This window comes from Orycteropus afer, unplaced genomic scaffold (assembly GCF_000298275.1).
Source record: "Orycteropus afer afer isolate SDZICR_OR568_19922 unplaced genomic scaffold, OryAfe1.0 scaffold00323, whole genome shotgun sequence".
Taxonomy (NCBI): Eukaryota; Metazoa; Chordata; class Mammalia; order Tubulidentata; family Orycteropodidae; genus Orycteropus; species Orycteropus afer.
The window spans coordinates 1,028,046-1,091,455 of record NW_006921910.1 but is presented as its reverse complement, the minus strand read 5'-3'; the positions used below and the strand labels follow the sequence as shown (position 1 = coordinate 1,091,455).

At 50.7% G+C, this 63,410-nt stretch overlaps 2 protein-coding genes across 2 annotated transcripts; one reads left to right on the top strand and one right to left on the bottom strand.

The window, feature by feature from the left end:
* Positions 1–13,345: 13,345 nt before the first annotated feature.
* MAPKAPK3 (MAPK activated protein kinase 3) lies at positions 13,346–45,158 on the bottom strand. The gene is made up of 10 exons (XM_007952016.2): positions 44,961–45,158; positions 21,425–21,564; positions 20,417–20,481; positions 19,123–19,202; positions 17,243–17,366; positions 15,997–16,072; positions 15,539–15,663; positions 14,536–14,621; positions 14,181–14,261; positions 13,346–13,498 (listed from the first exon to the last, which is right to left on the bottom strand). The coding sequence occupies exons 1-10, from the start codon at positions 45,156–45,158 to the stop codon at positions 13,346–13,348; spliced, it is 1,128 nt and encodes a 375-aa protein (XP_007950207.1).
* A 7,645-nt stretch (positions 45,159–52,803) lies between these two features.
* On the top strand, positions 52,804–57,436 carry CISH (cytokine inducible SH2 containing protein). Its single transcript, XM_007952015.1, has 3 exons — positions 52,804–52,823; positions 56,443–56,666; positions 56,904–57,436. Exons 1-3 carry the CDS (start codon positions 52,804–52,806, stop codon positions 57,434–57,436), a joined length of 777 nt encoding a protein of 258 aa, XP_007950206.1.
* The last annotated feature ends 5,974 nt before the right edge of the window (positions 57,437–63,410 follow it).

The window sequence follows — 63,410 nt, the reverse complement described above, 5'->3', positions numbered from 1 at the left end:
ATATCTTTCCATTTACATGAACTTCTAAAATAGGCAAAATGTACCTATAATGAAAGAAATCAGATCAGAGGCTAGAAGATGGCGTCCTACTAACAGACCATGCACCAGATCCCTCATTCAACAGACATTTTGAGAAACTCAGTGGAACAGATACAAATAATGATCCTGGAGTTATGAGCATCTGATGAGAAGATAAAGTATTAGATTGAGTGAAGACAGGAAAAGAGCAAATTTAGTGACTGGGGAAATTTTAAAAAAGAAAGGAATCAGATCAGTGGCTATCAAAGGACAGGTGATTAAGAAATAGCACAAGGGAACTTTTTGAGGTAATGGAAATGTTTTATGTCCTGACTTGGATCCTGTCTATGTATGTGTATCCTTTAGTTAAAAAATATCTAATTGTATACTTAAGATTTCACTTTATGTAAATTATACTTCTAAAACAAGTTTTGGAGACTACTTGTTTGACCATAACAGAGGTCAGTGGACAAACCTGTGGGCTGTTCCTAGAACCCATTGCAGAGCCAGACTGCTGAATGCTGTCCTCTGTGAGAACTGGATATTTCTAGAGTGACCCCTCTTGGGGTTGGGGACCTGGGAGCATACACCCAGGCCTTAACTGCTGGGCTTAGAAATCTGGCCCTAAGGAGCAGAAGGGGCTGTGAATCTATGTTTGAACTAAGATTTCCACGGGAAGGAGTTGGGACAGGGGGCTGAAGGCATGCCTTCCTTGGGCCTGGAACCAGGTGGTACTTTCAGTGTCTGTCCTGTGGTCAGGAGGTGGTTCTTGGCTCAACATCTCTGAAACTTTCTCATCACTGTGAAGCAGTCCTGAGGGTAGAGGGTAGAGAATTGACTCTCCAACATGTAAAGCCTGAGAGGTGACTCAACCTCCAGAGCATATGTGTGGCTTTTAGAGAAGAGGAACCCACTTGCTGCTCCTTCCAGCTGCCCTCTCCTTACTGCAGGGTGACCACTGGCCTCTCAACATTGTTTTCTCCTGGATCCCTGGACCCAAAGCTTTTGACTGATGCAAACTCTTCTGGATAAACAGCAGGGCTTCCCTCAGGGTCTGCACTGCAGATATCTTAACAGGGCAGAGGAGCCTCTGGACTCCCAGCTGGCCTGGACTTCTCTGTCAGGTCAGATGCTGTATCCACTGCAAGCCCTTTTTCTCCACTCTGTCGAGATGGTCCAGGGTCCTCCACTGTCTCCAACCTGGAGCAAATTCTACTCTCAGAGAACCAGACTCTGTGACAGGTGTTTTTTCATATCTTCTCACATTTAATCCTCCCAAAAGCCCTGTGAGCATCATTCTGGCCATTTTACAGGCCAAAAGAAAAAAACTTCCAGAGAAGGAAAGAAACTGGTCCAAGATCATGTGAGGCAACTGGCTCTAAAGGGTAGGGCTCTAGGTGTTTTCTGACACCAAAACTCCTCCTGTATCCTGAGGAAGAGGAGCAGCCACACCCTTTGAGAGGCTAGCCTTCAAATTCTGCAGAACCTGGAGTGGGCAGTGCTAGACCTAAGACTGTGGCACTCCATGGGGACAAATCTGGATGCTGTGGAATATAGATTGGGCAAGAGGGAAATGAAGGAGGCTTCCCTCTCTCTCTACCACCCACCTCTGAGATGTGGCTAAATTTTTGTGCTCTTGTCTAGATGCAGAGAATCCTGAGGACTTCTTGAGTGGTTGGGGAAGTGATTGTGGTCCTTGGTGCTGACAACCTCTAGCCAGCAAGAAGGCACTAGGAGTGGCCCCTGGGGTCAAGGTACCCAAACCCAGCTGTGCAATGGCATCACACAAGGAATATGTGATAAATACAGGCACCATTTAGGCCGAGGCAGGTTCTCAGTGTGGAGGCCCTGGGAGATTCTAGAAGGACTTGAGCACAGACAACCTCAGAGTCAAGGGATGAATATGGGCTGTGGAATCTGAGCAGACTCCATTCATCAGAGGGTGTCAGCTGTGAAATGGGGAAAAGTACACCTGCCTCATAGGACTGCTGAGAGTTACGTGAACTGAAGTTTCCAGCATATATCTGTCAATGATTTGTTTTCCTTTTTCCTTCGCATTAAACAGGAAGTCCTAGGTTGGAGGCACCCCACTGGTTGGCAGTATAAGAACTTCTCTACTTGTCTGGAGAGCATATCTGGGGCTTGCTCAAGAGTGCCTTAGGGTAAGCTTGTCTAGAAGAAGACTCTAACCAAGGATGGGCATGAGCTAGAGGTTGGTAATGACTCGCATGGGAGTTGCCCTAGGCATTCTGCTACAGTCCCAGTCACCTTGGGAGGGGAGCACCGGCCCGGGAGGCCATGCCACTTGAGTCTGGGAGAGATTATCAGATGAACTCCTCCAGTTCTGTTTCATCATTTCTAACTTCTCAGGTGAAGCTGCCTCAAACCCCTCTTGTAGCTCATCATCTCCCTCAGCCCAAAGGTCTCCAATAGTTTTCCATTGCCTTGAGAGCAGTGTCTGTACTCAGCCTGACATTAATTATTCCACCCAGGCTTAAGAGGCCCTGCAGTCTGCCCCTCTGTCCCTCCTCAGCTGCACCCCTAGACACAACAAGTCCATTCCCAGAGCCATGTTATGCCTCTCTGCCCTGACATTCCAGAAGTCCCATCTTCATTCCAAACCACCTCAGAGTCTCAAGACAAAGTAAATCTCTCCCACTCTCCTGTGACCTCTATAGCCCTGATTTTGTGATGATGTCTTGATACAGAGGAGCCTGCAGGGAGTGGCCCCACCTCTGACCAAAGAACAGAGACGCCAGTAAACAAGCCATGACTTCTAACATTTTCACAGCTGCAGCCCTTTCCCATACTCAGGACACAGTCAGGAAATAGCTTGTGTATGTCCAGCCTGTAGGTAGTCCCAGCTGTGGGAGTGGCAGGAGGAAAACATCAGTGGTCTGCCCAAGAGCCACGGGTCTCAGGCTTGAAAGGCCCCTACTAGGTTCCAGCAGAACCTGAGCAGAGCCGGGGTGGAGCCTGAAACTCCGTCCCTCAGAGCTCCAGGCTCCATAGGCTCCCACAGTTCAGCAGCACCAGCACCAGCACCAGCCTCCCCAAGGCTGCCCTTCTGTCCATGTTATGAGCAGAGCCCCTTTTGCCTGTCCCCAGTGCCAAGTACTGGCACTCTCCTCAGCCCAAAGCCTCTAGAAAGCAAGCCCAGAGACTTAAGAGTCTCCAAGCCTCTTCAAGTCCTGTTCGGGAGTAAGAGAAAATGGAAAACAGGTCTTCAGAAGGAGAAAATGTGACCCAGGAAGACCTGAAAGGAAACCCTGAGGCCAAGGAAGGGGAGACAGGCAAACCAGCAGACAGAGAGACTGCATATGTGAGTAGAGGCAGTCTAGACTAAGAGGCTAGCTTGTGAGTCTTTGTTTTCTCATTTGTAAAATGGGAATCAAATGTGATAAGGTACTTTCCAGCTCTGACCTTCTTGTATTCTATCTAGAACCACCCACCCATTACAGCTCTCAAGGCCATATCTGGACCAAGCCTGTGTTGATTGGATCTACTGTCATCCTTGGAGGACTGAGTTTAGATACTCCAGGACAGAATATACGGAAAAGAGAAAAGGTAGAAGCCAAGAGGCACCACTTTTTCCTCTAGGTAATTATATCTGAGGATAAAACATCAGAAACCCTGAAGTTGGAACCCATTTAAAAAAAAAAAAACCAACTCACTGCCGTCCAGTTGATTCGACTTATAGTGACCCCTCCTTGGGTTTCCAAGGTGTTATCTCTACTGAAGTAGATTGCCTAGTCTTCCTTCCAATAAGTGGCTGGTGGGTTAGAGCTGCCAGCCTTCTGGTTAGCAGTCAAGTGCCATAGACACTACACCACAGGAGCTCCTGAAGTTGGAACCCATAAGCTCTTCTAAACCCACCCAGTTCTGATGCCCTCCTTTCCTACCCTCAAATATAGGGTCATCTCCATCCCATCCCCTCATCCAGCTAATCCAGCTTTCTCTTTCACAACACCAGCTACTAACTTTCTGTGTGACCTTGGACAAGTCAGCTGATGTCTGACCATTTTTCTCCAAGAAAGCAGAACCAGGTGGTGTATGTATCTGGCAGAGTCCCCAGCAAGTGTTAACTTGCCAGGCCTAACCATTTGCAAAGAATCCCAGCCCCAGCCTAGGCACTCTGGTTAGGCTGGCCTGGCTGTCTTCTCTTCTGAGCCCCCTCCCACCCACTGCATCCTTGCCTCCTCTGAGCAGCCATCCTAGCCTCAGGTGGACAGAATATACTCCATGGAACAAGCTCTCTGAGGAGATCACTTGAGCTCCAGAGTAGCAGGGGGAGCTCCTCCTGAAAGGCAAGCATGAGAGGAAAGGTATCTGTCGTGGGAGGTCATCCCCTCATCCCTTGGTAAGGAGCTCTGATGGCATGGTGCCTAAGGCATTTGACTGCTAACCAGGTTGTTGGTTCAAACCTACCAGCCACTCCACGGAAAGAAGACTGGGCAATCTACTGTAAAGATTTAATGCCTTGGAAACCCAAAGGGGGTCACTGTGAGTCAGAATGGACTTGATGGCAGTGAGTCTGGTTTTGGTTTTTGGTTTCATCTTTTGGTAATGCGACGAGCCCAGGCCTCTGGGCTTCATTGACCCATGGGCTATAGGGAGAAGGGTCTGGGCCTTGTCTCCTACTTGTTTATGTCCACCCCAGGTTCTTCTGCCCAAGCATCCACATAACTCCAGTAAGATCAAACCCCAGTTATAGGAGCTCACTCAAAGGAACCATCTCCTTTTCTCCTGGGCTCAGAGGGCAGGGTCTTGTCTCCATATAATATACCTCCTGAGGTGAGTTATAGCTTATTACATCTTCTCAGTGTGGAAACAGACATGGGGCACTGGCTTTGCTGATGTTAACAGTCCCAGTGAGCTTTATATCCATGGTTTAGTAAGTTCAATTTATTGCCAACGATTAGCTATTAAAGCCATCTCAGGAGCTGATGTTCCCACTGTAGAGTCAAGGGACAAGTGAGGGCTGATCCACACCTGGCCAAGTCATTTCAAGTCTTGGGCTGAAGAGGCTCTGCCCAATGCCAGCCAAGCAGGTCCAAAGGACCCCTCTTCTTAGGGACATGAAGGGAGCTGGGGACTGTGGGGAATAGGGTTGGGCACTGAACCAGCTGGATGAAGGGATGGGATGGGGTACTGTGTGCAGGTCTCCCTGGGCTTTGGCTGAGATGAGCTTAGCAGATGGGTCTCCTTCCTCAATGGCAGTGCCCCCAGACAAAGCAGAATGACAAAGAGGGCCAGAGGTTCAGGGAGGGCCTATGAGGAGGGAATGATTTAGCTGAGAATGAATGACAAGAAAGAGTTGGCTTTATGAAGGGCAAGCTGAAGGGCTCCTAAGCAGAGGGAATAGCAAGTGCAAAAGCCCTGGGGCTTAAAAGACCTCAGAATATCTGAGGAGCAAAAATAAGGCCAATATGCATGGGAGCAGTGGTCTAGTTTAGCCTCCCTTGGACAGAAGTGAGTGTATGGGTAGCCTTACAGGCCTTCAGGAAATTGAGCTGTGTGGTGGTGCCTTTCTCCAAGCTCTGTCACTGATCACCCAAAACAGGGTCTGGCTTAGCCCACTAAAGCCTGGCCTGACAAGGACCTTCAGGATGAGAGAGGCCCCAAATGAGGATGAGCAGCTCAGCCAGACAAGAGCTCTAACTGCTGCCTCTCCCAGAAGACAACTTCCTTCCTGAAGGCTTTTAACCTGTGATTCAACACCTCCCTGCACACCATCATGCCCCACACAGTATCTTGTGGGAGGTGATGTTTTTGGGGCACTATGACATACTAGGAGTTCTGCAGGACATCATGCCTTATCTTTCACAGCTTCATAGTCCAGAGGGAAGATATTACCATGTTCTAATGAAGAAATGGGACTCAGAGAGGTTGAGAGAATTATCCAAGGTCACAGAGCAGAGCTGGGAGAGGAACCTGGGTTGCATGACCTGGGCCCAACCTCTTTCCCATCCACAGAGAAATGCCCTGACTTTAAACTATCCTGAAAGGTGTCTGACACTGCCCACAGGCTCAGGAACCAGAGGGCCTGGGAAGTCTCCCCCAAGAGCTCTTCCCCCAGCAGCCAGAGAAATAGAAGAGGGCAAGACAAGGGCTGGTGTGTGATGCCTCCCACCAGGTCAGATCAAGGCAGGGGTCTGAGGAGGTTGTGATTCCCTGAGTAGCGACAGTCTTCCTATTATGGATGGGATTGTTGAGTCCCATGCTCCAGACCCTGGCCCTGCCATGTACCATCTGTAGGAACCTGGGCACTTTATCAACTCAGTGCCATTTGAGCCTTCATCAGCAATATGGGCATAAGCCCTGCCTAAGTGGGCTATACATAGACCAAGAAGCAGTTGTTCAAACAGGACAAAGAGATATTGCATAGTTTATAATTGGGAAAGGTGTGAGTCAGGGTTGTATCCTTTCACCATACTTATTCAATCTGTATGCTGAGCAAACAATCCAAGAACCTGGACTATATGGAGAAGAACAAGAAAGTGGCATTAATATTAGAGGAAGACTCACTAACACCCTGTAATATACAGATGACACAACCTTGCTTGCTGAAAGTGAAGAAGACTTGAAGCACTTATTAATGAAGATCATAGACTACAGTCTTCAGTATGGCTTATACCGCAACAAAAAACCACAAATCTTCACAACTGAACCAATAAGCAACATCATGATAAATGGAGAAAAGATTGAAGTTGTCAAGGATTTCATTTTACTTGCATCCATAATCAAAGACTATGGAAGAAGCAGTCAATATATCAAACAACATGTTGCATTGGGTAAATCCGTGTTAAAAGACCTCTTGAAAGTGTTGAAGAGCAAAGACGTCACTTTGAAGACTAAGATGCACCTGACCCAAGCCATGGTATTTTCAATTGCCTCATATGCATGAGAAAGCTGGACAATGAATAAGGAAGACTGCAGAAGAACTGATACATTTGAACTGTAGTGTTGGCGAAGAAGAATATTCAACATACCATGGACTGCCAAAAGAACAAACAAATATGTCTTGGAGGAAGTTCAGTGGGATGCTCCTTAGAAGCAAGAATGGCCAGACTTCATATCTTATACTATGGTCATGTCAGGAGGAACTTGTCCCCAGAGAAGGATATCATGTTTGGTAAAGTAGAGGGACAGCAAAAAAGGGGAAGACCCTCAATGAGATGGATTGACACAGTGGCAGCAATGAAGGGCTCATGTATGGCAATGATTGTGAGGATGGCACAGGACTGGGCAGTGTTTCATTCTGTTGTACAATGTATTGCTACAAGTCAGAACCGACTCGATGGCACCTAACAACAACAATAACAGGAGGGCTATTGAAAGAACAGAAATGTAGAAGAGGTCATTATGAGATTACCATGACATATAGCAGGTGGTCAGACCTAATGGTGCCGAGGGGATTATCATCTGTTCTAGAGGTTCCAAGAGGTAGTTGGGGGAGGCTGGGTCCAGAATAAAGTAACCCAGCCCCTCATTTACCTGGCTTTTCTTTGTTGGGCCTTGTGACTCAAAGAATAGAATCATAAGGGCCTCGAAGTTACCCCTTCCATTTAGTACCAGCAGTGCAGGTGGGGAGACATGGCCCCTAAGTCAAGGTCCCATCACTTGGAAAGGAAGTGAGGTTAAGCTGGGGAGGGCCCCTGTACTGGAAGACTGCTCTAGGGTGTGTCTGAGAGGGATTGCTTCATTCCTGCGTGGAGAGTCTCTGCCAGGTCTGAGAGCTGATTGCTCCCTGGCTTACTGTAAACACAGATGAAGGCTAGGGGTGGAGGCATAATCTGTTTCATCCACATGGTCTCTGCAGCAGGAAATGAGAGACAACGTCTTGCCCATTGTTGTAGTTACCTAGTGCCACTCTGACAAGAATATACCACAAATGGGATGGCCTTAACAAACAGGAGTTTATTCTTACAATTTGGAGGCTTTAAGCCCAAGTTCAAAGTGCCAGGCTCTAGGGGCTGGGTGAAAGCCCCCCAACCTTGAGGTCCAGCTCTGCCTCCTGCTCCCAGCCTATCGGAGCTAGAGACATTTCTTCATTCAGACAGCTGTTGGCTGCTGAGGCTGAGAAGCCCCAAGGTTGACAAGTAAAAAGGCACAGTCCCAATGTTACCAATCTGCACGGCCGGCCATTAATTTAAGTCCACTGTAAGTCCCAAGGTCAGCAGAGCATAGCAGGCTGCTGAGCAACAACATGGCTACATGCAGGGTCCAAGCGTGCCAAAGGCTAGAGACCATTCTCAAAGCTTCTTCTTAAATACAGGAAGCAGACCATATCCCAAAGGCAGCTACTCATCTGCTTGTGGTAGATTCCACCATGGAGTTGATTGCCAGTCTCATCATGGGGAATAATTACCACCAGCTGCCCAGCCACTCAACCAGGCACAGCCAAGTTGACACACAAACTGAACTACCACACTCATGGATGCCTCTCACCTATTAAACAGATGTATTATCTGTTCATACCTGTATATTCCATTCCTGCTTCCTCATCTGCCTCACCCCATACCTGCCAGCTGGAATGCCTTTTTCCCAAATCTTTGTCTATCTAAATCTAGCTTTCCCTCTAAGTTCACATGTCACTACCTCTGGGAAGCCTTCTATAATTGCACCAGCCAAAAGCAGCATTTCCTTTTTCTGGCCTCCTCCAGCAGTATCTAAGCGCTTGGGTCTCAGTTTCTCCATCTGTAAAATGCAACTGTGAGGACGAAGTAAGATAATCCGTGTAAAACCTCAGCACAGTCCTGGCCCACAGTAGGCACTCAGTAAATGACATCAGTTCATTATGATGTTATGGTCCTCTCCCTTCCTCCTGGTCTCTTCCGTGGCAGGATCACAGCTCCCTCAGGCTCCAGCACACAGTAGGCATCCACCTGAATACTTACTCAGCTTACCAGCAGGTGGCCCCACACCCCAATTAACCTGCCCTGTCCACCACCTCCCAGCTGCTGAGTCCTCTGAGTTTCTTCTGGTCAGGGAAAATGGAGAAAAGATAGAACAGTGTACTGGGCAGCCTGACACACCACCTAACAGAAACAGGACTCATTAGTGACCAAGCCTTTGAGCTTGGCTGCCCCTTTTCCCTTTTCTACCGCAGTTCTGCCCCATCATTGTCAGGGTTACTCCCATTTAACAAGTAAGAAAACCAAAGCCCAGGGAGGTGCATGATCTGCTTGAGACCACAGAGCATTCATCACACAATCATCCATCAACCAGTGATGGCACATCTGCTGAAGACGCTGGCAAGGATCTGGCCCTCATTACCAATGCCTTATTTCACTAACAGAGAACCTCAGAAAGGGAAACTGTCTTGCCCAAGGTCTCAGGTGGACCAAAGCTCAGGTCTCCTGGCTCTAAACTAAACAACTCCATCCTACACCACACACAGGATGGAAGATAAAATTCCCTGCCTGTCAGCTTCAGCGGTTCCAAGCGGCAGGCATGCTGGCTGCTCAGCCAGATAAGAGAAAGAATTTGACTCTGCTGGGCTTTGGGGCAGCTGTGAGGACCCACCAGGGATGAAAGGCTCAGCCCAAGGCAGCCAGGCCCAAAGGCAGCCACCCAGGGCCTGGATCCCCTCCCTACACCTGCTGGAGACAAAAGAGTTTCAAGCAAACCTGGAAGTACTGAGACCCCTGCAGAGGCGGCGGCAAGCAGCATTTTGAGGCTCAACTCTGATGCTGCAGTGAAGGGGCTGAACTGAGGGCCACAAGGGGCTGGTGTGGAATAGTAATGAGCCAGGCTGTTGGGAACAAGCCAACACCAGGTTCACAGGACAGGTTGGGTCAGGGGGAACACTGCGAGGAAGAAACATCCCCCACCCCACATGCACTCATAAACACACATGCATGTGCTGCACACACTTCTCACAGAATCCTTTACTGAAAGCTCCCAGGGAAGCCACCATGGGGCCTGTAGAAATGCCTGTGTACCTGGACAGGCTGATGTGAATGTGTCATCATTTGGCATAGCTCACCTGATTCTAGCTGCTATCAATGATTTGCTTCCATTTCACAATCACGTTGAGGCCAAAAGAAGAGTGTGACTTGGCCAAGCATCCAGTCTCCCAGTCCTGGCTTGTGAGAATTGCACATGATTTTGGAGACTAGGGGAACGACCCTGCGACCCTGTGCTAGGCTTGTCTCTGGGCCAGGTTCCTTAAGGGCTCTTGGAAGAAGGCAGGCAGACATGAGAGATAAGGAGGGTAATCTTTCTATTCTCTCCTGTGCTAATTGCCTTTGCTCCCCAATCCTACCCCACAATCACAGAGGAGACAGACATGTTCCTTCCTCCTTAATGGCCCCCACCCCACCCCCGCCCCATTCGAAATAGCAACAGGCCAACTTTGACCAATCAGAGTTCTTCCTTGGCTCAATCAATCAGAATCCTTCCCTGGGACTGACATGTAGACACCTCAGCACTTGCCCTCCCAACTAGGACTGCTGCAGCCATGAACTTGCACATGGAGAATGCTAGTGCAGGTGAAGGATCAAGGCCAACTACAGAGAGTAGCACAGATCTGAGGGGCAGATAGAGCCCCACCAGGCATTCTTCCCAACCACTAAAACCAAAACAAAAGCTGTTGTTGTCAACTCTGATTCATGGTGACCCTGTAATGTTGCATCAATTCCTCCTTTGGCTTATACTACCCCATGACACCCCTCCTCCTTACCCCACATCCTTCCTTCATAGACTGCATCAAGGTTGTGATCAACACGTGTTTCATGATATTTTGTCCTTCTCCCTCATAAGCATATACTCTCTGGGATGAGGCCCCTGACTGAAGCTTTCACTGGTACCTCCCTTGCACCCAGGGCCTGGGGCACAATGGGTACTTGGTAGCCAAATGAGGGAGTTCATCTGTGTCTCTGCAGCTTTGTGGTTAGACAAATTTTACCTGCCTTTGCTTCTGGTGAAAACAGACTACACTAGGACTGGCCTGAACAGCAAGCCCATGGAGCCCCCAGAATTCATCTGGGGAGCTCAAGGGCCCCACAGAGGGTGGGCTGCCCTCTTTCATGCCCAGGACTGGAACTAAGGCCCAGGAGGCACAAGTGATGCTGCGCTAGGAAGCAGGCCCTTGGGAGTGAGACTCTGTGGGTGAAGAAGACCTGATTTCCTAGGTGAAAAGTCCCAGAGGTAGATTTGGAGCTGAGCAGTTTCTCCCCTGGACAACTCTAGGTACTTCTCTCCTTCTTGATGGCTAAAGATGCTTAGGCGGTTAGTGGGTGCTTTGCATGAGCGTGCAGCACAAACCTTCATACACATCATCTGCCTGAATGCCCAGATGACTCCTCGAGGTGGGCACTCTTATCATTTCCACTACACAATCAAGGAAACTGAGACCAAAGAGGCTGCGTGACTTGCCCAAGGTCAACAGGCTAGGAAGCAGTAGAACATTTGAGGAGTGCTGGCGTGTCCCCATCTTCTACCATCTTGGCACCCTCCTTCATGCCTCGAGGGAAAGGGGGAGAGGTAGGGAGTGCTGCAGTTGCCAGATGAGCTCTTGGAAGGCTTGGAGGTTTCAAGAGAGGAGTTGGGGGGGGGGGAATGCCAGCCAGGGCCCCCCTTGAGGCTGCCCATGAGGGCTCCCAAGGGCTGAGGGTGCTCTGTTGCTAGAGTAGTCAAAAGACAGTCTTCCAGTATCCCGCCCCCTCCTCTCCTCGACATTCTCGCTGCCAAATGAAATCTGGCAGCTTCTGAAAATAGCTCAGCACTGCAGCAGGCGCTCCGCCCGCCCTTCAGCAGGCTGGCACGCAGCTGGGGGTGGCCGCTGTGGGCACACGCTGGTGCACATAGGGCTGGGGGTAGGTGTCACACACACAGTGCACGGGGGTGGCACAGAGGTGGGGGCATATTGCAGCTGCCATCCTGAAGCTACTCTGACCTTTCCACGCCTGTCAAGGCCATGGTGACCCTAGAGTCAGCCTGGCATGTTTACCAGGCCTGAGGCATCCTATTCGGCTGGGGTGAAATCACTAGTGGGTGTGAGCAGCTGCCCTCAGGCCAGTTTTGCCACCCATTTAGACAAAGAGAAACCCAGGAACCAGGGAGAAATGACAAAATCATGTTTATTAATATCCTGATATAAAACCCAGCAATGTTGTTCTATCTGATGTGGTCTGGAGTTTCCCAGCCAGTGAGGGGCCAGGAAGCAGGCTGGGTATCAGGCACTTGTCAGGCCCATTATTAGGCACTTGGTATTCCAAGTCTGCTGTGGAAAGGGTGGGGCTAGGTAAACTTGGACCCTGAGGAAAGGGGTCTCTGCCCCGACTCAGACCAAGGCCAGGACTAGACCTTCTGAGCTCTGCTCAGCAGCATTCTACCACCTCAGATCTGACTCGGGAGTGTAGAAAGAGACTTCTGATTAAAGGGGAGCCTCTTGCCACTGCCCCAGGCACCCAGTCATGAACACTCCCACAAAAGTACACCAAGAGGCAGCCCCTGCCATCTCCCAGGACAGGATGGAGGAGGAGCTCTCACATAGAGGTACCAGCCTGGGACCTGGCATGCAGGTGGGGGCAGGGAGACTGTCCTAGCTTCTAGCACAGTGGCAATTTCCCAAGTGGAAAAGGGTTAAAAGCACCTCCCTCCATTCTTAGCTAAGATGAGAGACTACCTTTTATACAGGGGGCACTGACAGATGGCTAAGCCTAGGAACTCCATGGGGTAGACTTCTGAGGACCATCTGGGAGAGAGGTACAGAAAGGCAAGGCTGGACCACCCAGAGAGGCAGGAAGACTAGACCCTGCAGTCTCAGGGAGACCAAACAAGGGCAAGGTTTTGAGGGGCAACCCAGTGTGAGAGAGATCAACCTCCCCAGAAGGCAGAGGCAGACCCCTGATTACCCCTTCTCCCTCCCTCCTTCACTCACTCAGCATTCACAGACAGCAACACTATCCCCGGTCACCATGGCAACCAGTGGCCGGATGCCTTTCTCAAGGCCAGGCAGGTCTACCCACCCCTGGGAGGTGTCTCCATGGAGAAAGGAAGGCCTAGAGGCTTAGGACATGCACCAAAGTGAAGCATGTGCCAAGGTGCCACTGAGGCCACCCTGGCCAAAGGCACAGCAATGGCAGCAGGTATCTCCCCAGCCCCCAGGCTCTGGTCTCCCACTAGAGCCTGGGCTGGGACTAGAGCTCTGAAGGAGTTTTTGGTCAGGGTTCCCATCCTCAAGTTCCAAGTGAAAAATTAAAACACAACAAAATAATCCTTTTGTTAAAAAAATAACCCTGGGTCTTCCCGGCCATGGCTTCAGCATGCTCCAGTCTATCCCTCAGGCAAAGGCCTGGCTCTTCCATGACTCCATGAGCTACTGGTTGTTGCAGCCCTGTGAGCCTGAAGAGCCGCCTGCCTGTTTTTTTCTCCGCTTGTTGAGGAGCCGATTGTTAGAGGTCTTCAGATCCTTGATCTTCACCTGGTCATAGTCCACCCGCATGGTGGCCAGGGCACTGGTCATCTCCTCCTGGGGACAGACAGGAGGCTCAGAGATCAGGATATAATGACCTCAAGAGACATTAACCTCCTGCCTGGGCAGCCCTTTAATCAGTATCATAAGAACAACTTGCACTGCCCAAGTGCCCACTGTGTGCCCGGCACTGGGCCAAGCCCTTTGTATCACATAATCCTCACAACAGTCCTTTGTGGTGGGCATGTGCTTATCCACTAAGGCACAGAGAAGAGAGCAACCCCTTGGGATTACTCAGATGGTAAGTGGAGCTGGGACGTGAGGGTGCCATTGCGCTGAGTACTCAGGGCACTGGGGCCTGTAGATTATGTCCTGGCTGCCCCAGGACTCTGAACTGCCACCGCTATATGCTCAAACCCAGCCCCTGCTAAGTCTACAATCAGGCTGACCACCCGCCCAAACGCTGGTTACAAGAGAGGTAATAGTCAAAGCTTGGGGCCAAAGCCCCTTCACAGAGCCCAAAGCTTCCCTGCATTAAGGGAGTAAGATAAGAGTATTACCCTATGGGTAGTGTGACCTGTGCTCTGAGAGGCTGGGCCACTAGGCAGTCACAGACACCCTGTGCCCCAGGTATGAGGAGAGGCCAAAGGCCCAGACACTGGGTAGCCACTGCCTTGGAGTCTCTGTCTCTCCCAAAAGCCCTGGAACCTATGAGGAGGCTGAGGCAGGGCTCACCCACCTTGACTTCATCCCAGTGGTCTTTGTCTTCTTGCAGTACTCGAGCTGTGTGGAGTGGGGTCTGTGGCACCACCATTGATTGCTGGAAAGAGTCCCAAGCCCAAGGATGAGAACTTGGAGGCACTGGAGACAGCATTAGTTCCCCTACCACCCACCTACCCCTTCTCCTGGTCTCAGGTGGGAAAATTGAGGCTCAGAGAGGTGAAAGAGCCTGTCTGGGCAGTGGGAGAGCCAGGCTGTAGGTGAGGTGCTACTATACTTCTGTGAGCACCAACCCATTCCAGTCCTATGCCCAGACCTCTAGGTCTGGGCAGCAATGCCCTGGAAGCCCTGCTGCAGGACAAGGTAGAGCTCACATTGATCCAAGGATGGTTCATGAACTGAGTGATGGTCAGCCTCTCTGTGGGGTCTGTCTTCAGCAGAAGGCGGATCAGTTGCTTGGCTAGAGAGGAGAGGGGAAAGATGAAGTTGCAGGGTTCCTCAGAGCCAGTGCAACCCCCTCCCCGAACACCACAAGCTCTGTGTGGGTAGGGGCTGCATGTGCCTCATCTCACCACACATCTGCTGTGCCCAGCACATAACTGAATAACTGGGAAATATTTAGTCAGAGATCAGAGAAAAATCCCAGGGCTGAAAGGATGAGATATTTGACTGGCTGTCATGGGAAAGGAAGGCTATAGTTGTCAGCCTCGAAGATGGTACCCAAAGATCCCCACTTCCTGATATTCAGGTCTTTGTGTAGTCCCATCCCATGTGACATTAGGGTGGTCTGTGGTCAGTAGAGTATGACAGAAGCAATGATGCACTCCTCCTTGTTCTCCTTGGATTGCTGGTTGTGGGGAAGTCAGCTGCCATATCATGAGGACAGTCAAGCAGTCTATTGGGCCACCTTGGCAGTGAATCTGCTAGTCCCTCCCAAACCTTCAGATGACTGTAGCACCAGCTGACACCTTGACTGTAACCTCAGAAGAGACTCTCAGCTAAGCTGCTCTCAAATTCCTAACCCACAGAAATAGTGAATTAATAAATGTTTATTGTTCTAAGCTATTAAGTATTTGGCGTAATTTGTTAAGCAGTAATTGATATCTAATAGGGGGCAGACTTGTTTGTGGTCCCCAAAGGAGAAAATATGAATGATAGATGGGTGTTAGAGGGGCTTTGAGAAGGCACGTTTTGAGTCCATTTGGCAGATGCAGAAACTTAGGCTCAAAGAGGTTAGATGGCTTTCCTAGAGTCACACAGCTGGGAATTAGGGGAGCCAGCATTTGAACATAGGTCAGTTTGATTCCAAAGTGGTGTCTCCCAGAATTAAGACCAAGAGAGCTGGGTGGGGCATCCTGGAGCAGAGGTTTCACTCACCATCCTCAGAGACCTCTGACCACTCAGGATTGGGGAAGCCGTACTGACCAAGGCGGATCCTCCTCTTCATTCCTGGGGAGATGGCCTGGCCCGTGTTGGAGTAGAAGGGTGGGAAGCCACAGAGGCTGGGGGAAGGTGGAGGTCATTTGGCACAGTGATGGGTAGCTTCCAGGGAAGTCCCATTCTCCTCCCCAAGCCCCTGGCCAGGGAGATAGGCAATAATACCAGCTCTTGGGACTCCTGGGCACATCCCAGGAATGCCATCTGCCTTTGGCAGGGGCATATCCTTCACAGGCAGCCTGAAAGGGGAGGGGGTGTCGATGGCCAGAAGAGAAGGGCAGGCAAAATGAGGAATGACCTGTTCAAGCCCCTCACCCTTCTTCAGGGGCAGAAGTGGTATTGATGATGCAGAGTGGGGTAGGGGCAAGAAGGAGACATAGGGTGGGGGTGGCACTCACAGAATGTACATGATGACACCCAGGGACCACATGTCGCATGACTTGTCATACTTTTCTGGACCCAGGACCTCAGGGGCTGCCAGAGCAGAGGGCAGAGAGAGACTCTTAGTACCAAGGGTCTTGGAACCCAGGCAGGCTCCAAGGTAGGGAACAGGTGCCCTGGCAGGGGGATGGGGCCAAGAAGACTAGTGTCTGACACCTTCTGGGAAGGCAGCATGTGTGTGAAGTTGGGGGAAGAAAAACAGCTCCTGCAAAAATGAGCCTGCTTCTGGGCTGCGCTTTAGGGAGTAATAGCCCCCTAGCTCATTTGGGCATTGAGCTCCTTTGGCAGTTTCAACCTTGGTTGTGGGAAAAGAGCAGGAGGCTACTTTAGGACCAAGTGGGGTCCTGCCAGAGGTAAGAGGGCAGCAAATCACCGGCTGCTCCACCCTTGCCTCCCTGGGTCACAGGAATGGAGGGGCAGGTGGCAGGGCTCTAAATTCCACTACTGAACCACAAGGCCATGGTCTTCCCATCTGTGTAATGAGCTGGGTAAGCCAGAAGATACCTAACTTAAAATACTGCAAAATATACCCTGCCAAGCAAGATACCATCTCAGTTGCCTCAGGGGGCTTCCTGCCCCATAAGCAGACCTCAGGGAAGGCTTCTCCTAAGGGAGAAGAATCTTCTGTAAAGCAAGTCATAGCTCCCTGCCCCTCAGGTAAGGGGCACTTTCAGCAAGGATTTTTCTGATCTGACAGCTGCCCACTCACAGAAGAGCAGGGAGCTTTTCAAGGAAGCATGAGTATGTGCATACCCCAAGACCCCATTCTTGCCCTGGCCTAAGAGACCCTTTCCCACAAGGCAGGTGGCTGGTGCCCTGTGTCCCTCTAATATAGGAGGAAAGGCCTGCCAGTTTCCTGAATATGAATCCCAGGAAGATAAAAGCCAGAGAAAAACAACCGCAGTTGGGCTCCGTCCGAGCTGATGGCAGCCTTTTATCACATATATATTTAGAGCTGCTGTGATGTCATTCAGCTCACAGGCCACAGCCAGAATTTTCCTGGATCTATTTTCAAAAGCAGAAGCTGAAGTTTGGGAGAATATTTTTGCAGCCTCCAGCCCCCCACGTCACCCACCTTCATGCAGAAAGAACTTTCCCCCTCCCTCCTTGCTGGGCTTTAACCCTTTGCATCCTGCAACCCACCAACTGTCCCATACCACATGGTGTGCAGTAGGGGTGGGGGAGTATAAACCAAGGACTCACCCACATAATAGGGAGTGTAGCAGGGTGTCTGCAGGGCATTCTGGGTGGTTTCCTTGGCAAAGCCGAAGTCAGTGAGCTTGAGCACTGCATCTTTCTCCTTGGATGTGTACAGCAGGTTTTCGGGCTGGGCCAGAAAGAGAATATACTGGTTTGGCGTCAGGCACAAATGGGAGGATAGGCCTGAGCTGATTTGCAGCCAGACTACTCCACCACCAAACTCAGGAAGAAGCCAGATCTATCTTATAAGAAGACCTGGGCCTTGGCTGCCAACAATGTGGGCTAAATGTTGAGAAGACTAAAGTGGCTGGGGGGTGACACCCTCATTTATAGAGGGGAAAGTGAAGCAGGTATTCAGCCAAGGCTACAACTGACTGAGTGCCACAGAGAGCCCTGGGACAGTAACTTTTGATCCTGAGTTCACAAAGCTTCCATAAAATGCCAGAATGAGGGTGCTGGGAGAAGGTTAATTGCTCATGAGCCTGCACACCCAGCCTGTGGATCCACATGAGATTGCTCAAGGGAGAAGGCCTCCCAGCTCAGACTCCAGGAGCCACATAGAAGCGGTTCTTCCTGGTTGCAGAGCACAGAGAAGCCTAGGGGATTAGGGTAGTTGGAAGGGGTGAGTAGAGGAGGCAGCCTTGGAGCTGGCTTTTAATGAACAGGTAGGACCTAGGACAATAGAGAGTAGCAGGAGGGACCCAAGCAGAGAGAGGGTGATAGGACAGGAGCTCTGGTTTAGAGCCAGTGGAAGGTATTACTTAGGGTTTGTTTGAGATGATCTGATCTTGGATTGGGAAGAAAACAGGGAAGTGAGTTCAGTCTGTACAGTGACCTCTCCTCTACAGAAGGTTATTCTCTCCTTGGAGAGAAAAAAAAAAAAAGCCAGGGCCAGGGTAAACCAAGGGTTCTGAAGGTGAGTCTATCTAATATCAAAGGATAACTATACATGTTGGCAGTTCTCAGCTAGATAAAGGGTCTGGTGCAGCAGCTGGGCCCCCAGTTCTTCTCCACTAAGGTCTCAGCAGAAAGAAGCCAAGGTAGATGATGCTTCAGGCCTGGGGCAGAGTGTCCGGGAGGTAGCTTTGATGGTAGCTCACACATACGTGTTTGCACATGTGCATGTGTATGTACGTGTACGCATGCTGGGCATTTTATCCACCTTGTCCTGATGACCCCTAAAGGCCATCCTGCCAGGATATGAAATTGGAGAGTTGAGCACTGGACTATCCCACAAGCCCATCCACTGGAAGGGCAATCAAACCCAGCAACTGGAACTGCCTCTGTTCTTCCTCCAATGTCTAGCAAGTGGCTTCTTTTCTTTAAAAAGTTGGCATTAGGGGGCCTAATCTGTTGAAACTGTGGTTATTATTTCACAGAAACCCCATGAGTGTCAGCAGCCCCTCCCTGAGGCCTGACACAGTGCACATACACAAAAATCCTTGCTCAAAGAATGAACAAACGAATGAATGAATCCCAGTACAGTGTCTTACTAGCTGCACAACCTCAGGCAAGTCATTTTGTCTCTCTCCAGTTCCTCATCTGCAAAATGGGTAACGGCACCTCACTCACAGGGCTGGGTGAGGATTGAAATGCTTGTCAAGACCTATTAACTTGAGGGAGACATTCAGTTATTCTTATTGCTATTGGAACTACACAGTGTTTGAAGTAAACAAGGAAACCCATTTGGTTAGAACAGAATGAGTATCCTGGAACCATAGGAGACAAGACTAAGAAGAGTGGTCTGAGGCAGAGGGCAGAGGCCTTGAATGCCAACCAAAAAACTTGGCCTCCATCCAATGGGTGCTGAGAGTCATTGAGGGTTTTGGAGTGGGATAGTGTCCCTTCCTCTGATCCCCCAACTCTGGGTGCCAGAGCCTTACCTTGACATCCCGGTGGGCAATGTTCCGGCTGTGCAGAAACTGTATGGCGGTGCCGATATCCCGCATGATCTCTGCAGCTTCTGTAGGCATGAAGTGGGGAGGGGGGTCAGTAAAGCCAGTCAAAGGTCAGGCAGCCTGGGGTCCCCACACTTCTATCATCTCACCTCGGCATATAATCTAATGAGCCAGCACAAAATGTTGACAACATTCCTGTCACCCAGGACTCCTGTCCTGGACCCCCACCCAAATCACCCCAGTTCCATTGTTCTACATCTACTTTGGTGAGTAGTGACTGGGGTCTTAAAAGCTAGCAAGCGGCCCTCTAGATGCAACAATGGGTCCCTCCTAGTCCACAGAAAAGAATGAAGAAAATCAAGACACATGGAAACAATCAGTCCAAGCAACTAGTAGACCATGCAAACCTCAGCTTATAAGATCATGAGACCAGAAGAACTAGATGGTGCCCAGCTACCACTGTCAATCACTCAGAAAGGGATAGTGCAGGAGATCCTGGATAGACTGGGAGAAAATGTGCAACTAAACTCAAAATCATAAAAAAAAAAAAAAAAAAAAAAGACCAGGTTTACTGGTCTGATAGAGCCTGGTGAGACCCCCAAGACCATGGCCCCTAATTACCCTTCAGGTCTGGGACTGAACTCACTCCTGTGGCTTCCAGACAAACAACAGACAGGGATATAGGGTGAATATTTACATCAGGTAGATACACTCCTTAGAGCGATCAATCATGGGAGAACAGAAAGGCAGTGTTTGCACAGTGAGACAGCTTAGGGAGCAGGAATGCATAGGAAAGAAGGACACAGGGAAGAGGTAACTACAGGGAGGAAGTGGGAAGAAAGCTGTTACATTGTGAGGGATTTCAGTCAATGTTACGAAACTAAATGTATACGAACGGCTGTATGGAAAATGAATTTGCTCTGTAAACTTTCACCTAAATCACAATCAAAATTACAAATAAATAAATAAATCACCCCAGTTTCTTCTAGGGTTGCCTCCAACCCATCTAGACCTTCTTCCTCAGACCTAGGCTAACTTTCCCCAGTTCAATGACTGGTCAGCACCAAGAAGCTTTGAGGCCATGAGAGTCCATCTTTGACAGAGTTCATCACTGACACACAGAACCCCTTGAATGAGGTGGTTACCTGTCATACCTTCTCTTGTTCAGATGGGGAGAGTGAGGTACAGAGAGGGACAGAGTCTTGTCCAGCATTACACAGCAACTCTGGTCCATCCCCCTCATCCCAAATCACCCCCTGATCCAGCTGCATGCACATACCTCTCTCAGTGAAAGCCTGGTCGCCACGCTCCTGAATCCTGCTGAACAACTCACCACCTTCCATGCTGCAAGGCAAGGTGATGATGGTAAGTGAGCAGGGCGGGGAGGTATCAGGTATCCTTCAGGGAAAAGCCACAATCATCATCATGACCATTACTGAGCACCTAATGTGTGCCATGCTCTGGGCTCAGTGGTTCTGCACTGCTGTGTGACCCTGGGCTTATCCCTTAACCTCTTGGTGCCTCAGCTTTCTCTTCTATAAAAAGTGGGTAATAGCACGAACCTCACAGAGTTGCAAAGACTGAATAAGCGATGCATGTAAAGTGCTTAGACTGGATGGGTCAAGCACAGAGTAAACGTAACATGAATATCTTTCTCCACATTTTACACATGAGTTACAGAGACCCAGAGAGGTCAGCAGCTGCCCCAGGTCACATAGCTAGTGAGTGGCAGAGCTAGGATCTGAATATCAAACCTAACTCAAGAGCTAGCTGACATGTGTGTATGTGTGGTAGGGAAGAGGGGAAAGCTTGATAGGCAGCCAGGGAGGAACTGGGGACCCAGGGTCTGAGGAAGATTAGAATTGAGAGCCACATGTTACTGAAAGAAGCTCAAAGTAGAGGAAGCCACTGGCTCCTGCCTCTAGCCTCCAATCACCCAGCATCTGGCATGGCAACGGGAGTGCAGACCCAGGCAGGAAGGAGAAAGCTGAGGGGCTATGTGTGTCCCACTCGTCCCCAAGTCTCCCTTATCCTGCACATTCAGGGCTTGATGGCCTTCCCTGATGGCTCTTCCAGCCTCTCTTCACTGAGGGGAATCATACCCAGGGAGACCATATTAGAGCCCCTTGAGGGAATGCCCTTGTGGCCAGACCTACTGCCCCAAGGCAGACCTTGAATTGACTCCTCAGGGACTGGGATGGCAACTAGAGCTGCTATCTCAAGAATGGAGAAGGCCTCTAGCAGAATGGGGCACCATGGGGTTCTGAGGCAGGGTGGGTTGGCATACCATTCCATGACGATGAGGAGACAGCGCTTGCCATGATGCATATTCTCATACACGTCCAGAATACGCACAATGTGGGGGCCTCCTGAGGCCTGACAGTGGTGGTCCACTTCCTGCCGGGCTTTGGGGCTGTCGTACAGGAGCTATGGGTTGGTAGGCACAGAGAATGTCAGGTCCACAGCCCACCTCCCTGGAAGCCACTACCCTCACCTCTGCAGACAAGGATACAGCTCAGTGAGGCCTATGACCTGCCCAAGGTCACAAAGCTTATGAGAAGCAGAATGAGGATTCAAATCCAGGTTCCCCTGATTTGTGGTCCAAGGAGTCTCTGGACCTGAGGGTCAGCCCTGGACTCAAGCAGCTTGGCCAGGCACAGGGAGGCCCTGGGAGGTGGCTGACAATCTACAAGGGCTCAGAAATCAGAGAAGCCCCTGCCTCTCTTCTGAGGGACAGCAAGTGAAGCAGAATTTGAGTGGGTTTTAGAGTCAAATCACACATCAGCTATGGGACCCTCAGCTAGGGACCACAACTCTTGAGGCTCAGTTTTCTCATCTTTACAGCAGGATGACATGAGTGTGACCAATATAAGTCATGGGTTTAAAATACACAGGATGACACCTGGCACACAGTAAGTCCTCAGCACCTCCCCTGCAATTCTCATCCAATGCCTCTACGTAAAAGAAAGTGGCAGGCACCTGAAAAGGCTAAGGAAGGGGGAGGATGAGCTGATGTAGAAATCTGTCCTATAGAGGTCCCACTGTGACAGGAAAGCTGGAGCATCAAGGAAGGCTTCCTGAAAGAGGGATTGAGGACTGTGCTCCTCAGTCCATCCTTCACCAGCTCTTGGCTTCAAGGAACACAGTCCAGAGTGGAGAGAGTCCAGGTCACACTCCTGAAGGAGTGAAGGTAATTAAGACTTCAAATTCTCTAAGAGTGAGTACAGGAATGAAACTGCTGCTGTTGAGAAAAATGCTTCTAAAATGAGTTGCTTGGTCATCACCTCTCATGAGTCCCAATTAGTCTCCAGCTTCCCAGGCAACTTCTCAGCCCCCCTGGGAGCCACTGTGCAGAACGACAAAATGTCATCCTCACCACCAGAGAGGTGGGGCCACTTCAAGGCTTGGCCCTCCTCCCATACCTACAGACCTCAGCACACAGGGTGTGGATCCAGAGGTAGGGTCTGGAAGCAGGGAGGACTCTGGTCTAAAGAAAGTGTTGTTGATGTTGTTGTTGTGATGTGCTGTCGAGTCATCTCTGACTCATAGTGACCCCCTCCTTGGGATTCCAAGGTGGCATCTCTATGGAAGTAGACTGGCCAATCTTCCTACTGGGGAGTGGCTGGTGGGTTTGATCCGCCAACCTTCTGGTTAGAAATCAAGTGCCTTAAGCGCTATACCACTGGAGCGCCTTCTAAAAAAAGTGAGCCAGGTCAAATGAGATCTGGGTTTGGAACTGAATTACCCCAGTGATTCAGTGAGACCTGAGGCAAACTCCTACCCCACAGGGCTGCCCATCCATGGCCAAGACACATTCTGTTTCCCAGGTAAGGAAGGCTAGGACTAGGACTGATGACCAAGACCAGGGCTCTAATTAGCCCCCCCTCTCAGCACCTGTAGGACTTCAGGCTGCCTCTGGCCTTGAGTTTCCTCCTCTATAGGATGGGAAGCGCCAGGCCACTTCACACAGGGCACTGTGTGGGACAGAGTCTGGGACCAAGCTCTCTAAGCAAAGATGAACTGGGATGGTGTCAGAGGGAGGGGCAAAGACAGGTGGCTTCACCACATCTGCTGTCCCCAGCTGCTCCTCAATCTCTGGGGGTTGCTCACTTTTGCACCCAGCAGTTTGGGAGTGCAGGGAATTAGGGGCCAGGCAAGTCCCTCTACCAGCTCTGGGGCAGGCTCCTGTTCCACTACCTCGGCCAGGATTAGGAGAGGCTACTATGAGCAAATACCTCCCCTCTGAACACCATGGATCACCTTCCTCATGCTGCCCTTGCCTCCCAGAATGCCCTTCGGTTCCACGCTCACAGAGCCCTCTAGTACCACCAGCTGCTTGTCCCACAATACTGGGGCAGAGGGCTCAATCACCCCCACTCAGCCCACCCCACCATGTCCCAAGGCAGCTCTAGCCAGGGATGCCCCAGTCCTTAGCCCACAAGACCCAAACACCCTTCTCTCTGCTTTGCCTTCTCTGCACCCCTTCCCTGCTTTGTCTCCTAACTCTCTCCTCACCTCTACCACCTCCTTCTCTGACCATCTCCTGTCTGGGGCCCAGACTGGCTCCTGGAGCCCCTCCTCACTCTGCAGCCTATGGTGTCTCACCCCCATGCCAGCATCCTCTCTCTAATCTCATAAAATCTCAAGCCCACGGCCAGAATATTTTCAGTAGAGTCCTCAGCCCCACCTCTCTCCCTCTGGGCCTTATCCAAGTGTGGCCACAGACCACCTCCTTATTCTTCAAGTCTCCCCACCATTCTCTAGATAAAGGCCATCTCCACCCCTGGGCTGGAGGCCTGCCTTCCTCTCTCACCTCATTTCCCACTACCCTTGACCCCTAAAACCTTTTTGTTCTAGCCAGAATGATCTACTTGCTTTTTCCAAACAGGCCTTGTTCTTCCAAGTCTCTATGCCCAGGCCTGTGGTTTCTCTGCTATAATGTACTCTTACCCTGAATCTCAGGGTCCAGTTACATGTCTACTCCTTTGGGAAATCCTTCCAGCTCCTCCCCCAAGTCAGCTTTCCTCTCTGTCCTTTCTACCAGGCTAGGAGCAGGGCAAGGCCAGAGAGGCCAGGTCAGGTTGAGCTGGAGGGTCCGTGGTTGGAACCTAGCAGCACTGGGCTCCTGAACAAACACAGGGTGGGAGGATGAGCACAGAAACAGAAGAAAGGAGGTGTGGGAGAGAGAGAAAGAGGGAGTTGGGTGGCCAAGGAGGAGCAAGAGAGCCTCCTGGCCTCAGCATGAACTTTGCGCTTTGTTGAGGCAGGGGAGCAGGTGGAGCTGCCCTGAGTTGGATCCTCTCACTGCCTCCTGCCCCACTCAGCCCATATTTAGGAACCCATTTCCCACACAGATTAAAATAGTCTTTCCCCAAGTGCTAAGGCCCTGAAAATAGGCAGAAGGGCGGAGAGAGGGACGACCCCAGAAAATACAGTAAGTGCCCCCACTTATTGCAGGAAAGATCACACACAGAGCCAGCGCCCAGCTAGGAGCAGGACCTCCAGCCCTTCGCTGGACCAGCTGCCAAGGAAATGCCCCAGGCCATCATCCCTGACTCCTCGAGTTGACCTTGGCTATAGCCCCAAACCTCTTAGAGCCTCAGTTTTCTCATCATTCATTCCAACGGCCAAAGCCATCTCACTCTCCAGGACTCTCCCCAATGTCACCTCCTCTCACTCCTCTCAAAGCCCCTCCAGGCCACCCTGCCTAAAGTGGACTTCAGGGGCTCCTCACTCTCTCTCCTCCCTTTATGTTCCTTTCTTTCTATATATGCTTTGTTTATTGAGGTATAATTTACACACAGTAAAATACACAGATCTCAAGAGTCCAGTTCAGCGAGTTTTGACAATTGCACCCAGCCCTGTGACGACCCCCACCCCCACCAAGACAGAGAACATTTCCAGTTCCTCTGAAAGCTCTCTCGTCATCTCTCTTTTTACCTCCTGTGCAGCACTTGCCTACAACCTACAATTAGCTTGTTCCTTTGATAACTCCTAAAACAAACACACACACACAGCACTTATAGTGTGCCCAGCTCTGTTCTCAGCACTTTATAAATATTGGGAGGAAAGAACTTCATTACCACCACTTTTAAGATGACAAAACTAAGGTGCAGAGAGGGGAAGTAACTGGCCCCAGACCACACAGCTGTTCTCCAGCCAGGCTAGTGCCATGTTGTCACCCTTATTAGATTGTGGGCCCACCAGTTGTTGTTGTTGTTGTTGTTATGTGCCGTCGAGTCAGCCCTGATTCATAGCACCCCTCCTTGGGTTTCGAGGCAGTATCACTACGGAAGTAGGATTGCCCAACCTTCCTTCCAAGAAGTGGCTGGTGGGTTTGAACCGCCAGCCTTCTGGTTAGTAGTCAAGTGCCTTAGCCACTATGCAACCAGAGGGCCCACCAGGGCACGGCTAAATCTGCCTGGTCATTGCTAGGTCCCAGCGCCTACAGGGGCCTGGCACAGAGCACTGGCTCAGGTAATATTTACAGATTTAATGAATAAATCTATAAAGTGGGGAGAGAGTGAGGGGGAGAACATCCCACAAGTCATCATGAGCACAAAATGAGGGGAAGAACATCCCACAAGTCATCGTGAAGACAAAATAAGATTAAACAGAAGAGGCCCCAGAGAGAGGCTCAACAAATGGGAGCCAAAACAACCTGGCCAAACTTGCTTCTCACTGCCCAGGGGCAGACTGTACCTACCTTACCCGCCCTCTCTGGTGAACCAGACTTTAGATCATCTTCTAGGGAGCCCATCCTAGGGCCTGCTCTAGACATGAGGTTATTGCTACAGGCTGGCCTCACTCATGCACGTACATGACACCACACTGTGTCCCCTGAGCATGCGCCCCATCTTCCTGGGCATGGGAATGAGCTGAGGGTCAGGAGGCAAAGGCCTGGATCTAACCCCATTCTAGTATGACCTTGGGCCAGTCCCTCTGCCTTTCTACACCTCTGTTTTCCAAAGGTTAAGCTTCAGGTCTTGGGCTAGATGGGGCAGACACATAAATAATAGGGACCTCTGGACTGGGGCACCTTGCTCCTAGACCCACTCCCACATAACCTCCCAATAAAGAACACCTCCTGGGTCTCCATGAACCTGTATCTGCATGCCTGGGCCCACTGAGGGCCACTTGGAATGGGTAATGGTATTTCAGTCCCCAATCACAGCTGAGAGGATAGGGAGATAGGGGGCCTTCTGCCAACTCAACAGATGCCCCCACTCTTGCTTCATTCCCATCCTATGTCCTATGGGCCCCCAAGAGCCCACCAAAGCTGAAAGACCTGTGATGGCACTTGGGCAGCTCCATGGCTCCAGCTTGCACCTGGCAGGTGTCCCACATGCACACATCCATAGGGTGGGACCCTGGTCCTGGTGGGAGGGAGGTCCTGGCTATACTTGAGGTGTGGATCCCAACTGAAGCTCAACAAGCATGGAATTTGAGATGACATTTCCTTGAATAAATGATACTTCTTTGGCCTCAGGCTTTGACGAGATGGTTTCTACCTCTCTTCTTCTCTCACTCTCCTTTGTCAAATTCTCTCACCTGCCTCCTAGAGCAGGCAGCTAGATGGCCAAGGCCCCTGCTGACTGTACCAGTCAGTAAGCCCCAGCAAAGACTACTGAAGGTGGAGGGCCTGCACCCTCCACAGACACCTGCCAGGGCCCCTCCAGCATCATCACATGGAATGGAGGTCTCAGACTGAGCCAGACCCCCTCACCACCTCCATGTTGTGTCCCTTCTGTCCCAGGCTTTGTCCCTTAGATGTAAACCCAAAGACAGAGTTTCCACATGGGCGGAGGAATTCTCCGTTCCAGAGGTGGGGAAACAAACCCAGCACCTGCCTGTTTGGAAAACAATTTGCTGTTTACAAAATACTTTCCTCTTCCTTATCTCATGGGAATGCTTGGTGCCACCCTGTGAGGCAAGCAGGGTGGAACCATCAGCCCCAATTTCCAGATGAGGAAAGAAAGGCTCAGAAGATGAAGTCATTGCCCTGGGGCCAAGGGCTAGAGTGTGGCAAGGCAGCTACAGGGAAGAGAACTGGGCTTTTGAGAGAGCAACCAGACAACCCATCCCTGAGGGGAGATGAGAAGGGGGTGGCCCCAAGTCAAAGAGGCACTGGCCAAAACCACAGCTTACCCAAGACTTGGTAAGCTTGTTCTGAAATGTGTGCATGGGTGCTTGGGTGTATGCATGTGAAGAGATATATGGGTGTGTTAGGGTGTAGGGGTATGGGGATATGTAGGAGTATATGGGGGACGGTGGGGTGGAGGGAGAATAAAGGTGGGGATGTGGGGGGATGAGTGCATGGGGGTGCATGTGCCTGAGCCTCTATGATATGGACTCCGAACTGTCAGAGAACAGGACCCATCCATTTGTCCATTCATTTCTCCAATAATTCTTACTTTTCCAACATGCCTAGTAGAGAGCTGAGCACAGAGAGGTGCCCCAGAAAGACTGGAGTCTTGCCACAACTCAACTTATGATAGCCTTGGCAGGTGACCAAGCCTGAAGACTTCCTCTCCCACTGAGGCTTCATCTCTGCTGCAGGGTCTAACACCTCTCACTGCCCAGAGCTGGAAATGCAGTCTGTCTTGTTCCTAGAGTATCAAACAAACCTGGGAAGTCTGCAGTCTCTGTAAAGACACAGCCTTAGGAACAAGACCAGTACCCTTCTCTAGCCATCTTGCAGCCCAGGAAGGGCTGCCTACCCAGGCTACATGCTCACCCACAAATCTAGTGCCTGTATCTAGGACCTTCTCAAATACATGTTACGTGTTGACATTATCCTCATGTGTCTCTCACACACAGGAGGCACAAAGGCCACCAGCCTAGATAAGCAACCTCCTTCAGTGCCATCCCCTAACTCTGGCCAATTACCCTGCAGCTCCAGCCAAGCTGCTCTGTGGCTTCTGCCAGCGCACCCACAGAAGAGCACTCACTTGCAATCCTGCCCCTCAGTGCAGAAGAAGCAAACTGAGAAGATGAAAGTAGATTTCACGATGACTCACAACCCAAGAGGTATCAGCCCTACAGCAAAGGGAACCTCCTGGAAGGGAGGGATTCAGTTCCTCCCATGACCCCTGGGGGCACACCAAGTTCCATTATTTCCGTGTGGGCTACTGACATCAGGATTTCAAGTATTTTATAAATCTAAAGCACAACAGAAACCAAGTAAAACAAAAATACCAGGTACTCAGAGAATTAAGAGAAAAATAAAATGTACCAGAATGTACCAGAAACTCATGTGACTTCATAAGTAGAAATGAGGAGATATTTTAATTCTGAGCTTCCTGGGAGTCTTGGCAAAGAAGGACATCAGGCAGACTCCGCTACTTTCATTATGCTATAAAGAGAAGCACAGACGCTCACTGAACCAAGACCACATTCTAAAAAAATAAAAAATTACCATCAGATCTTATATGAATGGAAACGTATAATTCTGGGAATCCATTCAACAGCAATCTTATAAAAGATAAAGGAAGAGTCAACTGAATGTATCTAATATGGATTCCCCCATAAAGACCAAGGCTAGTTTGTGGTCAGCCAGGACAAATTTTAATGCTAAAATAATATCACCCTTTGCTTTCTTGGGATTCTAGCTTTGTTCTGTGCCAGAGGGTGGAGAGGAGAGAGGTAGGAAGGGCTGGTAAGTCCCTCCAACATCTTCTTGCCCATGTCAGGGGTCTCACACCAGCCTCAGGTAAGGATGAGCCAGCATGCTGACAAGCTGCATTTCTAGGCTGTGGATTAAACTGCAGTGCAATGCCAAACACACAGCAGCAGAACCGAGAAAAATGTTATAGGAAAATTTAGGTTTCAACTCATATATTTTCACAGTGGGGGGTCCCCTGTTCTCTGCAGAGGAAGGCTGTGGGGAGAAAAAAGCATTTTGAACTTACCATACTCCCCTCCTTGATAAGAGTTTTCAACTCGGCTACCTCTAAGATGCCTTCTGGCTCCCATTTCTATGATATTGAAGGTTGTTTTGCTATGGGGACACACCTCTCATTTTTAAGAGATGCCAACAGAACCGCAGGATGTAACGGTTGTCGGGAATACCCCAGCCTTGTGCTGTCAGCACTTGTGAGGGTTAACAATACAACTGGCCCTGGCCAGCCAGTGTGACCCTGGCTCTGCACACTGAGAACCTGGGCTGCAGCCTCAGCCTCTGCAGTGAGGGGCAGATATCTGGGACAGGACAGTGTAGACTGACCCTGAGTTCAGGCTTCAGGAGTAGGTGTTTCTTTCTTAAGGCCTCAGCATCTTTCCTTGTAAAGTTAGAGTCCTACCCCACTCCCTCCCTTGCTGGCCTTCTCCCTGTGAAGGCACCAGTGCTATCTGGAGAGCTGCCGGTGGTGTCAAATCTAACTTTTTACCCACAGGTCCAAATTAGAAACTCAGACATGTGCCATTATTCTCTCCCACACTCATTTCCCCAGCTTTCGTAGCTTATTAAGGGAGCTAATAGAACCAATTTTGCAACTATGGATTAGTTGGCATCACGCCAGATCAGTGCTCACTTCATTAAGTCCTGACCATGTCCTGTGTCCTGTCCTCCATCTCACCCTGCCTATTTACCTCTCCTTCTCCAAGGCTCAGTTCCAGGGAGGCTGGCTCACATGAAGCTGCTGATCCCAATGCAGGGCCTCAGCTGCATGTTTAGGGACTGATGGAGTCAGGTCAGTGATGGGCATGGAGACCTGTACCCATAGTGGTCCTTCACAGTACCTGGTCCCTGGTCTGGGGCAGGTCCAGGCATACCAGTGCCCTAGATTATGAAGGACAGCTGTGGGCTCAGGGCTCCATGTCATAGAGAGGCAGAAGCAGAGATAAGCTTCATCCCACAGCCTTGGGCAGGGCATTCCACCTCTCTGAACCTCACAGGCCCAATCTGGAAAATGAGGGGCAATGACAGTACTTATGGTCACAAAAAAAAAGGGGCTGAGCTGGGCTCCAAAGCAGGAAGGGGGAGGGACAGCAGGAAAAGGAATGCTACATGGGTAGGTCATGACGGGGTTTTGAGGATGAAATGAAAACATGCACATAGAGCTCATGTTAACACAATGCTGAGCATGTACTGTGCCCTCAGCAAGGGACTGCTGCTTCATGGGTGAAAATGGGCTTTGAGGTTTCCTAGCTCTAGGATTCTACTAGGTCTTGCCCTGAGGTAGACTCACACTCTTCCTCTCACTGTCCTCCAGAACTCAGGGAAATCCAGGTGCAGGCTCTGGGACCTGGGGGCAGATGCCCTCCAATTCAGGTGGTGACAGGGACCGGTCTCAGATCCTGAGAGGGGCTGGACCAGCTTCTCAAAAGTGGGAAGAGAGTCAAGAGTCTATGGATCCTTAGATGGTAGACTCTTGTTATTTTTGGTGATGGGAAAAGTGACATCAAATGTGGGTGAAGTGTGCATAGCTTAACCAGTGTAAACAATGTCACTAAGTGTATACACACACACACACAAAAGGACATCTTTTACACCGCATAACGTGGATGAACTTGGAGGACATTATGCTGAGCGAAATAAGTCAGTCACAAAAGGACAAATATTGTATTAGTCCGTTATTGTAAAAGTTAAGGAAATGTTTATATATTGGAGGACATTTTCTTTGTTGGTTACCAGGGGTGGGAGGGAAGGGGAGGGAATGCTGTTAGATAGATAGAGATAAATATTGATTTGGGTGAAGAGAAGGGCAATGTACCAAATGTGAGTGACCAATATGGCAGCATTGAGGATGAGAAAGACAGAGAGAGTTACATGGGCATTACAAACAACAAATATGAACCCCTTTGTAAATACAATACTGAGTTGTTAATGAAAGCAAATATGGGTATAGGGACGGATAGATGGGTGAACAAGCTAAACAATTATGTATGTCTAAATGGAGAGTGTATCCAAGATCATATACAGGGTTGGCAGAAAATGGGCCTCTCGAAGAGTATGAAGGGATGGACACTGGGAGGAGGTAACTATGGGGAGGAAGTGGGAGGGGAGCTGCTGCATTGTAAATTTTGGTCAATGACATGAGACAAAGTATATGTGAACTGCTGTATGAAAAGTGAATTTACTCTGTAAATCTTCACCCAAATCCTAATAAAAAAAAAAAAAAAAGAGTATAGCTATGTTCTAATAAACTTTAATTTCAGAAAAGCAAAAAAAAAAAAAGGACATCTTTTGGTAAATGTTAGAACATATATAATTTTGCAACAACAATCACAAACTATATGCGTGGTTATATGTATGGTTACAATGAATAAGGAAGACCAAAGAAGAATTGATGTATTTGAATTATGGTGTTGGTGAAGAATATCTAATATTCCATGGACTAACAGAAGAACAAACAAATCTGTCTTAGAAGAAGTACAACCAGAATGCTTCTTACAAGCAAGGATAGCAACACTCCATCTCTTGTACTTCAGTCATGTTATCAGGAGAGATCAGTCCCTGAAGAAGGACATCATGCTTGGTAAGGTTGAGGAAGACTCTCAATAAGATGGATTGACACAGTGGCTTTGACAATGGGCCCAAACATAGCAATGACTGGGAGGATGGTGCAGGACTGGGTAGTGTTTCGTTCTGTTGTACAGAGGGTCACGGTGAGTCAGAACCAACTTGACGGCACCTAACAACAACACATATGTATGTATGTGTGCATACATGTGTATATCAGGGCTTCAAACCAGTTAGTTCCCAATTCAGTCATGGCCAACAAAGCAAAACTGGAATGGACCTGAATTTGTAAAATATGGGTGAACCAGGACAAGAACCTGATGTGCATGTACCTATACCACGTATGTGCATGTATGTATGCTAGTATATATACATATATATATATACACACACACACACACACATATATACACACACTTATATGTATATATACGTGTATATGTGTGTGTATATATACACATATGTATGTGTGTGTATGTGTGTGTGTACAGGAGCACAGTTACACGTATTTCTTAGACATAACCAAACACCTCACAAGGTTGGTTTTCTGGGTTTGAAGGCTTAAGACCATAGTGTCATGGGACAACTTAGTCAACTGGCATAATATAGTTCACAAAGTTTATGTTCTACATTCCAGTTTGGTAAGTTGCATCTGGGGTCTTAAAATCTTGCAAGCACCCATGTAAGATACAACTAATGGTCTCTTCTCATCTGAGGCAAAAGAGGATGAAGGAAACCAAAGACTCAGAAAAACTAGTTCTACAGGTTTAACAGTCTACTCTGAGACCAGAAGAACTAAGTGGTGCCTGGTTACCACTAACAACCATTCGAACAAGGGCCACAATAGATGGATCCAGATAAAAATGTGTAGCAGAACTCAAATTCCTAAAAAATCTAGATTCACTAGACCAGTGGAGACTAGAGGACTCCCCAAGACTGTCGCCCTGAGATACTCTATAAACCTTGTACAGAAATTAACCACTGAGGTCACCTCTTAGCCAAATAACAGATTGGCTCATAAATTAAAGAATATTACTGGTAAGTACTGCATACCTTTAAAAAATCATCTATATAAGATCAAATGGTCAACAATTACTCTAAAGATGATAGAGGAAGGGAGCAGGGTAACCAGATTACTGGAAGCAAAACATCCAGAAGGAAATTAATGAGAATATTAATGCATTGTGAAAAATGTAACCAATGTGTCTGAACAATTTGTGTAGTAATTGTTAAGTGGGAACCTAATCTTCTGTGTAAACTTGTATCGAAAACACAGTATTAGTTAGTTTGTTTTTAAAGTCTATGGATCCTGCTTTGCTGTGAAAGCTCAATGAGGAGGGGGCAGATCCTCCAGGGCTGGGAGAGGTGGCCTGGGAACTGCTGATTTCAGTGGTGGGAAGCAGGGCCGACAGCAGGGGGTCCAAGCCAGGGAACTAACCCAGCTCTCAGCTTTGCCAGACTGGGGGGAGGCATATCCTCTACTTCTCGCGGCAGCCCGCATTCCCCCAGGTGGCAGACATCTTCTTACCCCTTGAATCTATGAATTCTTTTGAGCAGTCCTCTTCTGCCAAAGCATGTGACCCTGGGCTGGTTGCTTAACCTCCTTGAGCCCCAGCTCCTCTCATCTGTGAGGGTGTGTGCTCTCCTCCCACATGGTGGGGGTAGGGAGTAGGAGTGGCTGGGACTATCAGCACTGTTTTAGAGATAGCTATCATGACCCCTCTCTCCCCAAGGTTACACAGCAAGTTAGTGTCAGGATCAGAACTCCCCCTTGCCCCTACAGGAGCTAGATCCCAGCATTCTCCCACATCTGCCCATGGTCTTCCTGCAGAGGGTGGGAGATACCACATAGGCCCCTTGTAAGCTCCCTGAGCACACACACAGAGGGTTCGGGTTCTATTATCCTCCTTGAATTTCTCAGTGGGAAAAAGGATTTTTCTGTCAAAATCAGCTACATAATTTGTGAAACCTTACCCTGGTTATTTTTCTTCTATGACAGTGTAAAAATAGGACATTTTCATCATAAGACTGGAAAACTTAAGGAAATGCAAGTGTTTTGTTCTAATCTCAGAAATAAAGTTTCAATGATTCCTCCTTATGAAGAGACCCCATGCCTCACAGCCACAGCATTTGCCTCCCCCAGCTTACCAGTTGTGCCAGTGATGTCCATGTGGCCAGCACAGAACTACAGAGGGCAGTGGCCAGCCTCCCTAAGCAGGGGATGACAGGGCAGGTGAGGCCATGCCCAGGTAGTCTGGTGAGGCACCTAGCATCCAGAGAACAATGTCTCCAGCTAGCTCAGAAGAGAAAGGACCCAGCACCCAGTACCCTCTAGCTCTCAGAAGAATGACAGGTCTGCTCTCCCTGCCCCCAAAGAGATGTCACAGAGATAACAAAGGAATAAAAAGTATTGGGGATGGGCTGGACCACCATCTGAGGTGCAGTACAGAGACCTTAGGGGATACCCCCAATCCCTGCGCATCCCGCAGGCCTGCCCTTCCAAGCCAATGTGGTGCCTGCTCATCATCTCTCTTATCTCTCCCACTTCCCTCTGCTTCATTTACATCTCTGCAGCTCCCCACACAGGCCAGCCAAGCACAGGCAGCCCTCACTCCACTCAGGCTCCTGCCAGGGTTGCCTGGAGCACTGGCTGTCTAGCCTTCCAGCCTCCATTAGCCCCTGAACCCTCTCCTTCTTGTTCCTGTTCAGCCAGAAGGTCCTGAGGCCCCAACACCCAGCCAGCCCCAGGAATTTTCCTGTCTCTGATCATGCCATAGAGCCATGGTCACAGCAATAGCCAGGAGGAAGGGGGTAGGCTCAGGGTGGTGCTCCTGACAGCACTGAGGGATATCTTGCTGTGGAAATGGGCTGCAGTGACTCATCCCTACCCTCTTAGGCTTTCCTAGGGTAAGGGCACACCCTGGTACCAGCTCAGCCTGACAGACGGATTTAACTGGGCCATGGAGTAGGGTGGATCCTCAAACCTATAACCCCAGAGCTCCTGTCCCTAGTGGAAAAGAAACCATGCTGGTGGTGTCACCATGGCTGATTGTTCCCTTTGCAATGCCATTCACTGTCCAGCCTGGGACAGGTATCTTAGGATATATTCTGGCCAGTCTTCATACTGCCTAACAGAAAAAGCAGCCCCAGCAGGGGGTAAGGTGGGTCTCCCACCAACCTGCTTCCCTGGCACTGACCCTTCACAGTCAGAAGGGAGTACCTTATCACGCTGAGCATCCAGCCCCTCGTTTCACAGATGGGTAGACTGTGGCCTGGGAGAGGGCCCAGCTCCTGATCCATGCCTAAGGCTGGCACACAGGAAAGAGTTGCTGTGGGCCAGGACTTGGCCACCACCCAGGCCTGGTTTCCATTCCAGCCTGGACACATTCCCGCTATGTGACCCTGAGTGAGTGTGTCTGCTTTTCTGAACTTCAGTTTCCCTATTATAAGATTCTACTGTGTCTGTGCTTAACACATAGGAAGCACTCACCAAGTAGGTGCCCCTGTCCCTCCCTCACCACCCTGCTGCCTGTACAGCACAGAGAGCACCTGCCAGTCCTTCTGCCACATCCTGAGAAAGGAGCTGTTTATGTTGGAGGAGCACCCCCAGAGCAAGGTATGTACCCCTCATGGAGGTGAAGCCTTAGGAATAGGACAACAAGTGCAGCAGGTCAAGGACCTGGCCCATCATGCCCCTGAAAATCGTCTCTGAGATATACAGAGGTAAGAGAGTCAGGTGTAGAGTGTGGTGCAGGGTGCAAGCTAGAGCTGGCTGTTCTCAGGTCCTTATCCCAAATAGTGCAGGAGCAGCTCACACAAAATGGACACAACTTGTACTTCATGTCTAGAGCCCTCCCAGCCCCTCCACAGGCTCCTCTAGGTGTCTCTGAGGTTTTTGCTCAGTTCAGACCCACACCCTTCCCCCTACCCAACCAGGGAATCCTTGGGTGTCATAATGCCCCTAGCCCCATACCTGTGTCCTAAGCAAACAGACTATTGAACCATAAAAGGAGACCCAAGAGCAGAGGTCAGAGCCTAAGATGACTTCCCACCCTCCACAGGGGACGCCTCGGGTTACAGCTGGGCCCCGACACACCTGACTCTGCTGCTCTGGCTGCCAACGCTGCCTGTCCCCAGTCAAGGCTGGCAGCAGAAGGGGGCACTTTAAGTGGCATGGGCATGGCCAGGCACCCCTTGCTCCTGTCCCACCCCCACCCTACCCTCTGAGAGGAAGATTGCAGGCTGGCGAGGGTGAATCCCCAGCAGCTGACCCAGCCCTCGGCTGTCCTCTGCTTGCCCTCAGCCTGCCCGGCTATAGAGAAGGGGCCCAGAAAAGCCTAGGACATGAGACAGGCAAAGTGTGGTTAGGCCCAAGAGAGGACAGATTGAATGAAAGCAGGAGAAACAGCTTCCGGGAAGGAGGAAATGAGAGGGACAAGGCAAGTGAGAGAGAAATAGCGCTGCACCGTGAAGAGAACATAGCAGGGACAAAGCCCTAATCTAAAGAAAAAAGCAACTCTAACACCAAACCTGGATCAAAAACAAAATCAATATTCTCAGCATCTCTGGCCTGTCCACTGCTGAAAAGGCCTTCTGAGGCCCCTTGTTTCACAAGACGCCTCATATTCCTGCTCTGAGCATAACCCCTACTATTCCCACACAACCAATTTTCATCACAATTATACATGGCCCTAATCCACTTAGTTCCAAAAGGGTGAGAGGATGGAGAAGGGACCAGGAACAGAGCTCCCTTCATATCACTCTTCCCCTCTCCACCAAGAACTTACTTCCCCAGGGGCAGGGTCTTGGGCTTAGAGCCACCTTTGGGGGCCTGGCAGCCAAACCCTCTTTGAAATCCATCCTGGTCCCAATTGGCCCAGCCAAGCCAGCACGGAGGTAACAACTTTGGGTCTAAGGACACGTCAGGGAATGCTGGCTTAGATTTGGTCTCTGTCCTGGCCTCCTACTGTAGCCCCCCTGTGCTGCCGGCAGCAGAAGTGGCTGCATATGTCAGTAGTGGCTGCCTATGTCAGACAAGCCCCAACCTACTACCCAACTTCCTACCACCCCAAGTGAGTCCTTGTAGAGGCCAGTAATGTGCCACAAAAAATGCACCCAGGCCACCATAAATGAAACCATCCCCACCCCACCCCTGCTGCGAATGTCTGCTAGCCTGTGTTGCCTCATAGCATGAACAAAAGGGGTAGTTATAGCCACCAAGGCTGAATCTTGCTCCCTACCACGTGTTCAAACCTATGGTTCAACTGCCCCACAAAGATGATGATTTTGCAAAAGATTCGGAAACTACCTCTTATCCAAAGTCCTTTGGGAAGAAAGAGTGGCAGAATGGAATTCAGGCCCTGAGCACTGCTGCTCCCTCAACCCCAGGTGGCCTCTCATATGGGGTTACATAAGGTCTCCAACAGAAGGGGCAGAACTACTATTTCCTGGGAAAACACCAGAGTCCACGGAAGCCTGGTCTCACAAACGTGAAAGCAGAGAACCACTTATCCAGGAAATGTGTGATTTGTTCTATTACTGGACACAGGTATGCTGGGAATGCCCCCCTCACTTAAGGATGACCACTGTCCTCAGCTCTTGCAATGGCTGTGGCCAGGGGAGGCCAGGGGCTTCAGAGCCAGATGCTCCAATTGTTACCACCACTCAAGGGTCTCTGATGATAATGGAGATCCTGGGAGAGGAAGATGGGGTCCAAATAGGAAAACCATTTCCCTGCATACAAACCACAGCAGAGTAACAGAGCCCTCCGTTGTCATGGAGACCAGACCCGTCCCACATAGCTGAACAACAGGCCAGATAACCCAGAAGCCCTTGTAGCCCTCTAGCAACGGTACTCCGCAAGGGTCCTAGTAATACTAGGAGGGGAAGCAATGGAGAAGGAGGGACGGTTTCTGTCTCACACAGTGAGGGAGGGCACCAAAGACAGAGGCCTCTGGTGGGGTGAAGGTTGAGAGCTGAAGGAAATTGGAGTTATCATCATCCTTTTTTCTCATCCTTAAAGGCCCTATACAAATGCCTCCTTCACAAAGTCTTCCAGTCCTTCCACAATTCCCCATGACACCAGCCCCACTGAACATACCACCACAAGTAGGGAAGCAGTACCCCACAGCAAGTGTTGAGCTATTCAAACCAGGTATGCTGCCAACACTCATACCCTGTGCCCTCCTCCACCTCTCCATCTTTCTCAGCTGAATTAAAGCCTCTTTGGACTGGCCCAGGCCAAATATGGTTCCTCTCACCCACCTGGCAGCCTGACTTCCTATCTGTGGTACTCTAGGGCCCTCCTGGGTTGGGCTTGCCTAGGACTCATAAGGCTTAGGATGAGCCACACAGCCTTCTGAGGCAGCCCAACAGCTTCGTGGTCCTCATGTGCTGGCCTCATGGGATGGTCAACTGTCCATTCATAGGCTCAGGGCCTTAAACAATGAGGAAGACTGGGCAGATGTGGACAAACAGAACCAGTAGCATCACTTGGGTCCCAGCTAGTGCTGCTGGAGTCCCAGCTACTCCAATCTACGAAGGACAATGCCAGCATCCTTCCAGGAGCCAAGTCTCAGAGACCCTCCCACATCCACATGGATTTACATAATGTATGGGGTGAGCTGGATGCTAAAAGTCTGGTGTCAGCTTGCCTAGGCTCACATCCCAGGCTTGCCACTCACCAGCTGTGCACCTTGGGCAAGTTGTTCACCTCTCTGAAACTCAGTGTCCTCATACACAACATGGGAATGGTAGGAGTCATGTAAGATAACATGTGTCATAAGTCGGGCACAGGGCCTGTCCGACAGACTATACTTGAAAACTGTTAGCCATTTATAGAATCCATAGCACCACACCCAGGAGCCTGGAGAGCTGGCATCAGTTCCTGGATAGGGCAGGAAAAAAGAACCCGGAAGCCTCAACAGAGAGGACCCTGACAATATTCTGGGAACACAAGTTCTAAATCCATGAACAAGACCAGGGCTGGGCATGTGCTGTGAAGCATCTCAAAACAATCAACCCCTGCCTAAAACTCCACCACTGGAGTTGCTTTTCTTAGGGTTTGATGCCCTCTCCAGGCTCCTCATTCAAAAAGCAAATTGTCTACTGCTTGCAGTTCAGAAAGGAGCCTTGGTAGCACAGCATTACATGCTCAACTGCTAACTGAAAATTTGGCAGTTCAAACCCACTAGAAGAAAAGATGTAGCAAGAGAAAGATGTAACAGTTTGCATCCTTAAACATAATAGCTTTGGAAACCCTATGGGGAAGTCTACTCTTGTTCTATAAAGTCACTGTGAGTCAGAATCAACTCAACGGCAAGGGGCAGGCAGTTCAGAAGGTTCCACCAGCACAGTGGCATATGATTCTTCCCTGCCAGGTGAGGGGCAGCCTGAGAAGAACCTCAGGTACAGTGAAACCACTTCTGGAGACTGCAGTACAAAGCCACCAGCCCCTTCACATTGCTTCTGGTTTGTTATCAGGGTAACAAGTGGCCCTGCAGAAGCTGACCTGACTGGTCTGGAGATGGCAGGTGAGGGGGAGGTGGCTGCCAAATGAGAAAGTGCCCAGCCTGCCTGGCTGCTCCACCCAGCCTCAAATCCAGCTCGGCAGCACCAGCCCCAACAGGCCAGCCTCACCCATGGAGCAATGGGCACTGTCTCCCACTCCCCCAAGCAGGGTGAGGCATCCAGAGTATTGGGCTCTGGGTCCACTGTCTCCTAATATCAGCATCCAATTCACATTTTACCTTCCTCCTGGCATTGTGGTGGGAGAGAGCCTCTCTGCCCAATTCTCTGAGGTGGAGCTAACACCACAGGAATTGGAAAGAAAGGGCCTCACCAACAGGCATTTCCTTGTGGCCCAGGCCTTCCCTGTTGGATCCATGTGTGAATGACCAGACCTCAGCCCAGGTGAAATGGAGAGCATCTGTGGCTCATTTCTGAGAAGTAGACAGACACTCCCTCTACTACAAGGACCAGGCAAAAGTCCACCTCCCAGTGTTCCTTCCAAAGATCGGAGGGACCAGCACTGATGATCCCCTACTGGTGTCCCTGGCTGGCATAACCATTTAAGTGTTCAATGAGTAGCCACAAGGTTGGAGGTTTGAACCTACCCAGAGGCAACTCAGAAGGTACACCAGAGGCCTGATGATCTGCTTCCAAAAGGGCTCAGTCTTGAAAACCCTATAGAGCAAAATTCTACTCTGCACACATGGGTCTCCATGAGTTGCAATCAACTCAAAAGCAACTAACAACAACAACACTGTACAGCAGGTTGGGAGTGTGGCAAAGGTGAGCCTCACTCAGTTTCCAGGGATGTGCCTTCCCCAATCCAGAGTGGCCCAGGAGCTACAAGGGGACCTTGAACCAAAGGGGAATATTTCTGCTGTGGAGCAAAAGGAAGTTCTACTGTTCCAAAGCCAGGGGCTTTGGACAGCTTCCTGGGAGAGGAGCCAGTGGGGATGAGCCTTGATGGGCAGGAAAGGACTCTCTACTGCAAGAGAAGGAAAGACGTCACCCAGGATACAAAAGACAGGTGGGCTGGACTGTGGGGGCCATAAATGCCAAACTTAGAGGCTTGGAATGTATATAAAGTCAAGTCCTCAAGTCCCTCCTCAAATCCCTGTGTGACCACAGGCAAAGTATCCTGGTTTCCAGAACTTAGCTTTCCAACTGCTAAGATAAATGTGCCCTCTTCTGTGTTGTGATGTTGGGCACACACAGCAGAGCCTGGCTCCCAGCAGGCACATGGCACCAGCACTGTCCACCAAGGGGAGGAAAAGTATCCTGAGTAAGGCAGCCCCAGCAGCCTCCCCAGATCCTGGGGCCCAGTAGGAGGACATTCTCTGCAAGAACTTGGCCCAGAGGAGTCTGCAGGGGTCTCCCGAGCATGTGGATCCACCATCCCACCGCTCCACTCTCCTTGGTAGAGGAGGGCACAGAAGGCCCACCTTCAACAGGCTCTAGATGGCAGAGGGGGGACGAGCCCTAGTCCCTGGGCACAGAGGGAAGAGGTAAGAGAGAAGAGCCCACCTTTCCTCCCACATGCAGACCTGTATCGCCTCTAGGCCTTTTATAGCTTTCTTTAGAGGTATGTGGTGCCTTGACCACTTCTGCCTGCCAGGAAGCCAAGAACCACAAGTTGTCTGGGCAGGAAATCAGGAGGGGAAAGAATTCTGATCTCTGCTGGAGGCCCTCCTCCCAACCAAGCCATGTGACTTCTGAGCATTCACTCTGGTTCCAACTGCCACATATATGATAAGGTTTGAGGGGTAGGTCTCGGATGTGGTGGGATGATTGATGGTGACAGAGATCAATAGGACTATGTCTAGCTAGGGGTGATGCTGAATGGTGCTAACTAAGCAGTTAGGCCTGGAAGGAGGCACAAGCAAGAGGTCAGCCGGAGGCAGTCCCCTGCCCCTTCCCCCCATAAGCCTTCTCCTACAGCAGACAATTCCAACAATGCTCAGTACTCCAGTTCCTGCCAGTAGGACAGCAGTGATTGCTCAGGGTGGAATGGAGAGTGGCATGACTGAGGCAGAAGCTGGCCTTGGGAGAAAGCAGCTGAGTGTGAGTGAGGTCTGAGTGAACCAAGCTGGCAGTCAGGGACTAAGGAAAAGGGGAAGGGGTCTGTTCCTCCAGGGCCCACACAGAATGGTGACAGCTACAAGGACAGTAACTACAGCTCTTCCTGTTTTAAGAATGTCTGCTGCATTCCAGGTTCTGTGCTAAGCACTAGCTGCCATCTTGGGCAACCAGGGTTGAATGGATGGTCATGTAAGCCACCAGGCCTGGACTACAAGGAAGGGCAGCTTGTCATGGTCTGGAGGTTAGGCTACAAGATGAGGACAGGCCAACTTGGGACCTGGGGCCGAGCCCTGTAGAGGCAGAAGGACACCACACAGAATGCATGGCTCTCAGGGCCAAAGCTTTATGTTCAGAAGCTGTTTTCTGGCCTTACCCGGTCCCTCACCCACCCAGGCAGGCCCCTGACACCAATACAGGAGAAGGAGCTAAGAAAGGTGCTAAGGCAATAGACTTCCAAAATTGGTTTTCTGGGTTTGAAGGCTTGGGGCCATAGTGCCATGGGACAATTCAGTCAATTAGTATAACATAGTTCACAAAAATCATGATCCGTATCCTAGTGAAGTGAGTAGAATCTATGGTGGCCATCTGAAACAGAACTACAAGTCCTGACCTGCCAGGAGCAAAACAGTAAGAAGGTAACCAAAAGAGGAGAGAAGAAACAAGTTTACATGTGCTATAACCACATCTACCCTGAGAACAGAAGAAGTAGATGGTGCCCAGCTACAACCATGGACCATTCTGAATGGGGGCATGATAGATAATAGATAACAGAATGGGAGAAAAATGGAGTAGAACTCAAATTCTTATTTTAAAAAAAAAAGCAAAAAAGCCAGACAAACTGGAACAGTAGAGAACAGAGATTATCACCCTGAGATACTCTTTAAACCTAGTATCTGTATGTTCTGTAAGAATGTCCAGGTATATAGTATAACTGACAACGGACAAGGTTGTAGTCACTTGGCCACAGCCAGCTACCCAGATGGAGTGAGTAGTTGGACCTGTGGGCTCAGGGCCATGGTCCCAGCGGATATCAAGCTCAATTGACATAATATACTACACAAAAACATCCTACTTCGATGACTAGCAACTGGGATCTTAAAAGCTTGCAAGCAGCCATCTAGATGCAACGATGGGTCTCTCCTTGGTCAGAGCAAAGAAGAATGAAGAAAACCAAAGACGCATAGAAACAATCAGTCCAAGGGACTGATACACCACGCAATCCTCAGCCTATATGACTATGAGACCAGAAGAACTAGATGGCACCCGGCTACCACTATTAACCACTTGAGGGAGATCTATGTAGGAGATCCTGGATAGAGTGGGAGTACAATGTAGGACAAAACTCAAAATAATTAAAAAAAAAAAAAGACCAAGTTTGCTGGTCTGATAGAGCCTGGTGAAACCCCTGAGATTATGGCCCCTAGCTACCCTTCAGATCTGGAACTGAACCCACTCCTATGGCTTCCAGCCAAACAAAAGACAGGCATATGAGCTGAACATTTACATTAGGGAGATACTCTCCTTGGAGAGATCAATCATGGGAGAAGAGAAGGGCTGTGTATGCACAGGGAGACAGCTCAGGGGGTAGGAGTGCATGAAGAAAGGACACAGAGAAGAGGTAAATGTGGGGAGGAAGTCAAAAGAGAGCTGTTGGGAAATGCAATCAATGTCATGAGACAAAGTGTATGTGAACTGCTGTATGGAAGATGAATTTGCTCTGTAAACTTTCACCCAAATCACAATAAATATTAAAAAAATAAAACCTAGAACTGAGCCTATCCCCTGCAATCACCTTTTCATGAAATAGCAGAGTGGCACACAAAATAAAGGATATTACTCATAAGATTGGTGCTGCCCTACTTAAAAAACATCAGTATGAGACCAAAAGGTCCACTATTACTCAAAAGCAAAGATGAGAAAGAGAAGGGGAAAGGGAAACTAGAGCACAGGAAAGGGAACAAACTGAACATAATAAAGAGACTGGTGGCACATTGTGATAAATGTAACTGAACAATTTGTATGTTGTTGTTGTTGTTGTTATGTGCTGTCGAGTCGGACCCGACTCATAGTGACCTCTCCTGGGTTTCCGAGGCAGTATCATTATGGAAGTAGATTGCCCAACCTTCCTTCTGAGGAGTGGCTGGTGGGTTTGACCACCAGCCTTCTGGTTAGCAGTCAAGTGCCTTAGGCACTACGTCACCAGAGCTCCTGAACAATTTGTGTGGACATTGTCAAACGGAACCTAACTTGGTGTGTAAACTTTCACCAAAAACTCAATAAAGTATTATGTTTTAAAGAGAGAGAAGGTATAAACTCCTAATCTCCCCACTCCCTTATCTCCTTACAGAGATGTGTCTTGGGTATTGCAGGTATGACACGTACCCCAGGCACCACTTGAGTCAGGGGAACCAATGAGCAGTTGCTATTCACCACTGCAATCTCCATCACCAGCTATGAAAGATCATTCAGCAATTTAAAATTAACACAGGTACTATTTTCCATAGATACACCTGTCTCCATAGCCCCTCAGAGCAGCCACCTTTTCACTGAAGAACTCAGAGAATCCCCTGCCTGGGACTCCAAAAAGGACCTCAGCCTGTTCCCTTGCTGGGTTAGTAGGCAAACAAGCTCTGCCTGGAGTCTGGCCCCACCAACCCAGCCCTGAGCTTTCCCCTGGACCCATCCTCAGACTTCCTCCAAGGCTGGAAAAACAAGCCCTCCATCGGTCCTGGTGCCCCTGTGAAAGACATCAATTGCTGGGCTGAGGCTCGTGCTGAGATACTTGCAGACCATGTGCCCTAAACAAGTCCAGTAGCCACTCCAGGGCTGTATCAGGCCCAGTACCAAGTACTCAGCACTTACATCTCATTTCAAGCTCACATCAACCCCTTATGGTTCTCCCTGAATAGAGAAGGAAACTTGGCTTCAAGAGTCCAGGACATTGCCCTGGCAAATACAGGGCAGAGATTAGAACCTTATCGGTAGGACTCCATGCTCAGGCTCATAATCACAACTTCAGATCCTCTGCTGTACTTCTAACCTCCAGGAGCCACTCTGCCTGCCTTGTTCCACCCATTTAGGTGGCCACTGGCACAAGCTGCAGAGGAGCAAAGTTCTTAGTTGACAGATTTGAAGGATTCTGAGTGTGAGGCAAGACCTGAACACATAACGTGTGACTTAAATCAGAACCATGTGGCTAATCAGCTGTCCCCTGGTTCCCCTGATTCCACATGTGTCACCAAGGCTGGGCCAGGCCTCCTGTAAGCCTGTTGTATCATGACTACATGGCTGGCCTACCCTCTGCCCAAGATCCAAGGTGGATCCAGCTGGTACCAGAGCCTGCTCCCTTCAACAGGGGGCCATCAGCAGCCTCCTGCTCACAAGTGTGATGGGCATCAGCCTTGCCCTCTGTCCAGCCCTAGGAGGCTCCTAGCTCTGACCCATCACAGCCAGAGGAGCTGATCATTAATGGGGCAGCCAAGCTGAAAGAGGGCCCAGTCCAAAACCCAGAGACTTCCCAGGTTCCGGTGCCCTACCCATACTGACTCCACCCCTTGCTCATTGGCACACCCAAAGTTTAGCTACACTAAGCCTTAGTTTTCTCAAAAGTAAAACAGTGAGGGCTACCGGCCTGACCTCACAGAGATTATGAGGATGAAATGTGATGCTGAGTGTAGGAAGTTTAGCAGGAACCCTGGCCACAGCCTGCACCTACAGTCCTCTGCTGTCGGGCCCTCTAGGTCACTCCAAGCCGTGGCGAGGGGTCACTGACCTTCAGAGCGCACTTCTGGCCTGTGCGCCGGTGGAAGCATTCGAGCACCTTGCCATTCACACCCAGGCCCAGCACCTGCTTGGACAACTGGTAGTCGTCTGTCACCGCGTACTTCTTGGGTTCCCGCCGCCCTCCAGAGCCGGGTCCACCGGGGGGGAGCACGGGCCCCCCCTGCTCCGCTGCTGTCTCGCCGTCCATGGCCCCCGCGGGGCACTCAAAAGCGGCCCCAGCCTGGCGCGTCCAGGACCACCTGAGAGAGAGAAGCGTGAGTCGCGTGAGCCCAGACTCCTGCAATTCACCCTAGTTCTGGAACTCCAAAGTTGGGCTGGGTTTCGGCGGGAGACATGGCTGGGAATGCGGCGCGAACCGCCTGAGTACTGCCGCGCGGCAAAAGGCGGTGGTTGCGCAGCCCGACACGAGCGAGCACAGCCTGGGCACGAGTTCACGAGGGAAAAGGGCCAGGCGCCGAGGGGCCGCGAGGTTAAGAGCGCGGGCGGCAGAGGGACTCAGAGAGGCTATACCTGGTGGGGGCGCGAGAGGGGCAGGGGCAGCGGCCGCAGGAGCGCAGGGCCGCCGAGCGCCCTGGGCCGAGAGTCTTGCGGCCGTCGGCCCACGTGACCGCCCCAGCGCGTCATCCCGACTTTGGGCCCCGCTTGGTGAGCCTTAAAGGGCCAGGCCGGCCCCAGCAGGGCAGGAACGGAGCCTTGGGCAGGCCCCGCCCCGGAGACTGAGTAGAAATAAAGATGGGCGGGGCTTATTGAGGGGCGGTAATCTCCCTGGCTCTGTGGGCGGTCCTGGGAGAACCTCGCGCCGAAGTACCCCAGTTTTGAGTGGTCTGTGCGAGCCTGGAATTGTATAGGCAACATAGGAGGTAGCAAAGCAGAACATCTTACTTGTCTTGGAGCCTCAGGTATCCACCTGAATCAGGTTGTGTGCTCTGCAAGCTACCTGGCGGCCCTCCCTGGCGTGCAGGTCTGGAAGCTTACGACTTCCCTAGTGTCAGCCAACCACCAGCATACTCAATTTCGGAATGTTTGCCAACATGTTGGGCAAAGTAGCATTTCCTTGGTATTGCATTCGCTACGCTCTGCCCAGTAACTCAGGGCGTCTCCGCCGCACTAGAAGCCTGTCTGCTTCTGTGCACCTCTTGCTCATACCCTTGGCTCATTTTTTTTCCCTTACGGAACAGCGTCCTTCTACCAGAAATCCTCAGTTTCCATTTGGTCAGATCCATCAACTTTTCACCCCACGGTTTGGACTTGGGTGTTGTGTTTTAAAAGTTGTCGCCTCCTGGTGACACAAATATTTTCTATTCTCTTTGTAGTTTTCCCTTCCACATTTAGGTCTCTATTTCATTCTGGTAGCATAATGGCTAAAGCACTTGACTGCTAACCAGGAGGCTGGCGGTTCAAACCCACCAGCCACTCCTCGGAAGGAAGGTTGGGCAATCTACTTCCGTAGTGATACTGCTTTGGAAACCCAAGGAGGGGTCGCTATGAGTCAGGAGTGACTCAACGGCACATAACAACAACAACATTTCATTCTGAGCCCACCTGCTAAGGTAACCCGTCACATATTTTTAGCCAGTTTTCCCAGTACAGGCTACTAAACAATGCCCATTTTATAGGTGAGGAAAATGAGGCTCCCAGAGAGAAAACAATTTATCTAGAGCCACACGGTAGGAGTTGCTCCCTGGGACTTACATTCACTACTCCTACAAATCCTCCAGCCTCACATTGTTGTTGTTATTATGTGCCGTGGAGTCGGCCCCGACTCATAGCGACCGCTCCTTGGGTTTCCGAGGCAGTATATCATTACGGAAGTAGGATTGCCCAACATTCCTTCCGAGGAGTGGCTGGTGGGTTTGAACCGCCAGCCTTCTGGTTAGCAGTCAAGTGCTTTAGCCACTATGCTACCAGAGCTCCTAAGCGAGTGGAAATGTGCAGCGTTGGGCAGACCTCTGCTGCCATCTACAGACTACCTGCAGGACTGCAGGCACCAGCCGCGGTCCCGCTCCAAAGGTCTCTCCTATCATCCTCCTCCGGACTGAATTGCAATCTGGCTGGCCGTCCCACTCTGTATCCTCGCGTGCTCACACACACACACTCGCACACACGTAGACACTGGGACTGCAGGAACAGACCCATCTCCTGAGGGCAAGCACTTGTGCCCTTCTCAGGCAGTTGCCTCCGTGGGTGCTTGATGAACATTCCTAGAATGAGGGAGGGAGAGAGTGGAGTGAGTGAGGGAGGGAGTGAAGCAATGCTATAGATATTGGCGGTTGCAGTGTGCAAGCACTGAGTGGGGCTAAGGATGCAGGGACTCTGTCCCAGTCTCCTGGAGGCAGCCTTCAAGTTCAGCAGAGTTCAGTGAAGCAGGAATCCCAGCGGATAATCTCAGCTGGCCTTAATGAAATCCTTTTTTCGGTCCAGACACTGGTAGGTGCTTCCTACCACCTCAGTTCCATGATCTCTCTACCACCAGAGTAGGGAGGGCTGTACATATTCCCCAGTATCACAGTCAACTCCAGGGAGGACAAAAGACCTTCTGAACCCCAAAGCACAGTTCCAGCGCCCAGCTCTTATTCAATCTGTGTTCTCCTTTCATGTATTTCTCCATCCCCCTAGACAAAACCACAAGCACAAACATATGCTCACATATATTCACACATGTACACTCACACATGTACACATACGCACACTCACATGCTTACACATGTGCATATACACACTGAGACAGACACACACTTGGTCGGATAGGACATTGTGGTTACCTACTGCCGCTTTGACAAGAAATATACCACAAATGAGATGGCCTTAACAAACAGAAGTTTGTTCTTACAATTTGGAGGTTTTAAGTCCAAGTTCAAAGTGCCAGGCTCTAGGGGCTGGGTGAAAGCCTCTCAACTTTGGGGTCCAACTCTGCCTCCTGCTTCCAGCCCACTAGAGCTAGAGGCATTTTTTCACTCAGACAGCTGCTGACTGGCTGAGTCAGTAAAAAGGCACAGTCCCAATGTTACCAAACCACACAGCAGGCCATTAACTTAAGCCCATTGTAAGTCTCGAGGTCAGCAGAGCATAGCAGGCTGCTGAGCAATGACACGGCTACATGCAGGGTCCAAGCATGCCATAGGCTAGAGATCATTCCCAAGGATTCTCCTTATATACAGGAAGCAGACTACATCCCAAAGGCAGCTACTCAGCTGCTTGTGGTAGATCCCACCATGGAGTTGAATGCCAGTCTCATCATGGGGAATAACTACCACCAGCTGCCCAGCCACTCATCCAGGCCCAACCAAGCTGACACACAAACGTAACTACCACAGACATGCACACTAACACACATGCACATGTGTAACCACATGTACACATGAACACATACATATATGCACATGTGCACACACTCACTCACATTTATGCCTAGATGGATCTAGGACTTCTATTTCTAAGCCCCACCTGAGAATCTAATCCAAGATCTCTGAGCCTGGGGGAAAAAAAAAAAGCTCACTGCCATCAAGTTGATTCCCACTCATAGCAACCTCCACTGGGTTTCCAAGGTGGTGAATCTTTAAGTAGATTTCCCAGTCTTCCTTCTGCAGAGTGGCTGGTGGGTTTGAACCACCAACTTTCTGGCTAGCAGCCAGATGCCTTAAGTACTGTGCCACCAGAGCCTGGGAGGAAGCCCTGTAACCTAGGAACTTCAGCTGCTTAGAGGGTGGAGAAGGAACTGCTTTCTGGAGGTAGCTGGTTTAGGCTGAGCAAAGGCAAGGCTGAGTAAGGTCTCATTCTGGGCAGGTACGGTCCTGTGTAAGCAGAGGGCTATACAGCAGAGGGTGGAAGTTGGCTCCTTGCCCCCACCCCCACCCCCAGCCCAGGACATGTGGTGCATGTGTGGTCTCCATGAAGATGTCTTCTTTTCTAAAAATGAAGTTAGGCTGCAATTGCTCTAAAATTTTATAATTGTGCTTTTGAAGCTTGTCTCTTTTTATTAAAATTTTTAATTGCACAAGTAAAACTTACTTGTAATAAATTCAAACAATACAGAAGTATAAAGAGTAAGCAATGGTGATGCCTCTCCTCATGCAGTCCCTGTAACTGCTGCTCATACTGATAGGCACGCACATTCCTCACATAGGTCCGACATAGACAGATGTTCTGCAACTGCTCATTTAATTCAAGACAGTCAGGACATGGCTTACCTTCACTGTTTGTGTTCTATGGTTTAAAAGGGCCAGCGTTCATTAGTCCAGCAACTGTATGCACATCTACCTTCATACTGATGGAAAGAGGCAGGATGCGGGATGGCGGGGACTGGGCAGGTTTATGGTAGCTGACTCTGCTGCATAGCCCTCTATAATAGCTATGTGTCTGAAGAGAAAGGGGTCTGAGAACTTAGGAACAGCTCAAAGACAGGGAGAGGGCTTGCACTTAAGAGCAGCTAGAGACAAAAGGAGCCAGACTTTTATGAAGAGAAGTTCTGTGGATTCTTGGAGCCCATATTGTAACTGTTCTAGGTGGGAAGGGATAGAAGGATCCTGTGGCAAGGCCAAATCCTGGGGTTCAGAGAAAGGGTTCTCTTGGAAGGAGCATCTATGGAGGGAAGGTGAAGCCGTGACAGGGTGCCACTAGGTGGCAGTGTGGACCCAGCAGTCACAATAGGGAATGGCCAGGGCAGTGATAACTTACTAGATGGCCTGAGGAACCTGCAAGGCTTGGGGACCTGGGGCGGCGGGGGCCTGGGGCGACAGGCACCAGATGGGCACACCAATGTTCCCAGTATGCAGGTTGAGATGCACAGTGCTATCAAATTTGCAAAGGGTCGATAAGGCCAAAATCTTTGGGACCCTTTGGTTTGCACTCAGAATTACCCAATCACTGACCTCTATGGGGGATACTTTCAAGAGGACACCATAGTTCTCTAACACTGACCGGCCTGGGGCAGCGGAACTTCACTGAAAGGCCTTCAAGCTGGAGGATGCCTAGGAATTGGCAAGTCGTAGGAACCCAGACCTGGGGGGCAGGGGGTTGGGCTTCGGCTCTGATCCTCCAACTCATCACTTGCCAGTTGTGAGATCTGGGACACATTGTGTAACTGGGTAACCTCTGTGCCTCAGTTTCCTTGCATGCAAAGAAGGGATAATATCTGGTAGCTGTGACAATGAAATGAGTCAACACATGGATATTGCTGAGAGCACCCGTTATATAGAAGGCCCTCAGGAAGTCAAGGTTACAAGGAAGGAATAGAGTCTGGCCATAGAAAACATGGGCTTTGGAAGAGCTGAGTTCAAATCCCAATCTCATCAGTGTGCCAGCTGCAGGAGCCTCTTTGTCTTCACAGTAATAGTGGCATGGACGTTTCCCGGAGTCCTTGGGTGGTGCAAATGACTAACGTGCTCAGCTCTTAATGAAAAAGTTAGCAGTTTGAGTCCACCCAGAAGCACCATGAAAGAAAGGCCTAGTGATCTGATTCTGAGAAATTAGTCACTGAAAACTTCGGAGCACACAGTTCTACTCTGATACACAAGGCTGCCATGAGTCAGAATCAACTGGATGGCAAACGATCAGCTGTTGCTTTTGTTGTTATATGCCATCGAGTCAGACCCGACTCATAGCGACCCCTCCTTGGGTTTCCGAGGCAGTATCACTAAGGAAGTAGATTGCCTCATCTTCCTTCCGAGGAGTGGCTGGTGGGTTTGAACTGCCAGCCTTCTGGTTAGCAGACAAGTGCTTTAAACACTATGCTACCAGAGCTCCCAAATGATCAGCTAGACATGTTCTACTGATGAGACAGCACCCTACTCAAGGGCCCCATGCCAGGCTGATTACCCGCCTGTGCCCTCCTCCACAAAGAGATAACGGTGATCTTTGCCCTGCCCTCATGTGAAGAAACCAGCTTCCAGCCACACCTTCTCAGGTCAGGCCTTAGTGGGGCTACACCAAAGCCCAGCTTCCCTCCAGGAAACTTATTGTGAAGTGAGTCTCCTGAAACCATGTCTAATCTTAATCAATCATCTTTTCCTGTTTTACAGGGTTTTGGTTTCCCGGCGCCTCTATTTTTTGCCCTGACTCCCTCTGTAAGGCCTGGACACTTGTATTCAGGGCTCTGGACACTGGTAGGGGTTAGCATCCCTGCACAGGCTCACAGCTCTCCCTCTTCAGAGAATCTGGGGGTACACACTGGGTAAGCAATTGGAGGGGGAAGAGGGACCCTAGTACCCCAAAAAGGTCCACCCCCAGTCCTTCTGGTCCAAGGGCTTGGAAGAAGTGCACACAGGCCCTATAGTCCCGTGAGATGTTCACTGGTGAGCCCAATGGACTGGGAGAAGGTGGAGGGGGCTCAAAGGTAGAAGCACAGGCTTCTGATTCAGAGCTGGAATCAAATCCTGGCCCTGCCATATCCTAGTAAGGCATTTCATTCTCTGGGGGCTCAGTCTTCTTGCCTGCATAATGGGCCATGGACAGTTATGAAAGATCAAATATAGCAAGGGGTCTGTGTAGATGGAAAGGATATCACTGCTTCAACACTCTCACTTCCATCATGCCACCCTCATATTATCTCCATGAATTTGGAGCTCCCGATCTTCCTCCTTACATTTTTTGGGGTCCCACCAACCCGGATACTACATTGTCTCAAGGCTGACCTTCCCAGCCTCCCAAGTCAGCCACTTCTTCCCCGGAAGTGCTGGCCAAGATTGGATGGCCCTGCCTGGAATCCCTGGGTGGTGCAAGGATTAACACATTTGGCTGTTAACCAAATGGCTGGCGGTTCAGTCCACCCAGAGTGATCTCGGAAGAAAGATCTGGCAATCTATTTTTTAAAAATTAGCCACAGAAAATCTTGTGGACACACATGGAGTCGCCATGAGTCAGAGATGGTAACTAGTTGGTCGGCTGCTACCGCCCGAAGGCCAAGGGCCTGGTGTAAAAGGTTGGGATGGAACATATCCTCCACCACTTTCAGAGAAAACGTTTTTTGCCTGATCCTTTCGGCTGTGCTGGCTGCAGGCTCGCACCCCTCTCCACCCATGTGGGCTTGCTCGAGCTTGGGGCTGCCTCTAAACCTCGCCCCCCATTCATGCTCCTCTTCAAACCTCACCACCTTCCGCAACCGCATTCTCACAGAGGCCTGGGGGGGGGGGTCAAGCGCAGCCCACGGGGGGCGCTCGCATGCCCGAACAGAACCTCCTGGAGGATCTGCTGCGGCGAGGCCGGCCCGAAACTCCGACCCGCGCTCCCTCCGGTACGTCTGTGAGATACCGGAACTCGTCAGTGAACAGAGTCCCCGAAGACGTCTGGGCTTGTGTCGGTGAAACCCCCGCCCAACACTAGCCTCTCCGCCCTCTAACCCCAGGCTCCAGTCTTTCCATGAAGGTCTCCCTGTTCCGCCCTGCCGTGATGCGTTGATTTGCGCGTTGCAATTGGCCCACCCCGGCTCTTCGGCTTCGCCCTCTGCGCTGCGATTGGGCGGCCCGCGAGATCCCGCCCGTTTTCCTGGAAAGTTCTTGGAAATCTGTCAAAGGTGTTTCCTTTCACTGCCAGTGGTCCCCGAAGCGAGTCCCCAAGTCCCCGCCCGCGCCGCCGCGCAGCCTGCGATTCTAGGAAGACGCGGCTTCCGGGAAGGGCTGGGACGCGGCGGACAAAAGATTAGGCGGAGGCTCGCCCCGCCCCGTCCGCTGGGCCCGCCTCCCGCGCCCTCCCATGCGGTCGGTGTCACAGCCTCTCAGTTGGTGCTTGCGGCTGTGCGCCCCAGGAGACCGCGCTTCACACTCACCGGCTCCCTCCAGCCTCCGCCTCCCGGCCGAGCGCCCCCTCCGGAACTGCCACCGCCGCCGGGCCTCCGGGACATGGTCCTCTGCGTTCAGGGGTAAATGCTGCTCTCTGCCCTTGCCCAGCCTTTGCGCTGGACGTCCGGTGGAGCGCGGGCCTCGTGCTGGTTGGGCGTTGGGAGGGCTTACCGGGTCGGAGCTGGCTGAGTGGGAACGACCTCGGGAGTGCGAGGCTGTGTGAGATTGACACCACCCCTCTCCCCAGACCTCTGCCCAATCTATGGGTAGCGAAAACTGAGGGCTGGGCGCGACGGAAGGAACACAGGATTTACTCAGCCATCAAAATGTGGCTCACAAGCCCAGATTCCCTTCTGGGGCAGGCAGTGAGTGCCCTTACCCCAGACTGCTACCCACTCTGTTGATGACCTTGGGCTGCCTCTGCTCCTCTCTGTCCCATTGTCGCTGCCTTAGTGTACCATTTAGGCCCTTGGGAAGCCAACATGAGATCCTTGCGTCTTCCCCCAGCCTGGCACCTCTTGAGGCAGCCTGGGGTTAGCTTGGTCCTGCCTGGAACACCCCCACTATCGCCTCACTCTTTCTTTCAACCCAGCCTGGAATCCCAGTGGGAGAAGGACCTTGACTCTTGCCCCTTTCTCCAAGTTTTCCAGAGGCGTGGGTGGGGGGTGCTGATAAAACAGTCATGGCCTCAGCAGTGGGCCTCAAAATCCCCTTAACCAAAAAGGCTCATGCTCTCCACACCCATGTGTCAGAAGCTCTGGAGGCTTCAGGGAGAGAGAGAGAGGTGGTGTGACTGGGTGCTCTACTCCCAAGGAGAGCCAGGTGGTCCCATGGCTGCTGTTATCAGAACTGGCATGATGCCAAAAGAGTGGGAGGTGAGGTGAGGCTGATGTGACCTTTGCTCTGAGCAGTCCTCAGTCCATCAAGGGGAAACTTGAAAGTGCTTAGAAGACTTGTTATTAGTTGCCATCTAGTCAATTCTGACTCATGGCAATCCCATGTATTAGAGAGTAGAATTGTTCCATATGGTTTCCTTGACTATAGTCTTAATGGAAGCAGATTGCCAGGTCTTTTTTTCCACAGTGACACTCGGTGGATTTGAATCACCAATCTTTAGGTTAATGGTGAAGTGTAAACTGTTTGTACCGTCTAGGAACTTAGGCGACTGCTTCTCCCTGATTGTCTCCAATACTCCCCTTCTTCCTCCTCTCTGACTTTTGGCCCTCCTCAACACCTCCCCACCACTGCCTTCCTCTTTGGGAACCTCTTCCTCCCCATCCTGGAGTCCTATAATCTCTTTCATTTTAGCCCAGCTGAGGGCTCCCTAGGAAATTCACGACCAGTGTTAAATGTGGGAGAACAAGGTTTTTAACAGACTGCCCCCCTACCCTGCACACACACACACATATACATACATAGCCATAATCCAGCTGGTACCCCTCTGGAATGGGAAACAGGGATTTTCAACTGTAAGTTTGGTCTGCCAACCTTGCTGGCAGGTCTCCCCAAGGACTAAGTTCTCCCCTATAGTGTGTGTGTGTGTGTGTGTGTGTGTGTGTGTTTAGACAGGACACACAAGCTAGGCTCTACAGCAGGCACATACACGCATAGGCCACCTACACCTAGAACACACCAGCCACCACCCTTATCATGAAGATGACACAGCTGTGGACACACCCCTGCCCAGAAACATTTCAACAGGAGCTTGGGAGGACCAACACAACTATTCACACACATGTACCACATTGGCCCCAAAGGTGCCCATGCCTACATGTAGGATCTATACTGAGGCACTGCTAAGCTGTCTGGACATGGCTACACCCACAGGCTCTGGCCTGGTCAGCCAGACACCTATCATGCTCCTGGAAGGCACCTGGGCCTGGCTCTAGGCTGAGCTCTGAGCGACCAGAGTGGGCAGGCCACTGGCCACTTCCTCAGAACTTGGCCTCCAGCTCCCTGAGCAGGATTCCAGAGCTCCCACAGTGCAGCCAGGGTGAATGTGGAAAAGTACTGGGCAGGCTGTGATATGCTAGGGTTATGTGGCCCTTTCTTCCTGTGAGGCCCTGCTTTGTTAGAACCCTCTAGGGGTCACCTGTAACCTGCACTATTCAGGTCTGGTATTTGAGGCTCCTGCCTGCCTCTCCCTGCGTCATAGACCATAGCTGGCACGGTTTCCTGCTCCCAGGCCTTGGTCATTCTGCCATCTCTACTTAGATGGGTACCAACCTTTCCTTTGCTCCTTCCTTTGGCCTGGCAGACTCGGTTCAGAAGATTCTGATGTTCCCATGATACTCTGTGTTTTTATGGCTTTGGGTTATAATTACCTTCAGTGCCAGCTACCCCAGCCAGTCTGGTTCTCCTTGAGGGCAGGGCCCATGATTTCATTATCTGAGGCCCAGGGATGTATTTTGTAAGAAATGAGGGAGGAACAGCAATACCTTCCCTGGGAAACAAGACTCACCAGCCCTCATCCCCTGCTCCCAGGGAGGAAGGTCCAGGCTGGCCATGCTAGTGGGCTTCCCCTAGAGGGAAACTACTGCTTAGATTGGGGCCAGCTCAGCTCCCCAGCCCTAGCAATCCAAGGATATGATGTTGCCAAACCCCTCAGTGTCTCTGTTGGTGGGACCTTTTATGGGGTTGGGGGACTGAGACCCAATGAGAAGCAGGGTTTGTACAAGATCACAGGGCCTGGTATAGCAGAGCTGGCTTGCTGGGGTAAGATCTAGAACATGGTCTTTAACAGGAGCTATGTTTATTGGACTGTCATGCTTCAGAGGCCTTGGTCCACCTCATACTTCTTGGCTCTGAAGAGCAGAGGCCAGGATGGGAGTCAGAGTCTGACTTATAGGGGTAGAGGATTGTTCCAACTGCCAGTGTGGGTGCAGGTCTTTCCACCAGACACTCCTGTCCATGGGGGTGGTAGGTTGTGACCTCAGACTTCCTACTATAGTCTTGGGACCTCTCTGGAAGACCCTATATGGGCCCATCCCACATGTCAACCTGGATCAGTGCCACTTAATCAGCCCTCCTCAACAAGGAAGACACAAACATGTGGTTTCTTTGGACTGGATCACACCAGGGACACTGACTAGCTACCATGAACTAGAAATGCCTATAGCAAATGACCTGTGTTTTTGATTGGTACAAAAAGGAGAGAGAGGTTAAGGACTGTTAATAAATGTAGCAGGTAGAATGGAAAGAGAAAGACTGTGTCAGAGGGATGGAGGCCCAAAACATCAAAAGCAACTCAGATCATGTACAATTTTATTAAGTCAGCCTCTTATGAATGCTTTTCTTATTTATCTTTCGTTCTGGTGTTCTCAAGTTTTGGATTAAATAAGATAAAAGTGTAAACCATTCCCATCCCTAGCACATAATGAATACAAAATAAATGGCAATTATCCTTTCTTGCACAAATAAATAAATGTATTGGGTGGAAAGAATTTTTCAAAAGAGAGTTCACGTGTGGGTGACGCAATTAAGGGAGGCTTCTGTGATGACAGAGTGGTGGAGGGGGCAATGCAGGGTTCATTGAGCCCATGGGTGGGCAGATGGGAAATTGAGGCTTATAGAGAAAAGGGCTGGCCAGAAGCCATATAGCCAATCTGGGGCCCGGGGGATCTCTGGAATGGGAGGAGACCATGGACTCTCCACTCACTGCCCATCCACCCCCTTCCATGCCCATCCACCCCCTTCCAGACCTTGTCATTTGCTGGCTGAGGAGCGGATTGGGCAGCAGCCCCTGAGGGCCTGCTCCCTGGAGCTGCCTGGGTCAGCCATGCAGCCCTTGCCTATGGGGGTCTTCCTGGAGGAGGTAGCAGAGGAGACCCCAGCCCAGCCAGAAAGTGAGCAGCCCAAGGTACTGGACCCCGAGGAGGATCTGCTGTGCATTGCCAAGACTTTCTCCTACCTCCGAGAGTCTGGTGAGTCTGAGGGGAGAAAGAGGCCGTGTCCTAGGGAGTCTAATGGGATAATCTTGGTTCTGCTCTGATAAGTTTGAATTGGGAGGCATGATCCTGCCCAGCAGTATCTGATGGAAGGGGTATAGCCCTCCCTGGGGAAATGTGAGGGGGAAGCATGGCCCTGCCTTGCTCTGGGTTGATGCTCCCAGCTAATTTCCACTGTGATCAGTACCTTGTTTCTCCTCTCCACTTGCCTAGGCTGGTATTGGGGTTCTATTACGGCCAGCGAGGCCCGGCAACACCTGCAAAAGATGCCAGAGGGTACCTTCCTAGTACGCGATAGCACCCACCCCAGCTACCTGTTCACACTGTCTGTCAAGACCACCCGTGGCCCCACCAATGTGCGCATTGAGTACGCTGACTCCAGCTTCCGCTTGGACTCCAATTGCCTGTCCAGGCCACGCATCCTGGCTTTCCCAGATGTGGTCAGCCTTGTGCAGCACTACGTGGCCTCCTGTGCTGCCGACACCCGAAGTGACAGCCCTGACCCCTCTCCTGCCCCAGCCCTGCCTACCCCCAAGGAGGATGCTACCAGCAATGCAGTGCTACCTGCCCCCACAGCCACTGCTGTGCACCTGAAACTGGTGCAGCCCTTTGTGCGCAGAAGCAGTGCCCGTAGCCTGCAGCACCTGTGCCGCCTTGTCATCAACCGGCTTGTGGCCGACGTGGATTGCCTGCCGCTGCCCCGGCGCATGGCCGACTACCTCCGACAGTATCCCTTCCAGCTCTGACCCAGATGGACACCTCACCCAGCCACATCCTGGAGGGGACATTGGCCTCAACTGGACTTGGGCTCCCATTATCTCTCCTTTGATCATCCTGGTGCCTTCGTGAATCTGGCAGCTGGATCAGAAGAACCAGCAGAGAAGGGGGTTGTCTCACTACTTGGAGGTCAGCACCCTCTTTTCCCATGTGGCTCCGATGTGGTGATCCATGTCTCACAGGAAAAGGAGACAGGCAGGATCTCGTCTCACCCTGAGGGCTGAGCCCAGGCCTCTACTTGGTTGCCTACCCAGCCACCTGTACTGCATAGACTTCCCCAGCCCTAATTCCTCAATTTGCAGCATGGGGCGGGCCCCCTTCCTCCAGCCAGCCTCCACCTCAGGGAGGATGGAGGCCAGAGGAACTGAGGTTGACAATGACAGACCCCTTGCTGGGGAGCAGGCCAGGCTGGGGGACTACACAGTTATACAGTATTTATTTATTTATTTTCCTTGAGGTTGGTTTCTGATCCCACCTCTCTGTCTCCAGCCCCGGGTGGCCTGGAGTCCCCAGCTCTGCCCTGACTTCTTTGGTTCCTCCCTATGGAGAGACATGTTCTGAGATGTGTTGCTAGACCCAAGCCAGTCCTGGATGTCCTGGCACTGACCCACCTGCAAGACTCAGCCTTCACCTGTGAACATGTCCACTCTTCTCTGCCCCAGTCCTGTCTTGGGAGAGTAGGCAGATGGACAAGAAAACAGAGCCAAAGCTGCAGTTCCCAGCAGAGCCTACCGCTCTCCCAGCTCGGGCAGGGCTGAATCTGCACAGAGCTGGTATCTGCACAGAGCTGGTCTCACCATGCTTCAGCCCCTGCCCGAATACATGTGCTGTGTCGGGAAGGGGGTGCTAGTTCAAGAGCTGACACTCCCACCAGCTCTGCTAGGTCTGCACCCTATGCTTTCCTAGGACCCCACAAAGGTGGCTGCACATGAGAAAGAAATACGCATCTGGTGAGACTTTATATAAAATAATTGTTATAACAAAAAGTCTAGTTTGGTAGTCTTTTACTGATTTTTCTGTAATCACAATAAAATTGTACCTTTTATTGACGGAGTTCTCAGTGGGGCCTGTGCTGAGTTGTGTACATAGTTTATCCCTTCTGATCTGTCATTAACTCCCATTTCACAGATGGGCCAGCCAAGACCCAGGGACCTTATATGGCTGAGCAGCCAGCTGTGTTGGGGGGCTCAGTGAAAAGTGGGGAAAACAGGGAGCAGCCTTTCTCCTCTTGTTTTCCCTCACTCCCCTCGGGGTATGGGAGGCAGCAGATGGAGGCCAGTGGAACTGCATCAGGGTCACTGCTCAGGCCACTCCTGGGCGACAGGTGGTGGCAGAGTAATGCCATACCTGAGAAATGTGTAACCAGGAAGATCTAAAGTGGAGGATACTGGGGTGGGGAGGGTGCTGTGGACCACTCTGGGTGGCACCACATTTTCAGAGAGGAGGAGGCCAATAGCGAAATTGGGGCCAGACGTTGCAAGAAGAAACTGAGTGCAAAGGCACTAGGGCATGACTGGGAGGGTCATCATGTTCCCACCCACAGACTTGTTATATAGTAGGGCAGGGCAGTTGAGTTGGGCTGGTAGGATCTGACCTGAGGTAGGTGCTGTCAGGATTGTGGTCCAGGCTGGTTGGTTGAGGAACCCTCTCTTCTCACTCAAGGTCCTGCAACCAGTAGTGAGTGGAAGAGCAATTAAAATGAAAACACCCTACGTTATCAAGAAGGCTGACACTGGGACACTTCAGCTCCTGGAACCCCCTATGTCCTGAGATTTTCTGTACCTTTGCTCAAGAGTCTGTCTCACTGAGAAAGCTCTGGCTCATAGCTTCCTTACCTTGGCTTTGGAAACTCCTGAACTTTTCCTGTTTTCTCAGCCCTCACAAGATTAGATGGTAAGATTAGAAAAGGGAAGGGGTAGTGGATTGAAAGCAGGAAGGGGTGAGGAGTGACATATTGATGACAAAGAAAAGGCAAGAAAAGGATAAAAAGTAAGAATGGGGGCCCAAGACCCTGGGGGCATGGAGATGGTGAGGCAAAGAAAGGGGCTGAAGTTTGGTAAGAGTGAGAGGTAGGCAAGGGAGTGAGAGCTATCTTTCCTGGAAATGGTGCCCAGACCCAGCTACCCAGCCTGGCACTTGCCCTGTTGCTGGCAAAAGCCTGGGATCCTGGCTGGCTGAGGGGCCTGATGGCATATCTCTTCTAGGTCATCATGGCCCTGCCAGAGATGTCTGTGGTTCCTCATTCTTTCAGCCTGGTCCTCAGCTCCTTTACTTCTCTTCCAGAATACCTGAATTTACCCCTCCATCTACTCCACTTCCTGATCTGAGTCACCCAGTGGGCATGTGGTGGGACATGGAGGGGCTAGAGGTGGGCTATCTCCAACCTGGGGCCACAGCCTGGACAGAAAGCTGTTGTGGCAAGAGGAACTGCAGAAAACTCTTCACTGTCCCCAGTTGGCTGCAAAGTGCCAAGCATTAGGCATGGGCTTTGCAAGTATCATACAGTGCTCACCGCAACCTTGGAAGTGAGTCCAAATGTTCTTCCATAGGTAAGGAAACCAAGGCTCAGAGGGGGCATGGAGATGTTTGAGCCCATGTAGTAAGGGTGATGCAGTGCAGAACTAATCCCTGGGGGTCTCAGCTTCCCATGCATCCACTAGATTGCTACATGAGAGGAGTGGGACAGACAGGCAGGGCAGGGAATGACAGATACCGGGGCAGTGGCTCCCATGCATGTTGGTTTTGGATGCTGGATTCTATGTCCATGGCTCCCTGCCTACTGAGTGCTCCTGAGCCATTCGCCTGGCCAATGAGCCCTGCCCCCTCACCTCTGCCTCTGCTTCAGCCAGAGGCCAGTTCTTGCCCAGAAAGGGACAACCAGCTACTCCCACCTCTGCCAACATTTTCCTGGTTTACATATTTCTCTTTTACATATTTCCCTACCTGAGAGTAAGGGGTGCCTACCAAGAGCAGGGACAGCAGAAGTCATGTCAAAGGGCCCCAGACTCAAGTCAGAGACCCAGCCTAACAGACGCAATCATCCCTGGGTGATGTGGTACCAGAGAAAGGGGCATCCCTGCTGGCACTGGTCTGGAAGAAAGAGGTGAGCTATCTGTTGGAGGCACAACACACAAAGGGTAACTGATAGCCTTTGCCAATTAACTCCTTCACCAGCACAAACACTGCTTGGGCACTAATTGGGCCAGACTAGGCCTTGAGGACACAGTAAGGAGCAAGACTGGCACAGTCCCATCCTCATGGGGCTCATGGCCTGGTGGGAGAGACAGTGAACATGTGAATGGTCACACAGAACACGTTCAGAGAGTGTAAAGAGAACAAGGGCTGGGGAACAGTGAGTGGCTTTGGGTGTGGGTGTAGGGGCAATGCTTCAGTTGAGGGGTTGAGGGGAGTCTCTGGAGTAGGCTGGCACTGAGCCTGGACACCCAAATAAAGAGCAGGGAATGGCCGTGCAGACAACTTGGGGAGAGTATCCTAGGTGAGAAGAACTGCCAGTGCAATAGTTCTGAGGTGGGAACAGACCTGATATGATCAGAAGCTGGGGTTCAGAGTAGCTGCCCAAGAGGGCTGAGGAGATGAAAGAGGGGTGGGAACCCAGAGGGGCACAGGCCTGAGCACTTGGACTTGATCCTAGCATACTGGAGTGCCTCTTCAGAGTTTAGCAGGGAAGTGCCATGATCCAATGGTCATTTCTAAGGCCTGCACCTATCTGGGTGTATTTGGGTGGGGATGACTCCTTGAGAGTCTGGGGCCACAGGCCCAGCTAGAAGGTTGAGAGGTATGGAATTTGTAAGGGTGGGGTGCAGTGAGAATAGGAGGAGGCAAGAGTGACAAGTTGGCAACCTTGGGTCTGGGTCTGCCCACTGAGTTCTCACTGCAGCCCTGCACACCAGCAGTGGTTGTCCCTCTACAGCTGTAGAGGTTAGGCTCAGAGAAGGATAATGGCTTGCTCAGGATCACACAGCTCATGAGAGGCAGAGCCAGGGTTCAAACCTTGACTCCAGACCTTGTTTGTACAGACTACTGTTCCACCCTGCCTCCAAGGGGCTGACCTGTTAAAGTGTTGGCACCTAGAAGGTGCTGAGGGCAGGAGGAAGGAGTAGAGAAATTCAGGAGGGCTTCCTGGAGGAAGATGCCCTGGAGGATTCTGCCAGGCCACAGGGAGGTGAGTTTGGAGTTTGATCCTTCTCAATGTCCCTTCCTGGACTTGAAACTTCCCTTCTGGGGTGACTTTGGGACAGAAATTCCACTAGGCCACCCAGGTTTCTCTTGTTGGTGAGAGGTTTATAATTGGCCAGCATCTTGCTGGGATGCTTCACTAATGATCACTGAGTGTACCAACATTCTCCAGGGCCCCTGCAAGGCTTTTAATCTGCCACTGAGCAAATCTTGCTGGGCTAAGTCTGGACCTGGGTCTGAATGGGCCTGATCCATGGCCTGACCCAGCTCCTCTCTTGGGCAGGAGCCCTCCGGCCCTGCATGATTGCCCACAGTGAAGGGTGTGTGTGTGTGTGTGTGTGTGTGTGTGTGTGTGTAGGGGTGGATCCCGGAGCCTGAAATAAGGCCTGAGCAAGAAGGCAGGAGGACTCAGGGTCTGTGCACAAGTCATCCTGGCCCTCTGAGGGCCCCAAAGGAGAAATGGGGCCTGTGCAGACCTGGGCAGCCCTTTTGGACCAACCTGTCAGACCAGTTTTAATATAGAGCAAGTTGAGCTGTGCCAGAAATTCAAATGTGTCCTCCTCATTCCCACTGAATGGGGTGGGGCTCCCTCCTGGTTTAGAAGGGTCCCACACAGGCTACCCAGGGGGTCATTTCAGTGGTCACTCTGGGGCAGCAGGCTGGAGCTCCCACATCTGAGACTTATGACAGAGAAGGACCCTGGAAGCTAATTTCTGGCCAGCATGCTTCCCCCACCCCACCCCTGGCTTTAACCCCCATTCCACCCCAATCTAGATTTTGTACAGTACATTCAGTTCTAGGGAGTTTCCCTCAACCTTACTGAGCCTCAGATTCCTCACGTGTGAAAGGGGGAGAGTGATAGCATTCCCGGGCAGGTTTATGAGATGATGCTCAAGAAAGCTTGATAGTGTTTGCCCTGGTAGCTGCTACACTGTCATTATAATTTCTCCTTGCTTATTGCTTTAATCCCATTTGAGAGGTGAGCAGGACAGGCATTGATGTTTCCCAAGGCCCCCATGGGCATCCCTGCTGCTGCCCTCCAAGTCCAGCCTTCCACCCTCAGGCATCATCTGCCATCCAAGGCCTTGGGTTCTAGTCTTGGTGTACCAGTGGGCCCTTTGGTTTGATCTCTGTATGGGCTAGGGCAAGATGGGGCCATTCCAACCATCTAGCAACTTCTTCCCCAATTCCAGCAGAAATTAGACCATCTCTCACACTTGCCCCAGACCTGGAGGTGCGTCTCCCTCAGGCCTGCTACCCTCCCAGCCCTCTGCCCTTGCAGGCAGATCACAAGTGAGGGAAGTGAGTTGTGCAGATGCCTCTGGATCTGCCTCATTTCAAAGACGGAAGCATGAGATCCAGAGTGGCAAAGTCACTTGTCCACAGTCAGCAGGGAGGAAATGGGCAGATGGAGTAGAACCCAGGGCTTTGTATCCCAGGTCAAAGGGAACTCTTGAATGGGAGTCTGCTCATCCTGGAACTCTTGAATGGGAGTCTGCTCCCTGTTGACTGACTCCCTGGACAACCTGGTCCATGGCTCCTGTGATAATTAATGTTGTATGTCAACTTGGCTGGGCCATGATTCTAAGTGATTTATCTTTTATGACATAAGTATCCTCTATAATGAGATCTGATATAATATATTTACTTCCGAGGCGGGGCAAGATGGCGGACTAGGCAGAAGGATTGCACAGACCCTCTTCAACAAAGAAAAGGGAAACCAATTAACACAGACACAGAAGATAA

Coding starts and splice junctions, on each gene's coding strand:
- MAPKAPK3 (XM_007952016.2), bottom strand. CDS start 45,158: ATGGACGGCGAGACAGCAGCGGAGCAGGGGGGGCCCGTGCTCCCCCCC. Junction 21,565..44,960: donor GCCAGAAGTGCGCTCTGAAG/GTCAGTGACCCC, acceptor ACCAACCCATAG/CTCCTGTACGACAGCCCCAA. Junction 13,499..14,180: donor ACCACTGGGATGAAGTCAAG/GTGGGTGAGCCC, acceptor GTCTGTCCCCAG/GAGGAGATGACCAGTGCCCT.
- CISH (XM_007952015.1), top strand. CDS start 52,804: ATGGTCCTCTGCGTTCAGGG. Junction 52,824..56,442: donor ATGGTCCTCTGCGTTCAGGG/GTAAATGCTGCT, acceptor ACCCCCTTCCAG/ACCTTGTCATTTGCTGGCTG. Junction 56,667..56,903: donor CTCCTACCTCCGAGAGTCTG/GTGAGTCTGAGG, acceptor CCACTTGCCTAG/GCTGGTATTGGGGTTCTATT.